At 35.4% G+C, this 72,089-nt stretch overlaps 3 protein-coding genes across 8 annotated transcripts; all 3 read left to right on the forward strand.

Annotated features, from left to right (window-relative positions):
• Positions 1-426: 426 nt before the first annotated feature.
• LOC127955920 (MIF4G domain-containing protein B) lies at positions 427-28,370 on the forward strand. Of its 5 annotated transcripts, none has more exons than XM_052553594.1 (6): positions 427-445; positions 25,659-25,741; positions 25,822-25,931; positions 26,005-26,160; positions 26,639-26,731; positions 27,108-28,370. In XM_052553594.1, the coding sequence occupies exons 2-6, from the start codon at positions 25,660-25,662 to the stop codon at positions 27,333-27,335; spliced, it is 669 nt and encodes a 222-aa protein (XP_052409554.1). In that variant the 5' UTR covers positions 427-445; position 25,659; the 3' UTR covers positions 27,336-28,370. The 5 variants fall into 5 exon arrangements, with proteins under 5 accessions (XP_052409554.1, XP_052409545.1, XP_052409536.1 ...); XM_052553585.1 differs by lacking the exon at positions 427-445 and adding an exon at positions 10,956-10,974; XM_052553576.1 differs by lacking the exon at positions 427-445 and adding an exon at positions 17,044-17,063.
• Positions 28,371-36,595: 8,225 nt separating this feature from the next.
• Positions 36,596-50,428, forward strand: LOC127955735 (uncharacterized). 2 transcript variants are annotated; one of them, XM_052553482.1, is made up of 19 exons: positions 36,596-37,113; positions 37,192-37,533; positions 37,624-37,974; positions 38,274-38,378; positions 38,486-38,581; positions 43,996-44,088; positions 44,470-44,544; positions 45,691-45,804; positions 46,033-46,098; positions 46,412-46,507; positions 46,857-46,937; positions 47,645-47,749; positions 48,269-48,346; positions 48,669-48,737; positions 48,922-49,017; positions 49,242-49,340; positions 49,921-49,939; positions 50,133-50,177; positions 50,291-50,425. In XM_052553482.1, exons 1-19 carry the CDS (start codon positions 37,035-37,037, stop codon positions 50,349-50,351), a joined length of 2,070 nt encoding a protein of 689 aa, XP_052409442.1. In that variant the 5' UTR covers positions 36,596-37,034; the 3' UTR covers positions 50,352-50,425. The 2 variants fall into 2 exon arrangements, with proteins under 2 accessions (XP_052409442.1, XP_052409443.1); XM_052553483.1 differs by lacking the exon at positions 49,921-49,939 and having other exon boundaries at positions 50,291-50,428.
• Positions 50,429-66,218: 15,790 nt separating this feature from the next.
• LOC127955887 (G-protein coupled receptor 55-like) lies at positions 66,219-67,334 on the forward strand. Its single transcript, XM_052553499.1, has one exon. The coding sequence runs from the start codon at positions 66,309-66,311 to the stop codon at positions 67,188-67,190; it is 882 nt and encodes a 293-aa protein (XP_052409459.1). The 5' UTR covers positions 66,219-66,308; the 3' UTR covers positions 67,191-67,334.
• Positions 67,335-72,089: the final 4,755 nt, after the last annotated feature.

The raw sequence follows: 72,089 nt of genomic DNA on the forward strand, positions 1-72,089 counted from the left end.
ACTGAGAAATAAAGTTGAACAGAAATGATCATGAACTCTTAAAGATGATGATGAAAAGAAAATGTAATTGTAATGTATTGTGCTGCCACTAGAGCGCGCTGTTACGTTGTCGGCGCCTGCGATTTTTGTTCAGATCAGCTTGAGTTGCCGTTCCGTGCTCTGCAGTAAAATCAACTATCGTGCAGTTACTTTTGCTGTCTTTATTGCCTCCAGTGTCTTACATGGTGTCAGAAGTGTAACATGGCTTCCCCACAATTTGAGCACCCAAAGACTGACTGGGAGGCTGCAGATTTATACCAGGAATTCGACCGTTTTCGGAGCCATGTCACGTTTGTTTTTGATGGAGCACTATCCGAACTAACTGCAAAGCAGCAAGCCGGCTGGCTGGGTACGTGGATAGGCGGTCAAGGCAGAGAAATTTACAAAACGCTCAACTGGGCTGAAGGTGAGAAACAGAGGTGGGTAGAGTAGCCAAAAATTGTACTCAAGTAAAAGTACTTTTACTTCAGAATAATACGACTCAAGTAAAAGTAAAAAGCAGTCATCCAAATAATTACTTGAGTAAGAGTAAAAAAGTGTTTGGTGAAAAAACTACTCAAGTACTGAGTAACTATTGAGTAACGTCTGATTTATTTTTTAACAAGCATTCAATCAGACAGACAAAAATACAAAATAATAATGTTTAAGCAAATTATAGTTAATCAAATCAATAAAATAAATGAATTAATTACAAAACAGCTTAAATTAAAATAATCCAGGTAAATTCCAAAAGAGATCAGATGTGCTAAAACACTAGTCACATTTAAATCTAGGCTCAAAACTCATCTGTTTAGCTGTGCATTTATTGAATGAGCACTGTGCAATGTCCGAACTGATTGCACTATATTTTCACTGTTTTTTTTAATGTAAAATATTTTTGTAACTGTTTTTAAATTCATTGTAATTAAGTACATTTTTTAGTCATTTTAAAAGTTTTAAAATTGCTTGTTTTATTTTTGTTATAATTTTTCTTTATGATTATTTTACTTTCTTTTATGTAAAGCACTTTGAATTACCATTGTGTATGAAATGTGCTATATAAATAAACTTGCCTTGCCTTGCCTATGTGTTAGTGGGCTTATACACACACACAAACACACACACACACACTACCGGTCAGAGTTTGGGATCAGAATGGTTTTTAATGTTTTTTTACAGGAATTTATTTTACTCATCAAGACAGCATTTATTTGATAAAAAATACTGGAAAACGTGTAATATTGTGAAATATTATTAATTTTTTTCTTTTTTAATATACATGAAAGTGTAATTTATGCATGTGATGTGCAGCTGTATTTTCGGCATCATTCCTCCAGTCTTCAGTGTCACATGATCTTCAGAAATCTGAATAATATGATGATTTATTATTAGAATTATCAACAGTTTTTCTGATAAATATTATTTTGGAAACTGTAATACTTTTTTCAGGATTCTTTGATGAATAAAAAGTTAAAAAGAAGAGTATTTATTTAAAATATAAATATTTTCTAACAATTTTCACTACAGTTCAATGGTTTGGGGTCAGTAAATTTGTATCCTTTTTTTTTTTTTTACAAGAAATTGTATTCTTTATTAGATTTTAAAATCTTTTATTCAGGATGTGTTAAATTGATAAGAAGTGATATCAAAGATTAATATTGTTAGAAGAGATTTATATTTTGAATAAACGCTGTTCATTAAAAAATGTTATACATCGAAGAATCCTTAAACAAGTATCACAGATTCCAAAATAATATTTGGTAGCACAACTATTAATAATCCTAATAATAAATCATCATATTTTCATGATTTCTGTAGATCATGTGACACTGAAGACTGGAGGAATGATGCTGAAAATACAGCTACACATCACAGAAATAAATGATATTTTAAAGGATATTATAATAGAAACCGTTATTTTATATATTTTATTTTGATAAGTTTGAATTATTTCTGATTTTTGACTGTAGCATCACTATCAATAGCCGCGTGTCGACAGCAGACGCGCGTGATGACCAAACACAGCAGAACGGTAGGAAACTTCACTCCTCTTATTATTTCTCTTTTACTATAGCGATTTATTTTTAGATACGTGATCTGAGTCTTTCATAGAGTTGTTTTATAAACGCAGTAATTTTGAAATCAGCTCTGAAAGTTCCTGTCAGTGTTTAAAAACTAATTATGATTTAATAACGTGTTGAATGAATTTGGTAAGAAATGTATTCTGTTTTTATACAAAGAGGTTATTAATATAGGCTGAAATAATAATACATAGTGTTTTTTTATAGTTTAAATGTGATCTTATGGTGCATTGCTCGTTAAAAGTTAGGCTGTTAATATAATATAGAGAAAGACCATTCTTAATTATTTTTACTATGTTAAAATAAATGTATTTTTTTCATTCTTTGGTCGAAGTTTTCAGATCGGGACTTCGGAGCCTGTTAGCGACTCGGTTGATTCACATCGGCACTTTGAAGCATGTTCGCGACTCCGTTGATTCAGATCGGCACTTCGGAGCCTGTTCGCGACTCGGTTGATTCAGATCGGCACTTCGGAGCCTGTTCGCGACTCGGTTGATTCAGATCGGCACTTCGGAGCCTGTTCGCGACTCCGTTGATTCAGATCGGCACTTCGGAGCCTGTTCGCGACTCCGTTGATTCAGATCGGCACTTCGGAGCCTGTTCGCGACTCGGTTGATTCAGATCGGCACTTCGGAGCCTGTTCGCGACTCCGTTGATTCAGATCGGCACTTCGGAGCCTGTTCGCGACTCCGTTGATTCAGATCGGCACTTCGGAGCCTGTTCGCGACTCGGTTGATTCAGATCGGCACTTCGGAGCCTGTTCGCGACTCGGTTGATTCAGATCGGCACTTCGGAGCCTGTTCGCGACTCCGTTGATTCAGATCGGCACTTCGGAGCCTGTTCGCGACTCCGTTGATTCAGATCGGCACTTCGGAGCCTGTTCGCGACTCGGTTGATTCAGATCGGCACTTCGGAGCCTGTTCGCGACTCCGTTGATTCAGATCGGCACTTCGGAGCCTGTTCGCGACTCCGTTGATTCAGATCGGCACTTCGGAGCAGGAAGTGTTTGTGAAACAGTTAATTCGTGATAAATGAATATTTGACCTGATGCTTTTTTTTTTTACCTGTCCATGGGATTTTTAAATGATTTCAATGACTTTTGGATGTCAATACTTCTTGTACCTCAGTTGCATGTGTTGTGTTTTATGAATTGTGGATGGATTAATCAACTGAGAAATGAAATTGAACATAAATTATCATGAACTCTTAAAGATGATGATGAAAAGAAAAGGTAATATTGCATATAAAATTATATCTAAGTATGAACTTACTTGCGCAATACAGTAAATATTTTTACTCTACCCTAAATCAGTGAATTTTTTTTTGGCTCAGTTTACAGAATAGTGTACGTCACACATCCTTTGATTATGATGCAACATAGTTTCCTCCTCAGATGAGTATTTAGCATCTTTATTATTATGGGGATTAGTGTGTATAAGTGCTACACACACACACACGGGTCAGAGTTTGGGATCAGAATGATTTTTTATGTTTTATGTATTTTTATTTATTTTTTTCTCACAGGAGTTTACTCATCAAAACTGCATTTATTTGATCAAAAATACAGGAAAAAAGTGAAATATTATTATGAAGTAAAACAACATTATTTTTATTTTAATATACATTCAAATCTATTTTATTTCTGTGATTTCCAGCATCATTTCTCCAGTCTTCAGTGTCACATGATCTTCAGAAATCAGAATAATATTAAATGATGATTTATTATCAGAGTTGTGCTGCTGAAACAGTGATACTTCTTTCAGGATTCTTTGATGAATTAAAAGTTAAAAGGAAGAGCATTTATTTAAAATAGAAGACTTTTCTAACAATAAACACTAGAGTTCAAAAGTTTGTGGTCAGTAAAATTTATTGTTTTTGTAAAAAAAAAATAGAACTCTTTTAGGATATATTGTTGATTTTGATTCAGATCGGGAATTCGGAGCATGTTCGCGACTCTGTTGATTCAGATTTATTAACTGAGAAATAAAGTTGAACAGAAATGATCATGAACTCTTAAAGATGATGATGAAAAGAAAATGTAATTGTAATGTATTGTGTTGCCACTAGAGCGCGCTGTTACGTTGTCGGCGCCTGCGATTTTTGTACAGATCAGCTTGAGTTGCCGTTCCGTGCTCTGCAGTAAAATCAACTATCGTGCAGTTACTTTTGCTGTCTTTATTGCCTCCAGTGTCTTACATGGTGTCAGAAGTGTAACATGGCTTCCCCACAATTTGAGCACCCAAAGACTGACTGGGAGGCTGCAGATTTATACCAGGAATTCGACCGTTTTCGGAGCCATGTCACGTTTGTTTTTGATGGAGCACTATCCGAAATAACTGCAAAGCAGCAAGCCGGCTGGCTGGGTACGTGGATAGGCGGTCAAGGCAGAGAAATTTACAAAACGCTCAACTGGGCTGAAGGTGAGAAACAGAGGTGGGCAGAGTAGCCAAAAATTGTACTCAAATAAAAAAGTACTATTACTTCAGAATAATACGACTCAAGTAAAAGTAAAAAGTAGTCATCCAAATAATTACTTGAGTAAGAGTAAAAAAGTGTTTGGTGAAAAAACTACTCAAGTACTGAGTAACTATTGAGTAACGTCTGACTATTTTTTAACAAGCATTCAATCAGACAGACAAAAATACAAAATAATAATGTTTAAGAAAATTATAGTTAATCAAATCAATAAAATAAATGAATTAATTACAAAACAGCTTAAATTAAAATAATCCAGGTAAATTCCAGAAGAGATCAGATGTGCTAAAACACTAGTCACATTTAAATCTAGGCTCAAAACTCATCTGTTTAGCTGTGCATTTATTGAATGAGCACTGTGCAATGTCCGAACTGATTGCACTATATTTTCACTGTTTTTTTTTTAATGTAAAATATTTTTGTAACTGTTTTTAAATTCATTGTAATTAAGTAAATTTTTTAGTCATTTTAAAAGTTTTAAAATTGCTTGTTTTATTTTTGTTATAATTTTTCTTTATGATTATTTTACTTTCTTTTATGTAAAGCACTTTGAATTACCATTGTGTATGAAATGTGCTATATAAATAAACTTGCTTGCCTTGCCTATGTGTTAGTGGGCTTATACACACACACACACACACACACACTACCGGTCAGAGTTTGGGATCAGAATTATTTTTAATGTTTTTTTACAGGAATTTATTTTACTCATCAAGACAGCATTTATTTGATAAAAAATACTGGAAAACGTGTAATATTGTGAAATATTTTTTTTTTTTCTTTTTTAATATACATGAAAGTGTAATTTATTCATGTGATGTGCAGCTGTATTTTCGGCATCATTCCTCCAGTCTTCAGTGTCACATGATCTTCAGAAATCTGAATAATATGATGATTTATTATTAGAATTATCAACAGTTTTTCTGATAAATATTATTTTAGAAGCTGTAATACTTTTTTCAGGATTCTTTGATGAATAAAAAGTTAAAAAGAAGAGCATTTATTTAAAATATAAATATTTTCTAACAATTTTCACTACAGTTCAATGGTTTGGGGTCAGTAAATTTTTATCCTTTTTTTTTTTTTTACAAGAAATTGTATTCTTTATTAGATTTTAAAATCTTTTATTCAGGATGTGTTAAATTGATAAGAAGTGATATCAAAGATTAATATTGTTAGAAGAGATTTATATTTTGAATAAACGCTGTTCATTAAAAAATGTTATACATCGAAGAATCCTTAAAGAAGTATCACAGATTCCAAAATAATATTTGGTAGCACAACTATTAATAATCCTAATAATAAATCATCATATTTTCATGATTTCTGAAGATAAGATCACTGAAGACTGGAGGAATGATGCTGAAAATACAGCTGCACATCACAGAAATAAATTATATTTTAAAGGATATTAAAATAGAAACCGTTATTTTATATATTTTATTTTGATAAGTTTGAATTATTTCTGATTTTTGACTGTAGCATCATTATCAATAGCCGCGTGTCGACAGCAGACGCGCGTGATGACCAAACACAGCAGAACGGTAGGAAACTTCACTCCTCTTATTATTTCTCTTTTACTATAGCGATTTATTTTTAGATAAGTGATCTGAGTGTTTCATAGAGTTGTTTTATAAACGCAGTAATTTTGAAATCAGCTCTGAAAGTTCCTGTCAGTGTTTAAAAACTAATTATGATTTAATAACGTGTTGAATGAATTTGGTAAGAAATGTATTCTGTTTTTATACAAAGAGGTTATTAATATAGGCTGAAATACTAATACATAGTGTTTTTTGTAGTTTAAATGTGATCTTATGGTGCATTGCTCGTTAAAAGTTAGGCTGTTAATATAATATAGAGAAAGACCATTCTTAATTATTTTTACTATGTTAAAATAAATGTATTTTTTAAATTCTTTGCTCGAAGTTTTCAAATCGGGACTTCGGAGCCTGTTAGCGACTCGGTTGATTCACATCGGCACTTCGAAGCATGTTCGCGACTCATTCAGATCGGCACTTCGGAGCCTTTTCGCGACTCTGTTGATTCAGATCGGCACTTCGGAGCCTGTTTGCGACACTGTTGATTCAGATCGGCACTTCTGAGCCTGTTCGCGACTCCGTTGATTCAGATCGGCACTTCGGAGCCTGTTCGCGACTCGGTTGATTCAGATCGGCACTTCGGAGCCTGTTCGCGACTCGGTTGATTCAGATCGGCACTTCGGAGCCTGTTTGCGACTCCGTTGATTCAGATCGGCACTTCGGAGCCTGTTTAACAAGCATTCAATCAGACAGACAAAAATACAAAATAATAATGTTTAAGCAAATTATAGTTAATCAAATCAATAAAATAAATGAATTAATTACAAAACAGCTTAAATTAAAATAATCCAGGTAAATTCCAGAAGAGATCAGATGTGCTAAAACACTAGTCACATTTAAATCTAGGCTCAAAACTCATCTGTTTAGCTGTGCATTTATTGAATGAGTACTGTGCAATGTCCGAACTGATTGCACTATATTTTCACTGTTTTTTTTTTTTTTTATGTAAAATATTTTTGGAACTGTTTTTAAATTCATTGTAATTAAGTAAATTTTTTAGTCATTTTAAAAGTTTTAAAATTGCTTGTTTTTTTTGTTATAATTTTTCTTTATGATTATTTTACCTTCTTTTATGTAAAGCACTTTGAATTACCATTGTGTATGAAATGTGCTATATAAATAAACTTGCCTTGCCTTGCCTATGTGTTAGTGGGCTTATACACACACACACACACACACACACTACCGGTCAGAGTTTGGGATCAGAATGATTTTTAATGTTTTTTTACAGGAATTTATTTTACTCATCAAGACAGCATTTATTTGATAAAAAATACTGGAAAACGTGTAATATTGTGAAATATTATTAATTTTTTTCTTTTTTAATATACATGAAAGTGTAATTTATTCATGTGATGTGCAGCTGTATTTTCGGCATCATTCCTCCAGTCTTCAGTGTCACATGATCTTCAGAAATCTGAATAATATGATGATTTATTATTAGAATTATCAACAGTTTTTCTGATAAATATTATTTTAGAAGCTGTAATACTTTTTTAGGGATTCTTTGATGAATAAAAAGTTAAAAAGAAGAGCATTTATTTAAAATATAAATATTTTCTAACTATTTTCACTACAGTTCAATGGTTTGGGGTCAGTAAATTTTTATCCTTTTTTTTTTTTTACAAGAAATTGTATTCTTTATTAGATTTTAAAATCTTTTATTCAGGATGTGTTAAATTGATAAGAAGTGATATCAAAGATTAATATTGTTAGAAGAGATTTATATTTTGAATAAACGCTGTTCATTAAAAAATGTTATACATCGAAGAATCCTTAAAGAAGTATCACAAATTCCAAAATAATATTTGGTAGCACAACTATTAATAATCCTAATAATAAATCATCATATTTTCATGATTTCTGAAGATCAGATCACTGAAGACTGGAGGAATGATGCTGAAAATACAGCTGCACATCACAGAAATAAATGATATTTTAAAGGATATTAAAATAGAAACCGTTATTTTATATATTTTATTTTGATAAGTTTGAATTATTTCTGATTTTTGACTGTAGCATCATTATCAATAGCCGCGTGTCGACAGCAGACGCGCGTGATGACCAAACACAGCAGAACGGTAGGAAACTTCACTCCTCTTATTATTTCTCTTTTACTATAGCGATTTATTTTTAGATACGTGATCTGAGTCTTTCATAGAGTTGTTTTATAAACGCAGTAATTTTGAAATCAGCTCTGAAAGTTCCTGTCAGTGTTTAAAAACTAATTATGATTTAATAACGTGTTGAATGAATTTGGTAAGAAATGTATTCTGTTTTTATACAAAGAGGTTATTAATATAGGCTGAAATAATAATACATAGTGTTTTTTATAGTTTAAATGTGATCTTATGGTGCATTGCTCGTTAAAAGTTAGGCTGTTAATATAATATAGAGAAAGACCATTCTTAATTATTTTTACTATGTTAAAATAAATGTATTTTTTTAATTCTTTGCTCGAAGTTTTCAAATCGGGACTTCGGAGCCTGTTAGCGACTCGGTGGATTCACATCGGCACTTCGAAGCATGTTCGCGACTCGTTTGATTCAGATCGGCACTTCGGAGCCTTTTCGCGACTCTGTTGATTCAGATCGGCACTTCGGAGCCTGTTCGCGACTCTGTTGATTCAGATCGGCACTTCTGAGCCTGTTCGCGACTCCGTTGATTCAGATCGGCACTTCGGAGCCTGTTCGCGACTCGGTTGATTCAGATCGGCACTTCGGAGCCTGTTCGCGACTCGGTTGATTCAGATCGGCACTTCGGAGCCTGTTCGCGACTCCGTTGATTCAGATCGGCACTTCGGAGCCTGTTCGTGACTCGGTTGATTCAGATCGGCACTTCTGAGCCTGTTCGCGACTCGGTTGATTCAGATCGGCACTTCGGAGCCTGTTCGCGACTCGGTTGATTCAGATCGGCACTTCGGAGCCTGTTCGCGACTCGGTTGATTCAGATCGGCACTTCGGAGCCTGTTCGCGACTCGGTTGATTCAGATCGGCACTTCGGAGCCTGTTCGCGACTCCGTTGATTCAGATCGGCACTTCTGAGCCTGTTCGCGACTCCGTTGATTCAGATCGGCACTTCGGAGCCTGTTCGCGACTCCGTTGATTCAGATCGGCACTTCGGAGCCTGTTCGCGACTCGGTTGATTCAGATCGGCACTTCGGAGCCTGTTCGCGACTCGGTTGATTCAGATCGGCACTTCGGAGCCTGTTCGCGACTCCGTTGATTCAGATCGGCACTTCGGAGCCTGTTCGCGACTCGGTTGATTCAGATCGGCACTTCGGAGCCTGTTCGCGACTCCGTTGATTCAGATCGGCACTTCGGAGCCTGTTCGTGACTCCGTTGATTCAGATCGGCACTTCGGAGCAAGAAGTGTTTGTGAAACAGTTAATTCGTGATAAATGAATATTTGACCTGATGCTTTTTTTTTTTACCTGTCCATGGGATTTTTAAATGATTTCAATGAATTTTGGATGTCAATACTTCTTGTACCTCAGTTGCATGTGTTGTGTTTTATGAATTGTGGATGGATTAATCAACTGAGAAATGAAGTTGAACATAAATTATCATGAACTCTTAAAGATGATGATGAAAAGAAAAGGTAATATTGCATATAAAATTATATCTAAGTATGAACTTACTTGCGCAATACAGTAAATATTTTTACTCTACCCTAAATCAGTGAAATTTTTTTTGGCTAAGTTTACAGAATAGTGTACGTCACACATCCTTTGATTATGATGCAACATAGTTTCCTCCTCAGATGAGTATTTAGCATCTTTATTATTATGGGGATTAGTGTGTATAAGTGCTACACACACACACACACACACACACACGGGTCAGAGTTTGGGATCAGAATGATTTTTTATGTTTTATGTATTTTTATTTTATTTTTTCTTACAGGAGTTTACTCATCAAAACTGCATTTATTTGATCAAAAATACAGGAAAAAAGTGAAATATTATTATGAAGTAAAACAACATTATTTTTATTTTAATATACATTAAAATCTATTTTATTTCTGTGATTTCCAGCATCATTTCTCCAGTCTTCAGTGTCACATGATCTTCAGAAATCAGAATAATATTAAATGATGATTTATTATCAGAGTTGTGCTGCTGAAACAGTGATACTTCTTTCAGGATTCTTTGATGAATTAAAAGTTAAAAGGAAGAGCATTTATTGAAAATAGAAGACTTTTCTAACAATAAACACTAGAGTTCAAAAGTTTGTGGTCAGTAAAATTTATTGTTTTTGTAAAAAAAAAAATAGAACTCTTTTAGGATATATTGTTGATTTTGATTCAGATCGGGAATTCGGAGCATGTTCGCGACTCTGTTGATTCAGATTTATTAACTGAGAAATAAAGTTGAACAGAAATGATCATGAACTCTTAAAGATGATGATGAAAAGAAAATGTAATTGTAATGTATTGTGTTGCCACTAGAGCGCGCTGTTACGTTGTCGGCGCCTGCGATTTTTGTTCAGATCAGCTTGAGTTGCCGTTCCGTGCTCTGCAGTAAAATCAACTATCGTGCAGTTACTTTTGCTGTCTTTATTGCCTCCAGTGTCTTACATGGTGTCAGAAGTGTAACATGGCTTCCCCACAATTTGAGCACCCAAAGACTGACTGGGAGGCTGCAGATTTATACCAGGAATTCGACCGTTTTCGGAGCCATGTCACGTTTGTTTTTGATGGAGCACTATCCGAAATAACTGCAAAGCAGCAAGCCGGCTGGCTGGGTACGTGGATAGGCGGTCAAGGCAGAGAAATTTACAAAACGCTCAACTGGGCTGAAGGTGAGAAACAGAGGTGGGCAGAGTAGCCAAAAATTGTACTCAAGTAAAAGTACTTTTACTTCAGAATAATACGACTCAAGTAAAAGTAAAAAGTAGTCATCCAAATAATTACTTGAGTAAGAGTAAAAAAGTGTTTGGTGAAAAAACTACTCAAGTACTGAGTAACTATTGAGTAACGTCTGACTATTTTTTAACAAGCATTCAATCAGACAGACAAAAATACAAAATAATAATGTTTAAGAAAATTATAGTTAATCAAATCAATAAAATAAATGAATTAATTACAAAACAGCTTAAATTAAAATAATCCAGGTAAATTCCAGAAGAGATCAGATGTGCTAAAACACTAGTCACATTTAAATCTAGGCTCAAAACTCATCTGTTTAGCTGTGCATTTATTGAATGAGCACTGTGCAATGTCCGAACTGATTGCACTATATTTTCACTGTTTTTTTTTAATGTAAAATATTTTTGTAACTGTTTTTAAATTCATTGTAATTAAGTAAATTTTTTAGTCATTTTAAAAGTTTTAAAATTGCTTGTTTTATTTTTGTTATAATTTTTCTTTATGATTATTTTACTTTCTTTTATGTAAAGCACTTTGAATTACCATTGTGTATGAAATGTGCTATATAAATAAACTTGCTTGCCTTGCCTATGTGTTAGTGGGCTTATACACACACACACACACACACACACACACACACACTACCGGTCAGAGTTTGGGATCAGAATTACTTTTAATGTTTTTTTACAGGAATTTATTTTACTCATCAAGACAGCATTTATTTGATAAAAAATACTGGAAAACGTGTAATATTGTGAAATATTATTATTTTTTTCTTTTTTAATATACATGAAAGTGTAATTTATTCATGTGATGTGCAGCTGTATTTTCGGCATCATTCCTCCAGTCTTCAGTGTCACATGATCTTCAGAAATCTGAATAATATGATGATTTATTATTAGAATTATCAACAGTTTTTCTGATAAATATTATTTTAGAAGCTGTAATACTTTTTTCAGGATTCTTTGATGAATAAAAAGTTAAAAAAAAAGAGCATTTATTTAAAATATAAATATTTTCTAACAATTTTCACTACAGTTCAATGGTTTGGGGTCAGTAAATTTTTATCCTTTTTTTTGATAAGAAGTGATATCAAAGATTAATATTGTTAGAAGAGATTTATATTTTGAATAAACGCTGTTCATTAAAAAATGTTATACATCGAAGAATCCTTAAAGAAGTATCACAGATTCCAAAATAATATTTGGTAGCACAACTATTAATAATCCTAATAATAAATCATCATATTTTCATGATTTCTGAAGATAAGATCACTGAAGACTGGAGGAATGATGCTGAAAATACAGCTGCACATCACAGAAATAAATGATATTTTAAAGGATATTAAAATAGAAACCGTTATTTTATATATTTTATTTTGATAAGTTTGAATTATTTCTGATTTTTGACTGTAGCATCATTATCAATAGCCGCGTGTCGACAGCAGACGCGCGTGATGACCAAACACAGCAGAACGGTAGGAAACTTCACTCCTCTTATTATTTCTCTTTTACTATAGCGATTTATTTTTAGATAAGTGATCTGAGTGTTTCATAGAGTTGTTTTATAAACGCAGTAATTTTGAAATCAGCTCTGAAAGTTCCTGTCAGTGTTTAAAAACTAATTATGATTTAATAACGTGTTGAATGAATTTGGTAAGAAATGTATTCTGTTTTTATACAAAGAGGTTATTAATATAGGCTGAAATACTAATACATAGTGTTTTTTGTAGTTTAAATGTGATCTTATGGTGCATTGCTCGTTAAAAGTTAGGCTGTTAATATAATATAGAGAAAGACCATTCTTAATTATTTTTACTATGTTAAAATAAATGTATTTTTTAAATTCTTTGCTCGAAGTTTTCAAATCGGGACTTCGGAGCCTGTTAGCGACTCGGTTGATTCACATCGGCACTTCGAAGCATGTTCGCGACTCATTCAGATCGGCACTTCGGAGCCTTTTCGCGACTCTGTTGATTCAGATCGGCACTTCGGAGCCTGTTTGCGACACTGTTGATTCAGATCGGCACTTCTGAGCCTGTTCGCGACTCCGTTGATTCAGATCGGCACTTCGGAGCCTGTTCGCGACTCGGTTGATTCAGATCGGCACTTCGGAGCCTGTTCGCGACTCGGTTGATTCAGATCGGCACTTCGGAGCCTGTTCGCGACTCGGTTGATTCAGATCGGCACTTCGGAGCCTGTTTCCGACTCCGTTGATTCAGATCGGCACTTCGGAGCCTGTTTAACAAGCATTCAATCAGACAGACAAAAATACAAAATAATAATGTTTAAGCAAATTATAGTTAATCAAATCAATAAAATAAATGAATTAATTACAAAACAGCTTAAATTAAAATAATCCAGGTAAATTCCAGAAGAGATCAGATGTGCTAAAACACTAGTCACATTTAAATCTAGGCTCAAAACTCATCTGTTTAGCTGTGCATTTATTGAATGAGTACTGTGCAATGTCCGAACTGATTGCACTATATTTTCACTGTTTTTTTTTTTTTTTTATGTAAAATATTTTTGGAACTGTTTTTAAATTCATTGTAATTAAGTAAATTTTTTAGTCATTTTAAAAGTTTTAAAATTGCTTGTTTTTTTTGTTATAATTTTTCTTTATGATTATTTTACCTTCTTTTATGTAAAGCACTTTGAATTACCATTGTGTATGAAATGTGCTATATAAATAAACTTGCCTTGCCTTGCCTATGTTTTAGTGGGCTTATACACACACACACACACACACACACACACACACACTACCGGTCAGAGTTTGGGATCAGAATGATTTTTAATGTTTTTTTACAGGAATTTATTTTACTCATCAAGACAGCATTTATTTGATAAAAAATACTGGAAAACGTGTAATATTGTGAAATATTATTAATTTTTTTCTTTTTTAATATACATGAAAGTGTAATTTATTCATGTGATGTGCAGCTGTATTTTCGGCATCATTCCTCCAGTCTTCAGTGTCACATGATCTTCAGAAATCTGAATAATATGATGATTTATTATTAGAATTATCAACAGTTTTTCTGATAAATATTATTTTAGAAGCTGTAATACTTTTTTCTGGATTCTTTGATGAATAAAAAGTTAAAAAGAAGAGCATTTATTTAAAATATAAATATTTTCTAACAATTTTCACTACAGTTCAATGGTTTGGGGTCAGTAAATTTGTATCCTTTTTTTTTTTTACAAGAAATTGTATTCTTTATTAGATTTTAAAATCTTTTATTCAGGATGTGTTAAATTGATAAGAAGTGATATCAAAGATTAATATTGTTAGAAGAGATTTATATTTTGAATAAACGCTGTTCATTAAAAATGTTATACATCGAAGAATCCTGAATGAAGTATCACAGATTCCAAAATAATATTTGGTAGCACAACTATTAATAATCCTAATAATAAATCATCATATTTTCATGATTTCTGAAGATCAGATCACTGAAGACTGGAGGAATGATGCTGAAAATACAGCTGCACATCACAGAAATAAATGATATTTTAAAGGATATTAAAATAGAAACCGTTATTTTATATATTTTATTTTGATAAGTTTGAATTATTTCTGATTTTTGACTGTAGCATCACTATCAATAGCCGCGTGTCGACAGCAGACGCGCGTGATGACCAAACACAGCAGAACGGTAGGAAACTTCACTCCTCTTATTATTTCTCTTTTACTATAGCGATTTATTTTTAGATACGTGATCTGAGTCTTTCATAGAGTTGTTTTATAAACGCAGTAATTTTGAAATCAGCTCTGAAAGTTCCTGTCAGTGTTTAAAAACTAATTATGATTTAATAACGTGTTGAATGAATTTGGTAAGAAATGTATTCTGTTTTTATACAAAGAGGTTATTAATATAGGCTGAAATAATAATACATAGTGTTTTTTATAGTTTAAATGTGATCTTATGGTGCATTGCTCGTTAAAAGTTAGGCTGTTAATATAATATAGAGAAAGACCATTCTTAATTATTTTTACTATGTTAAAATAAATGTATTTTTTAAATTCTTTGCTCGAAGTTTTCAAATCGGGACTTCGGAGCCTGTTAGCGACTCGGTGGATTCACATCGGCACTTCGAAGCATGTTCGCGACTCGTTTGATTCAGATCGGCACTTCGGAGCCTGTTAGCGACTTGGTTGATTCAGATCGGCACTTCGGAGCCTGTTCGCGACTCCGTTGATTCAGATCGGCACTTCGGAGCCTGTTCGCGACTCCGTTGATTCAGATCGGCACTTCTGAGCCTGTTCGCGACTCCGTTGATTCAGATCGGCACTTCGGAGCCTGTTCGCGACTCCGTTGATTCAGATCGGCACTTCGGAGCCTGTTCGCGACTCGGTTGATTCAGATCGGCACTTCGGAGCCTGTTCGCGACTCCGTTGATTCAGATCGGCACTTCGGAGCCTGTTCGTGACTCCGTTGATTCAGATCGGCACTTCGGAGCCTGTTCGTGACTCGGTTGATTCAGATCGGTACTTCGGAGCCTGTTCGCGACTCCATTGATTCAAATCGGCACTTCGGAGCCTGTTCGCGACTCCGTTGATTCAGATCGGCACTTCGGAGCAAGAAGTGTTTGTGAAACAGTTAATTCGTGATAAATGAATATTTGACCTGATGCTTTTTTTTTTTAACCTGTCCATGGGATTTTTAAATGATTTCAATGACTTTTGGATGTCAATACTTCTTGTACCTCAGTTGCATGTGTTGTGTTTTATGAATTGTGGATGGATTAATCAACTAAGAAATGAAGTTGAACATAAATTATCATGAACTCTTAAAGATGATGATGAAAAGAAAAGGTAATATTGCATATAAAATTATATCTAAGTATGAACTTACTTGCGCAATACAGTAAATATTTTTACTCTACCCTAAATCAGTGAATTTTTTTTTGGCCCAGTTTACAGAATAGTGTACGTCGCACATCCTTTGATTATGATGCAACATAGTTTCCTCCTCAGATGAGTATTTAGCATCTTTATTATTATGGGGATTAGTGTGTATAAGTGCTACACACACACACACACACACACACGGGTCAGAGTTTGGGATCAGAATGATTTTTTATGTTTTATGTATTTTTATTTTTTTTTTTCTTACAGGAGTTTACTCATCAAAACTGCATTTATTTGCATCAAAAATACAGGAAAAAAGTGAAATATTATTATGAAGTAAAACAACATTATTTTTATTTTAATATACATTAAAATCTATTTTATTTCTGTGATTTCCAGCATCATTTCTCCAGTCTTCAGTGTCACATGATCTTCAGAAATCTGAATAATATTAAATGATTATTTATTATCAGAGTTGTGCTGCAGAAACAGTGATACTTCTTTCAGGATTCTTTGATGAATGAAAAGTTAAAAAGAAGAGCATTTATTTAAAATAGAAGACTTTACTAACAATAAACACTAGAGTTCAAAAGTTTGTGGTCAGTAAAATTTATTGTTTTTGTAAAAAAAAAAATAGAACTCTTTTAGGATATATTGTTGATTTTGATTCAGATCGGGAATTCGGAGCATGTTCGCGACTCTGTTGATTCAGATTTATTAACTGAGAAATAAAGTTGAACAGAAATGATCATGAACTCTTAAAGATGATGATGAAAAGAAAATGTAATTGTAATGTATTGTGTTGCCACTAGAGCGCGCTGTTACGTTGTCGGCGCCTGCGATTTTTGTTCAGATCAGCTTGAGTTGCCGTTCCGTGCTCTGCAGTAAAATCAACTATAGTGCAGTTACTTTTGTTGTCTTTATTGCCTTCAGTGTCTTACATGGTGTCAGAAGTGTAACATGGCTTCCTCACAATTTGAGCACCCAAAGACTGACTGGGAGGCTGCAGATTTATACCAGGAATTCGACCGTTTTCGGAGCCATGTCACGTTTGTTTTTGATGGAGCACTATCCGAACTAACTGCAAAGCAGCAAGCCGGCTGGCTGGGTACGTGGATAGGCGGTCAAGGCAGAGAAATTTACAAAACGCTCAACTGGGCTGAAGGTGAGAAACAGAGGTGGGTAGAGTAGCCAAAAATTGTACTCAAGTAAAAGTACTTTTACTTCAGAATAATACGACTCAAGTAAAAGCAAAAAGTAGTCATCCAAATAATTACTTGAGTAAGAGTAAAAAAGTGTTTGGTGAAAAAACTACTCAAGTACTGAGTAACTATTGAGTAACGTCTGATTTATTTTTTAACAAGCATTCATTCAGACAGACAAAAATACAAAATAATAATGTTTAAGCAAATTATAGTTAATCAAATCAATAAAATAAATGAATTTATTACAAAACAGCTTAAATTAAAATAATCCAGGTAAATTCCAGAAGAGATCAGATGTGCTAAAACACTAGTCACATTTAAATCTAGGCTCAAAACTCATCTGTTTAGCTGTGCATTTATTGAATGAGTACTGTGCAATGTCCGAACTGATTGCACTATATTTTCACTGTTTTTTTTTTAATGTAAAATATTTTTGTAACTGTTTTTAAATTCATGGTAATTAAGTACATTTTTTAGTCATTTTAAAAGTTTTAAAATTGCTTGTTTTATTTTTGTTATAATTTTTCTTTATGATTATTTTACTTTCTTTTATGTAAAGCACTTTGAATTACCATTGTGTATGAAATGTGCTATATAAATAAACTTGCCTTGCCTTGCCTATGTGTTAGTGGGCTTATACACACACACACACACACACACACACACTACCGGTCAGAGTTTGGGATCAGAATGGTTTTTAATGTTTTTTTACAGGAATTTATTTTACTCATCAAGACAGCATTTATTTGATTAAAAAATACTGGAAAACGTGTAATATTGTGAAATATTATTAATTTTTTTCTTTTTTAATATACATGAAAGTGTAATTTATTCATGTGATGTGCAGCTGTATTTTCGGCATCATTCCTCCAGTCTTCAGTGTCACATGATCTTCAGAAATCTGAATAATATGATGATTTATTATTAGAATTATCAACAGTTTTTCTGATAAATATTATTTTGGAAACTGTAATACTTTTTTCAGGATTCTTTGATGAATAAAAAGTTAAAAAGAAGAGCATTTATTTAAAATATAAATATTTTCTAACAATTTTCACTACAGTTCAATGGTTTGGGGTCAGTAAATTTGTATCCTTTTTTTTTTTTTACAAGAAATTGTATTCTTTATTAGATTTTAAAATCTTTTATTCAGGATGTGTTAAATTGATAAGAAGTGATATCAAAGATTAATATTGTTAGAAGAGATTTATATTTTGAATAAACGCTGTTCATTAAAAAATGTTATACATCGAAGAATCCTGAATGAAGTATCAAAGATTCCAAAATAATATTTGGTAGCACAACTATTAATAATCCTAATAATAAATCATCATATTTTCATGATTTCTGAAGATCAGATCACTGAAGACTGGAGGAATGATGCTGAAAATACAGCTGCACATCACAGAAATAAATGATATTTTAAAGGATATTAAAATAGAAACCGTTATTTTATATATTTTATTTTGATAAGTTTGAATTATTACTGATTTTTGACTGTAGCATCACTATCAATAGCCGCGTGTCGACAGCAGACGCGCGTGATGACCAAACACAGCAGAACGGTAGGAAACTTCACTCCTCTTATTATTTCTCTTTTACTATAGCGATTTATTTTTAGATACGTGATCTGAGTCTTTCATAGAGTTGTTTTATAAACGCAGTAATTTTGAAATCAGCTCTGAAAGTTCCTGTCAGTGTTTAAAAACTAATTATGATTTAATAACGTGTTGAACTAATTTGGTAAGAACTGTATTCTGTTTTTATACAAAGAGGTTATTAATATAGGCTGAAATAATAATAAATAGTGTTTTTTATAGTTTAAATGTGATCTTATGGTGCATTGCTCGTTAAAAGTTAGGCTGTTAATATAATATAGAGAAAGACCATTCTTAATTATTTTTACTATGTTAAAATAAATGTATTTTTTTCATTCTTTGGTCGAAGTTTTCAGATCGGGACTTCGGAGCCTGTTAGCGACTCGGTTGATCCACATCGGCACTTCGGAGCCTGTTCGCGACTCGGTTGATTCAGATCGGCACTTCGGAGCCTGTTCGCGACTCGGTTGATTCAGATCGGCACTTCGGAGCCTGTTCGCGACTCGGTTGATTCAGATCGGCACTTCGGAGCCTGTTCGCGATTCCGTTGATTCAGATCGGCACTTCGGAGCCTGTTCGCGACTCGGTTGATTCAGATCGGCACTTCGGAGCCTGTTCGCGACTCCGTTGATTCAGATCGGCACTTCTGAGCCTGTTCGCGACTCCGTTGATTCAGATCGGCACTTCGGAGCAGGAAGTGTTTGTGAAACAGTTAATTCGTGATAAATGAATATTTGACCTGATGCTTTTTTTTTTTACCTGTCCATGGGATTTTTAAATGATTTCAATGACTTTTGGATGTCAATACTTCTTGTACCTCAGTTGCATGTGTTGTGTTTTATGAATTGTGGATGGATTAATCAACTGAGAAATGAAGTTGAACATAAATTATCATGAACTCTTAAAGATGATGATGAAAAGAAAAGGTAATATTGCATATAAAATTATATCTAAGTATGAACTAACTTGCGCAATACAGTAAATATTTTTACTCTACCCTAAATCAGTGAATTTTTTTTGGCTCAGTTTACAGAATAGTGTACGTCACACATCCTTTGATTATGATGCAACATAGTTTCCTCCTCAGATGAGTATTTAGCATCTTTATTATTATGGGGATTAGTGTGTATAAGTGCTACACACACACACACACACACACACACACACACACACACGGGTCAGAGTTTGGGATCAGAATGATTTTTTATGTTTTATGTATTTTTATTTATTTTTTTCTTACAGGAGTTTACTCATCAAAACTGCATTTATTTGATCAAAAATACAGGAAAAAAGTGAAATATTATTATGAAGTAAAACAACATTATTTTTACTTTAATATACATTAAAATCTATTTTATTTCTGTGATTTCCAGCATCATTTCTCCAGTCTTCAGTGTCACATGATCTTCAGAAATCAGAATAATATTAAATGATGATTTATTATCAGAGTTGTGCTGCTGAAACAGTGATACTTCTTTCAGGATTCTTTGATGAATGAAAAGTTAAAAAGAAGAGCATTTATTTAAAATAGAATACTTTTCTAACAATAAACACTAGAGTTCAAAAGTTTGTGGTCAGTAAAATTTATTGTTTTTGTAAAAAAAAAAAAATAGAACTCTTTTAGGATATATTGTTGATTTTGATTCAGATCGGGAATTCGGAGCATGTTCGCGACTCTGTTGATTCAGATTTATTAACTGAGAAATAAAGTTGAACAGAAATGATCATGAACTCTTAAAGATGATTATGAAAAGAAAATGTAATTGTAATGTATTGTGTTGCCACTAGAGCGCGCTGTTACGTTGTCGGCGCCTGCGATTTTTGTTCAGATCAGCTTGAGTTGCCGTTCCGTGCTCTGCAGTAAAATCAACTATCGTGCAGTTACACTCGCTGTCTTTATTGCCTCCAGTGTCTTACATGGTGTCAGAAGTGTAACATGGCTTCCCCACAATTTGAGCACCCAAAGACTGACTGGGAGGCTGCAGATTTATACCAGGAATTCGACCGTTTTCGGAGCCATGTCACGTTTGTTTTTGATGGAGCACTATCCGAACTAACTGCAAAGCAGCAAGCCGGCTGGCTGGGTACGTGGATAGGCGGTCAAGGCAGAGAAATTTACAAAACGCTCAACTGGGCTGAAGGTGAGAAACAGAGGTGGGTAGAGTAGCCAAAAATTGTACTCAAGTAAAAGTACTTTTACTTCAGAATAATACGACTCAAGTAAAAGTAAAAAGTAGTCATCCAAATAATTACTTGAAAAAGAGTAAAGTAAAGTACTGAGTAACTGTTGAGTAACGTCTGATTTATTTTTTAACAAGCATTCAATCAGACAGACAACAATACAAAATAATAATGTTTAAGCAAATTATAGTTAATCAAATCAATAAAATAAATGAATTAATTACAAAACAGCTTAAATTAAAATAATCCAGGTAAATTCAAGTACTTAAAAAATAAAATTAATAAAAAATAAATAAGCACAAGTAACACAAATTTCCAAACCTTTATAATTTTTTACCAGGCTTTGCAGCAGGAACTAGAACAATGCAGCCCATAAACTCTCATAACTGTGAGTGTGAGAGAGAGAGCTAGAGTATGTGCGAGAGACATTTTCACTGGATCTATAAAGCCTCATCAGTTACGTGTTATTATTTGTTGTGGAGTTCATCTGTAGGCTAAAGTGCAATCAAAATGAAAAGCAGACTACAAGTGTGCCACTTTTTGATTTGTATTTACTTGTTTTATAAAATTTTCTCAACGATAGTAAATTATTAGTGTTTAAAGATGTATTATTTAGATTTTATCCCAGTATTTCAAAGGGAATGAGCTGTGTTCTGACCTGAGACACAAGAAAGAGAGAAAAAAAAAGAAAGCAAAATGTTAGGATTGAACACAGAGAAAGCAATAAAACAACTAGATATCATGTAATGTACAATCAAATTACATTACATGAATATGTCACAGTTAGCCTATACTAAATTAGCAGATTTGTAAACCGAAAAAATCAACGAAATCCACAAGTGAGACAAATGTGAGCTTTCAATTAATAATTTTCCAAACCTAACTAAACAACTGGAGGCAAAGTTTTTTTTTTTTTTTTTTTAACTGCACGTAGATCACAAACCTCTGAAATCGGTTGATAAATTTGAACGTTATGGTGTTTTTATTCAGTAAAAACCGCAGCTCCCCCGTTTACTTTCATTTGTTTTAAGGCAGTCTTGCCCTCACTAACATGGCGGATTCTGACAGGTCCTGAAATTAAAGCTGCGCGCTCTTTCACCGCCCCCTGCTGGCTGGCTGCAGTACAGGCCATAAACACCGCCCCCTCCATGTAAACGAATGGGACTTGAGTCAAATTTAAAATAAATGAATAATTAAATGACGCTTCCAATACAGTTTTATCAAAAGATGGTTTTGATCATTTAAGATAGTTGTTATTATGCTAATATATATTAAATTGTTAATTTTTGTTATAAGTTTGATTTTAACTGTCACCCGGGCCCCTATGGGCCACCTACGTTTACTTCAATATATTACAATTAAATCCTAATCTAATCATGACAAACTATATATTGTTGAAAAGGTCTAAGACTCCTAAATAGTTATTTTATAAATCTTTTTTTTTTTTTTTTAATTATGTAGGAAAATTAATGGATTAATTTATGGCTAGAGTGTACCTCAAAAACCTACATCATAACAGGAGTCCTTTGTTGCCTTTTTCTCTATCACACTTTAGAAATCATCAGAAATTATATATCACTTGAAAACTTAAAATCTCAAAATTCATCTTTTGAAACCCATTTTTAAAATCAAGCACTGCATCACCATGAAAATGGTACATCAAAGTCATGTTATAAAATGTTTTCAGTCATGAATGATAAAAATGTAGATTTGCATCATGCACTTTCAAGTCTATGTTCAAAATTGTAAGTGACAGTTAACAGGTTAAGTGGTTAACTAGTAATTTGATGCTATAAAAATGGGGCTCCACCTCATGACACTTTTTATAAATATATAAATTTATTTAAATTCCAGGAGAGAAGCATTTGTTTGTGAAAATTTGATAAATGAAAGTTTAGAAATGTTTAGTTGCAAAGCAAAAATAAATTAAGATCGTCAACCTAAATAATACTATATAATAATCCATATACGTGTTTTTTTGTTTGTTTGTTTTTTTGTAATTGCTTGATCTAATTTACATTAAAAGTATAATTAAGAGTGGCAATGTCTAAGAAGTTCAAACCTCAATTTTCAGTTGTATTCATAACTACAGATTTCTTAATATAACGAGTTTTATTTTTCCATAAAAAATGAAAAGCATATTATCAAATGTTATTCTGGACTGCTAGAGAAAGAGCCCTCTGCTTTTGTATCCATAACTCTCCCTCTCAAAGATAACTCTCTTAATAACCACTGATTTAACTTTTTCTTCGTCTTATCAATAACGGTATATTAGCTCACATCTTCCACAAATAAATGGTAAATCACACTGCTTAAGAGACATTAATTCACACGTATTAATATCCAAATGAAGGCCTGAAGCTTTAGAGAAAATACGTTTAATATTAATAGCTTTGGGTATTTCCCCAGCATTTTTTTTTTTCAAAAGAGTGATATCATTTGTTAATTGAATAATGGTGATGATGTTATCTGCAACTGTAATTCCTCTTAAAGTGCTCTGTTTAATAGAATCAGTGAGTAGTTGTGAATAGAGTAAGAACAGACACTACTGCACAGAGTCTGGCTCCAAATGACGTAATTTACTCAAGATGGCAGCGTCCGTCCATAATGAGATGCTTTGGTTTCACTTTACTATAGTGGAAGGAATAGGAGACGCTTCGTCCATCTTTTTTTACGGTCTATGAGAGAGACACACTTTGCTTATTAATATTAACATTTGTTCATGTAAAAGTTGCTTCTCAACCATTCTATGGGGTCCAGTATAACGCAATGAATATTCAAAACAGAACGTCTGTTTTTCAGCCAATCAGTTAGGTCAACCGAGCAACGTCAGATTACGTAATTAATATTCATAAGAGAAGACGGCACACGGGCAAAGTGTTGGCAGATTCGCCTGCGGGAGACCGAAGCGAAAGAGCGAGGGTTAGATATGTGAAAAACATTTGACCGTTTACGGTTTTTAATGTAAGTTTTGTCCTTATGAACATGCGATATTACGCCCTCTTACATTTTAGTAGTATATACAAATAATTTTATATGCCTTTCATAGTGTTGTTAAACGGATAGGTGTGCTACGGTACACGCTAACGTTAGTTGTTGTTTACCTAACGTACTTTATATTTCAAAGAGTTACAGTCACAATAGTCATTGCCTTGGAAGTGTGTATTTGATTTTGCTGTTGCCTTTAAATGAAGTTTTACTGTCTTTTTGATCGGTTTTATGAGTTTTTAGTAACGTTAGTTAGGGGTGGTCACAACTAACCAAAATAGAAATGTTTTTCTTCGCTTCGACGTTTGTGTATTTTCACTGTGAGAAAGTAAAGTTCAGTCCTACAATCGACTTTTAAGTTATTTGAAATTGATTTCTTCAAAGGGTGTTTTTGTCAGTAATAACGAGCAGTTTGTCGTGAAGCTGATGGTGTTTGGTCGGTTGTTGTACGTTAATCCGTTTATCCTCGTTTAACTCACGAGCTGCTCTCGATTCCCTTTGAAAGTCAGACTGATGACATCATCACATATTTCACACGTCATCTGTTTCACCAGAGCAGTGACAATATGACAATAACGAGTTATTGGTCTGAGTTGCATTGCCATTAAAGTTCTAGTAGTTATTAATGCAAAGCAGACAAAAACTATACATGGAGGGGAAATATATTAAGGCTCTGGATTTTTTTTCAGGGATATTTTTACTTTTCCTATTGTAAATTGGTTCCGGTTAATGTTTTTTTAGAGAAATACTTTACATTAGCAATTCCGTGAAACCCCTATGATAGCTAGATGTATCTGGCAACTACATGTCAACATGGTCTTTAAACCTAGAATTACATTTAAACAGCTGTGAATTAACAGATAAAGATAAAATTAACTTTTGGGCAAAACATTTATTCCCATCACATCTGGTGCATTTCCAATGTCTGTCCCCCGATCGCATATAAATTAAGCAGAACAATCTTTCTCTATAAAGTACATTGTTCTCTGACTTTATATTGTGATCTTGTGTTTTTCATATTCAACTTTGAGTGTTGTTATTACACTAAGATCATGATTTTATGGTCAACTTTGTCATATGTTGCAGGCATGAGATTTGGTTGTCAGTATTTGTCTGTAACAGGATTGCTAAATGTACTTCAACTTAAAGGGATACTTCACCCAAAAATGAAAATTCTGGGTCACACTTTATTTTAAGGTCAAATTCTCGCTATTAACAATTCATTGACTACAACTTTTGACTCCAAATTTGCTGCTTATTAATAGTTAATAAGGTAGTTGTTAGGTTTAGGTATTGTGTAGGATTAGGGATGTAGAATATGTGCTTTATAAGTACTAATAAACAGCCAATGTGTTAATAATAGCATGCTAATAAACCTATACTGAAGTGTTACCACATTCTGTCATTAATTACTTACCCTCATGTTTTTCCAAAAACCTGTAAGACCTCAGTTCATCTTCTAAATACAAGTTAAACTTTCTGACCCTACATATACATCAAGGTAACTACCGAATTCAAGGCCCAAAAAGGTAGTAAAGACTGCATCAAAACAGTCCATGTGACATCAGCGGTTCAACTGTAATATTATGAAGAAACGATAATACTTCTTGTGTGCATAGAAAACAAAAATAATGAATTTATTCAACAGTTCTTCTCTTCCCTGTCAGTGTCCACTGCCATTCACAAGAGTACCACGACACATTTTTCACAGAAAAACTGATCTTATGTGCCTGAAGGTTGATTATTGACTGATCGGTGGATTGATTCCCTGTCTTGCATCCTACACAGAATGGAGAACTCATCTAAAGAAGAGTACAAGATCCAGTCGTTTGATTTGGAGACACAGAAACTCCTCAAAACTGCCTTGAAAGGTTATCATCTTGAATCTGCAACAGTTTTGCATGACATATTTTACTGTTAGGCTCACAAATGTTGTTGTTGTTGTCCTCAGACCCAGGTTCAGTTGACCTGGAGAAAGTGTCTAATGTAATAGTGGACCAGTCTCTGAAGGACCAGAACTTCAGCAGAGAGGCCGGACGCATCTGTTACACGATTGTCCAGGTAAATAAACGCACCATGTGTAGCTTGTAGTTTGTTAGGACTGAGTTGTAAGCATGTTACTGACTTTATGCAGGCAGAGGCCAAGCAGACCAACGGGAATGTGTTTCGGCGTAATCTTCTGAACCGACTGCAGCAGGAATTTAAAGCCAGAGAGGAGACGCGGAAGAGATCCACTCAGGAGTGGGTTTGTCTTGTGTCCTTCATCTGTAACATCTTCGACTACCTCAAGGTGAAAAGTTGCCTTCTGTTTTAAAGCTTAAAGGAATATTTAAAGGAAAACTTGCTAAAGATGTACTCACACCCAGGTCAATCAAGATGTAGATAAGTTTGTTTCTTCATCAGAACAGATTTGGAGTAATGTAGCATTGCTTCATTTGTTCACCAATGGATCCTCTGCAGTAAATGGGTGCCATCAGAATAAGAATAAGTGTGGATTATTGTGATTTTTTTTATCTGCTGTTTGAACCGTCATTCTGACGGCACCCATTCACTGCAGAGCTTTATTGGTGAGCAGCTTTGCTCTAATGTGCTCTTATTAAGAATCAAACACATATATATTTTGGATGGTCTGAGAGTGAGCCAGTTCTCAGTGAGTTAAAATTTTAAGTTAACAGTGTCTTATTTAAGAAGGTATGTAGGGTAACTATAATTAAAATGCATATGTAAATTCATTTGAAATGCTTACAAAATTTTTCTCTGTGCTGCAGGTGAACAACATGCCCATGATGGCGCTTGTGCACCCTGTCTATGACTGTTTGTTCAGACTGGCCCAGTCCGATGCCCTGCAGAATGAGGAGGAGGTGAATCTTGAACGTTGTTAGTGGTTGACTGAAATGGATTTATGGAACGATTGAGTAAATAAATTAGTGATAATCAAAAAATGGCAAAAATGAATTTTCAGTTTCATCAGAAATTGGTTTGGAAGGCCAAAATTGACCACAAGATTATGACATTTAATCAGAGCTTCTCAGATGACATTTTTTGACTGTGTTACTGATTATCAGTTATTAATTCATCAGGTTTCTCAGACTTCAGCTCTTGTGGATCAGTGGTTTCTGATTTTTCAGGGTTTTTTTTCTGACACCTCAATTATGTCTTCATCATTCATCTGTTAGTTTGTAGCAATGTTTAATCTTACCCAGATGTTGAAGTCCTCTGCTTTATCTCTTGTCTCAGGTGGACTGTCTGGTGTTACAGTTGCACCGAATCGGAGATCAGCTGGAGAAGATGAACATGCAGCTCATGGATGAGCTGTTCAATCTGCTGAGGGATGGATTCCTCCTGCAGGAGGACCTGAGCTCCATGGGCCGCCTGCTCCTGCTCGAGATCCTTGAGTTTCGTGCGGGAGGCTGGACTCTCAGCGAAACGGCTCAGAAATACTACTACAGCGAAGTGACGGACTGAGGCCTTCACCAATCAGGAGAGAGACACAAGAAGGAGAGATGAAATTGCAATCCATAGGAAGCAAGTGTGGAGGTTTTATTTTTAAAGATTTACCTTTGATGAAGGCTTGGAGATTCACTAGGTATGAGGTTTGACATGAAATTAACATTTGTCAAATTTAGGTAGTACTGTTTTTTTTTTTTTTTAAGGCAACTTCAATTGATGTGAAGTTCATCTTATTCACTTTCATATTACACATTCCTGATTTTATTTATTCACATCCAGTTAGTGGAAACTTTTATTACTAAAGGACTTGTCAATGCTGCTTTTTTGGGCCATAATCACAGTATATTTAGTCATAATAATCACAGATCTTTAGACATTTTAGTTTGAAAGTGAATGGAGTTCAAGTACATCTCCATCTGATCATTGAAGTGTTGCAATAGCAGCATTACGATCATAATTCATTTGATTTAGGTCTTTTATTTCTGTCACGGACTGTAATCATAACAGATGATTAGATGCTTTTAATATCAATATATTTCATACATTTTTAGTGGTTTTATTTTATTAAATTGTCTAACAAATGATATTTGCCTCAGTAGGAAGAACAGCTATTTCTATTGTATAGAAAGGATTACTTTATATATATTTGTTTTGTAATATGTCTTATACAATTTAAACCTGTGAAAAAATCAGTTTTTAATGAACCAAAAACAGTTTATAAGAATCAAATTTATACTTAAAGTAAACTGGAACAAAACTTCTGCAGGTGCTGGATGAAGACAAAGAGTCACAAATGTGTATGTGTTTGCACAGTTATGACAATATTTTTCTTATTTCGTATCATTTCAATCTGATGAAGATCCACTGGACTGAAATGTGAACATGAAGTCAGGTGATATGCCAAAATGTTGTGTTTGAAAGTATAAAAAGTAAGCTCCTGTGCAGCTGCTTTTGGCCTCACTGATTCCTCAGGCTCTTGGAGATTAGACAATGACTTGTATAGCCACAAGTTTCAAATAAAGAACAAACTGTGTTTCTGAGTCAAGATAACAGACATGCTTATGTCCCATCCATCCTAAACTCCTAGGGCCCGTATTCATAAAGAATCATAATGCAAAAAGTAGCTCCTAGTGACAAAACTCTTAGAAATGTGGGCGTTTACCCTTAAAATTAAAGAAAAAATCCTAGTAAAGAAAAAAGTAATTCAGAAAGCATCTTAACCCTTAAAAGAGGTCTTAAGGACAAACTTGTTAGGAGTACAGACGAGGACTTTTAAGAGGCTTAAGAGTTTCTTTAGCAGAGGAGAAAATGGCAGAAAAATGAAGAGGCAGAAGAAATGTGTTGCAGAAAATGGATGACATTGAGTTAATAAGACGTTATAGATTATATAATAATTTATAATTTAATATATAAATTAAAGTAATTACTACATTATGATATTTGGCAACTGGGAAAATGCAACAATGCATTTGGGTCTGTCACAACCTTCTGTAAGCAGAGTGATCACACAAACAATTACAGCACTTTCAGAACATCTTATTGTGTCACAGTTCATTTAGTTTCCACTGGACATTCCCAACTTGCAGGCCCAAAAAACTGCATTTATGAATATAGCAGGCTTATAGGTGTGCACAAGCAGAGGGAATGAACAGTTAATAGTTTGTGCTATATGCTCCCATGTCTGCTTCTTGTCCCTTGCTGTGACACCCGGCCCAAATTTTCCTTTAAGAATGGCCTTGTGTTCATCCACTAACTGGGCTAACAGTAAAAACTGTTCCTCTGTCCAGTTTGGCTTTCTCGCCCTTCTTGGTTTTGATTCCATGTTTGATACATTAAAACCAACATTCAAACCGCCGCTTAAATAGGACAGCAATCACTGTAATTGGACAGAGTGGAACAATTTTTATCATTCTAAGCCAATCAATTACCTTATAGGAAATTAAAAGCCTGGTAAATAAAAAAAAAAGGATTTAGATACACACATATAATGTGTGTGTGTGTGTGTGTGTGTGTGTGTGTGTGTGTGTGTGTGTGTGTGTGAGAGAGAGAGAACAGTCAAATAGTAAAAATTATGCATGTAAATTCAAAGTGAGAATTAGAATACACCCTATATTTAAAATAACTTATTTTTTCCTTCTTGGACAACCAACCAATCACAGTCTTCAAAAGATTGTGTCATACATAGCAACGTGGTCAACCCCGCCTCCTCACTAAGATGAAAGTTTTTGTCTTTTCCTTACTCAGAGTTGCTCTCAGATCGGTCCAGAGGGTTCCAAGGGTATTTCAAAAAGTTGTAGCACTAAAATTAGGAGTAGTGAAGAGGACTCCTAAGTCACTAAGACCAAATCTGAACTATCATAAAATAGCTGTTGCCAGCAATCTGCCAATCTAAATGTAAGCATTTTAGAAACATTTGACGATAATAAACATTTTAAAAGGTATGGGCTTTGGTTTGGAGGTTATCACAACTCTAAATGTTTTATATATCTGTTCTTGCGTCCAGTTTGGTTTTATTTTTGCTTGTCTACCAGCTATGATTATTCTGCTAATTAAAAGGTTGTTTATATGTATATTACCAAAATGATATTGGTCACTTAGTCACAGAAAAAAAAAAATCCACATGAAGTGGTGCAATCACGCAGTCTGTGACGGACAAATCGTTAATGTGGTAATATAGTATATTGGGCAGGACTTCCATATGTTCATCTAACATTCATCGATCTCAAATATGGCTTATCATCTGAAATACTTATGTAGTAGCAACTTTACATGGCAGCTCAATCTAATGTTAGTCTAGAAAAAATATGCAGTGAGTTCATGTGTTTGTGCGGAGTGTGGAGCGGAACAGTCTACTGCGTGACAGATGGAGGAGCCGGTGTGATCATTTGCTCTTAAAATACTTCATTTTTGGTCATAAGAGTAATGCATATTTTGTACCTGTAAAGACTCTACGTTTATTCGTGTGCACTTAAGAATAACAACGTTGTGCTTTTGTAAAATAATAAGAAAAGCAGACAGGATACGCTTTCTGCCGTCTGGGTCTGTGAACTTGAGTCACTTCGAAACTCTGTGTATTATTGCCTTATAACAGACATGAAAAATATATTTATAGAGAGTGAGATGTTTAAATGAACCAATTCCAATAGAAAACAAATATTCTCTGATTATCTCTTCCGAATAAAACATGCAGGCGGAGATGACGAGTCAGTGTTCATTTCTTCATTTCTTAAACTGAAAACAGAAAGCACTAGTGTATCAACACATTATTAAAATCTTAATGCAGTGTACTTGCTGTATTTCCCTAACACATTCATTATTATTATATTTGCTGGCGATATTTGCGCTTGAGTGCTTATTAGGCAACTAAATGTTCATTATTATGATTTATATAGTTTATTAATAAAAGTGTGACTAATAGTTGACTAATGCTTAAAATTAACAACTACTATTCGTCCAGAAAAATCTTCAGTCGAGGTCATCCCTAATGTATATTGACTAATTGTTTACCAGAAGCATATAAGAGGCTGACCATTAGCTGAATATTTAGTCTACTTGATCAACTAGTGACACTTGCCTGCATTTTAAAATCTTTATTTGAATGTGGCAATTAACATTTTTATTTTAAAGCCTTTATTTGAATATGGCAACATAATATTGCTCTCTAAAATACTTATACGAATAAATCTCTGACTGAGACTATCAGCCAATCCCTGACATCATCCATAGCAACGAGGTAAACTCCGCCCCCTTACTCTGAGCTAAAGACTTCTAATATATATATATATATATATATATATATATATATATATATATATATATATATATATATATATATATATATATATATATATATTTATGTAAAAGGGTGCTGCAATAAAAGCCTGTTAACTGATGCATTTTTAGCTCCTATATAGAAAAAAATGAAAATAATATAGACAATTTAAAAGTAGAATAATTTATGATTAATTTGAATAGATAATGTAGGAAATACACTCTGGATCCAAAATAAGGTGACATCATGATAACACACTGATTTGCTGATGACATCACAAAAACACACATGCTGCGTCCAAATATGTCTGTCTGTACTATATAGTAGGCAAAAACAGTATGCAAAATGTACCTGGTTGACCTTCTATTTCAAGATCCTGAACTGCATATTCATATTCATTTTATTATCCCATGAGGCCACAGGGAAGGATTTATGAATGAGAGGGACTGGCATGAATGTAATGTGTCCAAATTTCATTCATACTACACATATATAGCATAACTAACTTTTAAGAAGTCACAAGTAAGTGTCAAATTAAAAGTGTTAATATATATTACACATCTACTGTTGAATGGTTTTTCTAGGATATGTCTGATGAAACTTCAGCTAGTGAGCACATCATACAAAATGTTTTATTCTTGTGGTGTGAAACAAGACCCAAAAATAATTTTTGAGAGATTTGCTATAAATATAAACATTTGCCCTGATTTGTCTTAGACTAAGCCAGGATTAGGCCATAGTTCAATTAGGACACTTTTGGTATTTTTAAACATGTAAAAAAAAAAACACATTAATGGGGTGTATCTTGAGACAAAATAAGGGCACAGACATATTTTAAGATCATTCGGTGAAAGTTTGTTTCAGTTGAAACAGCTCACCAGAGACAATTTGCTCCCCTCACATTTGTCACGGGGCGGGTCACCAGTGTCTCAACAAGAGCAAAAAGTGATATTGTTCTTATTTTAACTTGTACTTAACATAAGGAAGTAAAATAAGTTACAAGAATAATTGTTGAGCATCAAACAATTCTGAAAAGTTACAGATCAGGGGAGTGTCTCCCAAAAGCATTAACTAACCAAACAATGGTCACAAGTTCTGATGAATATTAGTAACAACGGAAGTTGTATTTGGGAAACGCTCCCTGGAACAATATAAAATAGTTCATCATTTATTTTATAAAACATTTCAAGCAAAATTTTTTTAAATGATATATAGTGTGTTATTTGCAATTGATAGTCTTACTATTTAAAACGCTCGATGATGACACATCAGAGATCTTCTTGAAATTCAGTTTCAAAGAAGAATTGCATTCTCTTTTTGCCAGTCACATGCATTTATAATGTGTGACATCACAGAGGTGCCATTTTTTATTTTTTATTTTTTTTTATTTTTTATAAACCTTTATTAAGCAACAAGGCGTTACAGGATGTAAAATAACAGAGCACCAAAAAAATGCTATGTAGAACAGTACAGAGTAGCACAAATCTTTTCAACATTTATATACAAATATGAAAAAGGAGAAAGTAAATATAAAAAAACAAAAAAACAAACATATAAACTAAAAGAAATAAAATATGTAAATACGAGCACATAAATAGATTAAACAGTTAATAAAGTACTACTAATATAAAATCTCTTAACAGCTGGGCTTTAGAAAATTTGCATTTTTCCAATGCACTATTAAACTAACCATCTATCTAAATTAACTAGTTTTTGAAAGCTTCAAAGATGGGAGACATTTTCACAAACCGACATTTATGAATAAAAAAATTTGCCAAAAAAGAACATTATTATTTCCAAATTCTGTAGATTTATCATCCAACTGAAAACCATGTTTGATAATATCAAAAGTTAGAACTGGAAAAAAAGTTTTACAGGCTAACCATTTCTGGAGAGTTGACCAAAACTATTTGGTGTGAGCGCATGAAAAGAAGAGATGTTCCACCGTTTCAATTTGAGAATGACAGAAAGTACATGTATTAATACCGATATTGAATCTATTGTGTAGGAAATCATTTGAAGGATAAATGTCATTCAGTAATTTAAAGTGAATTTCCTTAACTTTCGGTGAGACTGGAAAAGAGAGATAACTAGTTCTTATCTTTGAAATGGTTTTCGGAGTGAAATTCTTGAGAAGAAAATTGCTCTTTAGTTGAGCTGGAAAGTAAGTAGCTGTAAGTAGAGACCTTAACAATTTGTTATTACATTTTTTGTCAACAAATTGGACACCATCAAAAGACAGACTAGGTAATTGTACTACAGGGGATATATACAGTTATGTCCCTTTAATTAACTGAATTAGTGCTGAAAAAAAAAATGAAATGTAGAGAACTGTATACGTTCGAAATAAGTTCAAAATGAAAAAAAAAAAAGAACAACAAAAAAAAGATACTTACCCCACACACCTAGAGGAAAGACAACAACAGTCTGGTGCTGAGAAGCCCCCCGACAGTCCTATTTCAGGTTGGCCGTGCCACTTTATAGCTGTGTCTCATTTAGTAGGCTGCGTCCTCTGAATGGCACATCTAAGGATGTGCATATGGAGTCAAGTCAAGTCACCTTTATTTATATAGCGCTTTAAACAAAATACATTGCGTCAAAGCAACTGAACAACATTCATTAGGAAAACAGTGTGTCAATAATGCAAAATGATAGCTAAAGGCAGTTCATCGTTGAATTCAGTGATGTTAAATAGTGTCTGTGCATTTATTTGCAATCAAGTCAACGATATCGCTGTAGATGAAGTGACCCCAACTAAGCAAGCCAGAGGCGACAGCGGGAAGGAACCAAAACTCCATCGGTGACAGAATGGAGAAAAAAACCTTGGGAGAAACCAGGCTCAGTTGGGGGGCCAGTTCTCCTCTGACCAGACGAAACCAGTAGTTCAATTCCAGACTGCAGCAAAGTCAGATTGTGCAGAAGAATCATCTGTTTCCTGTGGTCTTGTCCTGGTGCTCCTCTGAGACAAGGTCTTTACAGGGGATTTGTATCTGGGGCTCTAGTTGTCCTGGTCTCCGCTGCCTTTCAGGGCCGTAGAGGTCCTTTCTAGGTGCTGATCCACCTGATCTGATCTGGTATGGATACATACTGGATCCGGGTGACTGCAGTGTCCCTCTGATCTGGATACAGACTGGATATGGTGGCTACGGTGACCTCGGGATAAGAGAGAAACAGACTAATATTAACGTAGATGCCATTCTTATAATGATGTAGCAAGTACATTGGGTGTTATGGAGTATGTTATGTGTAAGCCAGGTTAAAGATATGGGTCTTTAATCTAGATTTAAACTGCAAGAGTGTGTCTGCGTCCCGAACAATGTTAGGTAGGTTATTCCAGAGTTTAGGCGCCAAATAGGAAAAGGATCTGCCGCCCGCAGTTGATTTTGATATTCTAGGTATTATCAAATTGCCTGAGTTTTGAGAACATAGCGGACGTAGAGGATTATAATGTAAAAGGAGCTCATTCAAATACTGAGGTGCTAAACCATTCAGGGCTTTATAAGTAATAAGCAATATTTTAAAATCTATACGATGTTTGATAGGGAGCCAGTGCAGTGTTGACAGGACCGGGCTAATATGGTCATACTTCCTGGTTCTAGTAAGAACTCTTGCTGCTGCATTTTGGACTAGCTGTAGTTTGTTTACTAAGCGTGCAGAACAACCACCCAATAAAGCATTACAATAATCTAACCTTGAGGTCATAAATGCATGGATTAACATTTCTGCATTTGACATTGAGAGCATAGGCCGTAATTTAGATATATTTTTGAGATGGAAAAATTAAGTTTTACAAATGCTAGAAACGTGGCTTTCTAAGGAAAGATTTCGATCAAATAGCACACCTAGGTTCCTAACTGATGACGAAGAATTGACAGAGCAACCATCAAGTCTTACACAGTGTTGTAGGTTATTACAAGCAGAGTTTTTAGGTCCTATAATTAACACCTCTGTTTTTTCTGAATTTAACAGTAAGAAATTACTCGTCATCCAGTTTTTTATATCGACTATGCATTCCATTACTTTTACAAATTGGTGTGTTTCACCGGGCCACAAAGAAATATAGAGCTGAGTATCATCAGCATAACAGTGAAAGCTAACACCATGTTTCCTGATGATATCTCCCAAGGGTAACATATAAAGCGTGAAGAGTAGCGGCCCCAGTACTGAGCCTTGAGGTACTCCATACTGCACTTGTGAGCGATATGATACATCTTCATTCACTGCTACGAACTGATGGCGATCATATAAGTACGATTTAAACCTTGCTAATTCACTTCCATTAATGCCAACAAGTGTCCTCAACCCGGAATTAATCAAGATGGCCTTCACAGGCGGTGGAAAAGGAAACAAGAAGTATCATGTTGCTATGTCAACACATTTATATCGTTGCTGTGCTCTTACACTAGTTAAATGTACAATACTAAAGGGTTAAACAAATTAATAATTTCTCACCTTGCTAGCAAAATATCAACATTTTAAAATCACGAAACACTTGTAATCCTGTTTACCACATCTACCAACTGAGGTTTGTTGGAAACTCAGAAGCGAAGGAGTATCTTCAGCAGGACTCTTTTCCCCAGCCCTGATCCAATCAGCATAAAAGTGTCATTCAAATGCATAGGTGCTAATCCAGTCAGCCTGACAGTATCGCCTGTTCCTTCACATTATCATGAGATCATTCCTCTTTAACTTGGGACCCTGTCCAATAGTCAGGAAGTGCATGAAGACAAAAGGTTAATGTCTCAGACACCTGGGCTGCTTGACTTGATCTTCTTAGAATGTCATCATCTTTACCTCAAAAAGTAATACACAATATACAGAACCTTAGCTTTTCATGTGATGCTATGTCAGAACATAGGATCAGCAAATTTTAAACATATTCTTAAATTTGTACTCCTACAGGTTATACTACTTAAATAAGAAGAACTTGAAAATACTTATATTTGAACACCACATGGTCAGTTGAGTGTAACATTACATCTGCCAGCGCCACCATTTTGTTTTGTTTTGTTTTGTTTTGTTTTGCAAATAAACGGTGGTTGTTAACGGCAACGGAAATAATTGTGGGTTATCTGTAGTAGCGAAGGAAACACCTCATGCAACCTCCAAATTCCTGTTAAAGAAGGTCACATTTGAAGCGTCCTACTCACTTTTCTGAAATGAGACAGCCTTGAGGACGTATGCAAGTCTCAGCTTTTATCACAGCCCTGATAAATTGTAGTGCTCAACGTGGGCTCAAAATTCCAGATTTTCATTGTGGCTTTTGGACATGAATATCTTGAATCTTTAAATTTATTGTATTTGCCCCGATATACAGTACACTGTTCTTGGTCAGTGTCTCTAAATAATAGTTATTTACACTAAAAAGTTTCTGGTCTTTGTACTCATAGGTATGCATATATGTTTGTACAACCCTCCCAGCATCGTATAATTATTAATAAAAATTAAAAAAAAGTAGACTACAACATAAAAAGCCGTCCATTTTCACGGTGGTGCAGTTTTATTTGCTAGTCATGTGTTGTAATATTTTCATATTTTACCTTACTTATCCAGCTGCTCTTATGCTTTATAAATAAAACATTTGGCATGCCAGCTAGGCTTACAAAAAGGTTTTATAGGCCTTAATGTTTGTAAGATATCAACGTCTAAATTGTTTAGCTGGATAACCAAACGAAGAACATACACAATAGGAGCTCTCGCAGTTTCTATTTGCTAAACATGATCAGAGTTTAACAAAACTCAACTCTGAGACTCAACTCTTACAGAATGTGATTTTTCAACGGTACTTCCAGCGCTTGTCCTTATTAGTTCAACAAATCAAGTTTTGACCCGCGTAATTCAAAAAAAGCGAAAGTGAAAGTGTTTCTTTAGACTTGTCTTCTGTGCGCTCATTTCGTGATAATTTATGATCTTATGTTAGTTTTATCTAATTTTAATACATCATGTTATTATTTTATGTTATGATGTTGTACATAATTCTTACCTGCATTTTTATGTCAATACTTGTGATGGTCGCTGATGGTGAGTTTTTTTTCTTCCTCATGTTATTGTATGAAAATAGATTTGCTTCCTGGAATTTTTTTTTTTTTTCTTTGATAGGGTTCATTGTGCATGGTCCCTCTGGACCTCGGTTTGCTCCTCTGGGATCTTCAGTGGTTTTGCCCTGTTATGTTGATGAACTCTTAGTAATGGAGGATCTGGAGGTGGAATGGAAAAGAACAGACTCGGAGACTCTGGTTCATCTGTATCAAGATGGTGAGAGTCGACCAGAGTCTCAAGAACAGGATTATCATGATAGAGCTCATTTCTTTACTGATCAGATTCAACATGGAAACTTCTCTCTCCGTCTGGACAATCTGAGAGCTGAAGATGAGGGACGATACACATGTAGAGTTTACAGTCAGCAGGATTTTGGTGAGACTGTGGTTCAGATAAAACATGGTGAGTGAGAGTCACCTGAATTCTGTTGAAAATATAAATGACATTGGATGTATTTTGTGTAATGGAATTAAACCATTTTTATTCTCTCAGAGTGTTTGATAGTATCAGGATCAGATCGGACTGTATCTGCACATGATGGTGAGGATGTCACTCTGAGCTGCTCTGTAGACTCTCACATCAAACCTGAACACATTGAAGAGATTTTATGGAGGAAAACAGATGGAGATATTCTGGTTCTGCTCTTCCAAAACAATAAGACTTTATCAGATTCTTCACATGAGCGATACAAAGACAGAGTTGAGTTCTTCACTGCTGAAATCCCCAAAGGAAACTTCTCTCTCAGACTGAAGAGTGTCAGAACTGAGGATAAAGGAGTTTACATGTGTCAAGTGTTTGCTGGAGGACTTTCAGCCAATGTTACTGTAGAACTGGAAAGACTGGGTGAGTCTAGCTTTTGACACGTAAGGGCAGTATCTGTTATTATCATTATTATTTACTTGCAGTTGGTGTGAATGAGATGTTGTTTTTTCTTATAGTTAAAAAAGTTTCTATTTAAAAGAAATAAAAAAAGTAAAGAGCAAATAACCTTCTTCGATTAATGTAAGTAGCCGCTGCCCAAATATAATAGTTGTCGGAATCCATTTAAAGAATGAAATGCCTTAATTGCAAACATCCTAATTATTTCTCTATAAGAAACTATGAATAAATATACAAAGTTGATTCATGTTTGTGTTTCACAGGTTTCTCTGCTTGGCACATAGCTGTGTTAATTTTATGTTTTACTGCTACATTTGGAGCTGTGCTTCTGTTCAGCTGTCTGAACTACTATAGATCAAAAAACACTGGTATGTTTGAAAGAGAATAAATCTTATTTTGGGTAGTGTAACTAAGTGTATTTCAATGTAATTGTTTTAATAATTTAACTGTGATTTATTCTGCATCTTCTCTGCAGTCACCAGCAGCATAATCTGGAATCTTCAGGTGTCTCTGGTCTTTTGTCCAAACATCTGTCTGTTCTTTGCCTTCATTCTTTGGGGATTTAATGAAGGTGAGTGCAGTGGTTTGGTGCCAGGTTTTTCAACCATGCACCCCCCAAGTTTGACTAATTTCACTGTATTCCCAATGAATTACTTTATTTACATCAACATAATGCAAATATCCATTAAAGCTATTAAAGCAGCAAATTATTTTTCTTTTGCTCTTTTTGATTAAAATTTAAATAAACACAGATAAATTCTAATGATGTACACATGATATTTTGTTTACAGTTTACGTTCACTTAAAACAACCGACTGCTTCAGATGTGTGCACGGTTCGCATAGAAACACTTTATGACTTGTCTGAGATGTCTTGGCCTTAAATGGTTTAAAATTACTTTAATGTTTAAACTGACAAAACTTAAGACACATGAGAATGAAAAATTTTCTTGGCCTGATGATTAACTGCTCTAACTGTCGACTAGCAGTGGGAGTTAGATTGCCCCCTAGTGAACAGCTAAAGATTTGTTAACTCATATTCATAAAATCCTCAAGGGAGTGTCTCTGAAGTAACTGATGATTGACAGGTGTTTGACACCCACCTGGGGCCCCAACAGTTTGAAAACCCCTGGTTTAGTGTTTTTAGTTCTCTTTCAGTTGGTCACTTTCAACGTCACATCGGTGACCAACAAATTGGAAATCTTGCTAGAGAAACCAGTCTACTTAGAGTGTAAACTAAACGGTCCAGGAGTGCCATTTCTGGCTGTGTCTAGGGCTGGGAAAATAAATCGATGCATCGCGAATCGAGAAATGATTCGGCATTGATTCTGAGATTTTCCGAATGCATTACGATTCTTTCTTGAATCAATTCTGAGCTTAGTTTTGAACAGCAGATGGCACTGCATGCTTTAGAGACACCCGTGCTCTGCTCATTTCCAAATCCTTACAAATCCTAAAATATTCATTCATAATATTCAAAAAGGTTGACGCGAATTACAAAGGTGTTCACAGTGGGCTATGTTTACATTAATCTTGCATCATAAAAGCATTCTAAGATTAAGTGAAATTTCATGACTCATCTGAACGCACAAGCACTTTTTAGCAATCTTCTTCATGAGCATTTGAATGTGCAGATAAAACTAGATGAGAGCGCCATCTGCTGTTAAAATCTAATCTCAGAATCAATACCAGAGGAATCGCGATGCATTCTGAAAATTGAAGAATCGATCCACAAATCGATTCTGCTAGGGCTGTGCAAAAAATCGAATTCGATTTTCATGTACATCTCCTCAGTAAAGACGCTCCTGTAATTAGAAGTATATCTCCAGCACGTGCGTTCAGATCATGGTTGCCAGGTTTTCACAACAAATCCTGCCCAGTTGCTTCTCAAAACTAGTCCAAAACTAGCCCAATCGCGTTTCCAGGAGGTTCCCCGATAAAAAAAAATGCTGTGCAAGGTTTAAATTTAAGTTTTATGACATGGTTGCCTTGGTAAAATTCGCATTTTAGTGGCTAAATATCACTTTATTGGTATTGTCGCTTCGACCCGCGGACATGAAAAACAACCAGACTTGGCAACATTGGTTGGCATTTACTACACAGAGCCGTAATTCACTGACAATCTACACAAAATCGATTTTAAAATCGGTGGCGATTCTTTGTCGATTTTGAAAGCGATTTTGTGTTAGTTGTCGGTAGACTACGGCTCTGTGGAGTAACTGCCGCTCCACCTGAACCAGTGTTGCCATGTCCACGGTTCGAAGCAACCCCAATTCCAATAACATGATATTTAGCCCCTAAAATGCGAATTTTACCAAAACAACCATGCCAAAAAACAAAACGTATATTTTAACCCCGGGAAGCATTTTTTTTTTTTTAATCTGGGAACCTCCTGGAATCACGATTAGTTTTGGATTAGTTTTGAGAAGCAACAGGGCAGGATAATCATTGGAGATAATCAATATAATTAAAGGAGCGTCTTTACTGATGAGATGTGCATGAAAATCGCATTCAATTTTTTGCACAGCCCTAGATTCTGCATCGATTTATCATCCCAGACCTAGCTGTTTCTGGCCGACATGAGGGATTCCAAAAAAGTTTTGTTCCTTAATGCCCCTGTGTCCCAGACCAGCCTCTATGGCGACACAGTTGAGAACTTCACCGAGCAGTTCTTGGCTGCACAGAAGCAGACTGAGGTGATTCACCACATCTTCCCCCAGCGGGCAGCACCATGCATGTTGAGGATGGTCCAGACCCTGATGACACTCATCCTCCTCTGTCACCAGCAGGCAGCAGTGGGTGTTGTACCTTGTACTGCATTCCACCTCGCTGCCCCACTGTGAGTATGTCGGTAATCCCGTGGTCCCACTTGTATGGTATCTGGAAGCCTGGCTAACATTGCCCAGCCTGTCTTGCTGGCTCCTTTAGACTATCAGACTCAGCTATGCAGTTCAGTTCTTCTGGCGTCCCCAAAATTCAGGGGCACCCACCAGTGGACCAGTGGAGGCAGTCGACTCTCATGTCTTGCATGCAGAAATCACAGTCCTGTTGGCAAAGGACACAAAAGAGCCTGTCCCTCCAGCCTCTAGTTTTACAGCCCCTACTTCATTGTAAGGCAAGGCAAGGCAAGTTTATTTATTTTAAAACTTTTAAAATGATTAAAACATTTAAAAACAGTTAGAAAATGATTTTACATAAAACAAAAATAATAATAATAAAACAGTGAAAATATAGTGCAATCAGTTCGGACATTGCACAGTGCTCATTCAACAAATGCACAGCTAAAAATATGCGTTTTGAGTCTAGAAATTGTACCCAAGAAATGCAGTGGTATACGACTAATCTTGGACCTGCGTTTCTTGAACCGGAGCACATCACAGGAAGCTGTTCAAGATGCCAATGCAAAAATGAATCTTTGGGTGAATCTGTCCCCAAAATTGGTACTTTCATGTCTTAATCATTTTGTGCCACAGACCTTTTCTCTGGTTCGCATTCGAGGGATGTGCATATAAGTACAAGGTTCTTCTCTTCAGGCTGTCCCTGCCCACCATGTGTTGTTCCCATGAAAGAGCAACTATCTTGACAATTGGCTCATACTAGCACAGTATAGGGATCATTTGTGTAAGCACATAGATTTGGTGCTCAGGCTTCTCAGCCTGTTGGGCCTTTGGGTCGACTGGGAAAACTCTCCCTCTCATGACTGGTCCCTGGATTCTGCTCCTGATTTCGCTGGCCTCCATTAAGAGGGTAGTGGACCTGCGTACATTTTCAGTCAACAAATTGTGCCTAGAGTTTGTGCCGGCTTACTCCCAGGTAATCATGAGGCCCTGGACTGGCTATGTGCCCAAGGTTCCTAGTACGCCCTTCAGGGATCAGGTGATGAGCCTGCAAGTGCTGCCCCAGGCTAATAGGAGTCTTGCATCCTCCTGGGCAGTGGCTCGTGGCGCCTCGCTGACAGACATTTGTAGAGCTGCGTGCTGAGTGACCCCCAACATGGTCACTAGGTTCTATAGCGTTTGTGTTGAACCGGTATCCTCCTGTGTTCTCACCTGAAATGGGTAGAAGCACAGAGAGGCCTGCTGCCAAATCTTCACCCTGTGGTCAGACCTCACAATTCTTCATGCAGGAGTGCCCCTAGAACAGGTCTCACGGCATGCTGTGGTACACACGGATGCCTCCATCACTGGCTGGGGTTCCACATACAATGGGACGGGCCCCCAAATGCATTGGCATATCAATTGCCTGGAGTTGTTTGCAGTGTGCCTTGCCTTGAACCATCTCAGAGGATGCTTACAAGACAGTCACATACTGGACTGTATGGACAACACTGCTACCATTGTGTACATCAACTGACAAGATGTTCTGCTCTTCCATATGTCGCAACCCGCCCGCCACCTCCTCATAAGTATGCGATTCCCCCAGTAAGCCTTCTCTTACAGACACAGAGCAGCAGGTCCTGCTTGTAGCATCCTACTGGCCCACTCGGAAGAGATGGGGCACCCTATGGCACCACGTCCCTGGACTCTGCTCCTGATTACACTGTTCTCCATTAAGAGGGTAGTTGACCTGCGTGCATTTTCGGTCAACAAATTGTGCCTAGAGTTTGTGCCGGCTTACTCCCAGGTAATCCTTAGGCCCTGACCTGACTATGTGCCCAAGGATCCTAGTACTCCCTTCAGTGATCAGGTGATGAGTCTGAAAGTGCCTCCCATGGAGGAGGCAGACCCAGCCCTTGCTTTGCTTTGTTCCATCTGCACTTTAAGATTGTACGTGGACCAGTTGCAAAGCTTTAGCACCACAGGACCGCTCTTTGTTTGTTACGGAGGCCGGCGGAAGGGGAATGTCTTCTCCAAGCAGAGGATGGCCTACTGGATAGTGGATGCCATCACCCTGGCTTATCAAGAACAAGGTGTGCCTTGCCCATTCAGGTTTCAAGTTCACGCTACTAGAAGTGTTGCATCCTCCTGGGCGCTGGCTCGTGGTGCCTCGCTAACAGACATTTTTAGAGCTGTGGGCTGGGTGACCCCCAACATGGTCGCTAGGTTCTATAACCTTCGTGTTGAACTGGTATCCTCCTGTGTTCTCACCTCAAACGTGTAGAAGCACAGAGAGGCCTCGGTTTAGTGTTGGCTTGCTAAAACCACACCAGAGAGTCCGTACTGTAGACCCTGTCATACTGTCCATCCCCTCGGCTGACAGACATGACAGAACTTCCGTTGCCAGGCCCTAACTTGATGATTTTATGAGAACTAGTAGAGGGCAGTGTTCCATATGTAGAGACCTAAGTGGATCCCATATGTGTAAAGTTCATGGTATAGCCTCAGAGCCTGTGTTTCCCAGACAGACTTCTGCCATTTCCCAAGAGGGTTACAATCACTCTAATTGTCCATATGCACCTAAAAAGTTGTGCAAGTGCTTCCGAAACCTCCTTTGGGAAGGATGGGGCTTCCATAAACATTCCTGTTCCAAGTGGAACGGGTACGTTTTCCCAGTGTTATCCAATCTCACCGAGTGGGTAGTGCTACGACAAGAGTGACTGGCCTTCTTGTTGCGAGCCCAGGCCTACGCCATAAAGGGGTGTATGGTGGCGGCTCGAACAGGACACTTGAATGCAGCTGGATGTAATCATTGCATGCCAATGTGCATTGGGTCATTTAATTTAAACTCAAAGTAGTTTGGTCTCTCTAGTAGTGAGATTCCCAATTCATCAGTCACCGACATGATGTCTCCGTTCCGTCCTTCAGGGAACAAGGTTTACAATACGTAACCGAGATGTTATATTTGTACATATGAAATATAATATTGACATAATCTTTAAAAAGTGTTTTTTTCAATGTTGTAAGATTTTTCTCATCCCTGATTCACATGTTGTTCTATTTTGTGTTGTGTGTGTATTTTCTATAATGGTCGGACTCTTTGACACTTTCACATAACACAGTTTTTGTCATTTATTATCTGAAGCCTATAATTAAATATTCTGTTCCAGGATCTCTGCATGAGACTGTCACCTGCTGTGCTCTGTATTTTCTGAGACCTGTAATGTTGATTTGGGCTTTGCGTTATTTAAAGTATCTACAAGGTAAGTTTTTTATTTTAATGCATTAAATGTATTTTGTATATTGAGACATTGCATTACAATATGGTTAGTGATTAATTCTATTGTATTTAAATGCATTAAAATGTCCATTACTGAAGCTTGACTTAAAAAAAAAAAAAAAAAACACAAACTCATGTGATGTGGCAGCAATGAGTACATAGTAATGCCATGAATTTTGTTAATAAAAATATTCTTAATGCTTCAGTGTTTTACTTTGCGAGTAAAAAAAATATGTTCTCCAATGACAGATATATTACATAATTTAGTCAATCAGGAAAGAAATAACAAATAAATCAGTACCATGTCAGTTCATGGTATTTTCCAGAATATCAATTTGATGTATTAAACTCTTTCTGTCTACAGGCAACCTAAAATCATGGATCAGGTTTTTCAGAATAACAAGAGAATTTGCTGTTTTTACAGTCTTTGTATATTCAGGTAGGAAAATGCAAATTTCACACAACAGAGGTCATGTTCATTATTCTGACATTAACAGTAGCTATGTTTCCTTCAAAATCAGAATATTGCATAAAACATTTGCCAATAAAGCAATCCCATGTGTTTTTACTTCCTGGGGAACTGGCACAAGATATCAGTAATTAAGGTTGCTGCAATTGGTGAAGATTTTTTGCTTACACCATAAATCAACTGTACCTCAGTCATGTTAGTTTGGATGCCTGATGTTTAGGAATGCAGTTGTGTGAGACAGTACTGGAAGGTGATCATATCAAATAATTTCGATGATAGACTTTGGCTCAGGCATTTAAAAATTATTTAACATTTAAGATGGCATGCGATAGGATGAGTGCTGGTTATCCAATTACATGATCTGTTGAGACAAAGTCACATGACTGTTTTGATGAGCGTTGAGAAATTTGTTCTGTAAATGTGTTGAGATTGTAATTTATTCACATATTCACACTCATCTGATAAAGGGGGAAAATATAATCTATGCACATCTATATGTTTATATTCTGTGTTTTTTATTTTATTTTTATGATTATTTTAAAATTCACATAAAAATGGGAGGATGGAAGCATAGCTACCTCTTTATGGGCTATTACTTGTTTTGATATCTCCAATAAACTTGTCAATAAAGTATCCATTAAATGTAACCCCACTCTCTAAAATCCTGTAACCATGAAGCCTAAAGTCAGGCTAGTAAACAACCCTGATTACTCCAAATGACTAAAAGGCTTACAGCTGCCTAGTAACCCCAGATTACTGTCTTTTTGCTGATTAAAAGTGTGTTTTCGCAGAACACTTATTATACACCTCTGTCACAGAGGATAAATTTTTTTTTTTTTTTTTTTTTTTTTGCATATTGCATATTGGTGTCAATTTTAAATATGACCTATTTGAAATGTTCTTCATTACAAAATAAGACATGCATTTATAGTTGATACTTAATTGCCGGTACTTGTATACCTTATCTTTCCTAAAATATCATAATAATCTCATTAGATTCAGTAAACCATTGTTTGACACACTGTTCAGTTCATCACATCTTTATGCTGTCCTTGCTCAGGACATCATCTATTTTGTGTGATATTTATTTGACTTATTTTTTATCTATTTCTATAGTTCTTTTTACATATGTCTGGAGAAAGAGAGCACATGATACAGACATCAAACCTCGCATATTTTCTGCAGTATTATTTGGAATTGTTGTGCTGAGTTGTCTCCTCTTGAGTATAGGTAAGCGTCTCTGTATGATTCGATTCCTTATACACTGTTAAAGCTAAATGGTAGGATGAGTAAATATATATGAGCATAGCTTTATTAGGTTGATAAGTTTATTACCAGTGGTTTTGTTCAAAGACATTTTTTTAATTCTACAATTACCAAAAATTATAATCAAATCCATACAGAAAATGCAAACAGTTTCTTTTAGACCTAACTGTGTTTGGTGTGTTTGTTTTTTAGTTGATGTCTCAAGGTGTCCCAGTCAAGAGAGACCAAGCGGGGCTTCCCCATGCAACCAAACTCTAGGTGAACACAATCTTTTGAAAAGCACTATTAATTCAGAAAAAAATTGTTTAATATAAACTATGTGTTAATGAGTTGATAAAGCACATGAAACAAAGGGGAAAATAAATCTGAAATATATTTATTGACTGTTACCACAGTCTGTTACTACTTAGACCACCTATAGAAAACATCATGTCATTATGTAACATCATGTGACTAAGCCAAAATGATGACATTAATTTGAATGATCCGATCCCTGTGTGATAGATTGTATTTGGAATCTTGTAAAACATGCCATTAATGCTTGCCTTTCTTTTCTCTCCTTTTTGGTTAGGTTGCAGACACAAGCTCTTTATATTTTATCTGATTATTTCTATTCTGTCTGATTGTCAACTGTTCCAGTTCATCATCTTATTTATTCCCTCTGAAGGTAACACCTGAATACTGTTTACCTTCATAATTTATGAAACTGATATGCAAAAAGTGGTTTGTATATATGGCACTTTCACAAGTTTTTATTCTGCATAAAAAACAACAACAAAAATTCAAATTCAGCTGGTGTCACACCTTGATGTAGAACTTATATTTTTACATAAATGTAAATTAATTAAGTCATTAAGTATTCCACAAGAAAAACACATCTAGACTTTCTTTTCAGTGTTTTGAACATTTATGTTTAAAAACCTCTGAGCAATTCGTATGATAAGTTTCAATGACATATTATTTACTGTTGACTTGTTTGAATGGGAAAATAATATACTGTTATTCTCTTATTTTAGAAATACTTGTCGTGGTATTTGTTCAACCACTACTGCTTATCTGTATACCACTTTTACCTCATCTGCAAGCAAAATTAAAATGTAAGTACATGCTGAATTTAATTCTTATTGTATTAATATAGTTGTGGAAAGAGTAAATCACATAATGTCCCTGTACGCATACATTTGTGAGGATTTTATGAATGGAAATAAAACCTATATAATTACTTAAGTCCATATGAAACAGAAGTTGTTGTCAATTTTACTAAAAAACTATGATGTAATTGACTGAAACTAATATGAAAAAGAAAAATTGGATGTGACTTCATTTTATTCACTGGTTGTTGATTGTATTCTGAAAAGTGAGCAGTTTTTACCAGAATAAAGGCAAATATGTTTTTAAAAATATACAAAGAAACAAGAATAAATTGAGCCCAAAAACATGCCTTAAAGGGATAGTTCACCCAAAAATGAAAATGTCTCCATGATTTACTCACCCTCAAGCCATCATAAGTGTATAGGACAAAGCTTTATAATGGCATTGATTGGTGGTCCAGATTTTGAAGCCCAATAAAGTGCATCCATCCATCATAAACCATAATCTCGTAATCTCCTCTGATAATTGTCGTATGCACGTACACAAGAGAATGTCGTTTCAGCGGATCATTTAGGATGTAGGCGTACCACAAACTCTGGTGAGAATATGCTAGTTTCTCGAGAACCGAGTTTTGTTTATAGCAAAGGAAATCCAGTATATCTTTGGCATGTGAAATGTTAATGAATGCTGATGACCATCTTTACATTCACAGTTCTCCGCCATAGATGGATAACATCATTGTGGATAATAACAATAACACTCCTGCATATCATCCTATTGATTTCTGTTCTTCTAGCCACTTTGGCAAGAGAGAGAGGTATATGTTGTCTTAACTTTTAGTCTATTTTTAGTCTATTTTTAGTCTATAAACTTTTAGTTTATTTTCATGTAAAACTTTCTTTAAAAAAAATAAATAAAATAAAAAACATATGTAAAGTTGTAAAGAAAAGTGTTTTTTTTTTTATTTGTTGTGGGACAACTCGATTCGGTTCGGTTTATTTCATTCAGTTTGTCTTCTTGTCTGTTGATTTGGTTCAAAATAAGTCAGACTAACTGAAATAAGCCTGGCTTATTTGGTAAACTTGTTTTGTGAAACAGCCCCCTGATGTAAGGAATAATTATTTTTGTTGTTGTTATTATAATTATTATTGCCTTGGCCTGGGACAATGATTTATGTATATTTTCTAGATCCAACAGGAAGTTTTTCAACTTCATGATAAGTGGTAGCCCACATAATACACTAATACTTTGACTTATCTTTAGAGTCCACATAAATGTTTGTTTTTGATTGCAAGACATGCTGAGCTGATCAAAGTTTCTTGATTTTAATTAACAGAGTACTTGGCATGGACCTGTGTCATTTTATTTATAGAAGTTCTGAAGATGATAGTGGTCTTTAAAGAAAATGTGCAAGGTATTATCCATCACTGACTTTGTGTTTGCTATGTCCTTGATTACACCATACTGTAATTTATATAAGAACATACAAATATGGTGCTAAGAAGTTAAAATTATGTGGTATGTCTAACATATGCAAAAAAAAAAAAAAAAAAAAGCACCAACGCTATACTGTATGTAATTACAATGCATAAATAGTTATATCATTGGTTATTTAATACATAGATATACCTTTTAGACTTTGTGCATGCTAAAAGTCACATAACAGTCTTTCATAAAAGCACATTTGTGTTCATTGAAGTAGGAGTCTGTAATCTGTGTAGTTTGTGTTTTATCAGAGGCAGAACGTTCAGTAGTCGAGGGACGAAGACAACAGACTGAGACGAGCCAAAAAGCATCAAATGCATGTAATTATGAACTGTCAAATCATAATAATTCTCCCCCCTATGATTTACTGTAAGCTTTATTGTATTTACATTATTTGGCATAAAGACAATTTGAGAGTCGAAAAGAGATTTGCATAATAATAAAAAAAACATTTGATTGTTTGCTTGTTGTGTGTGTGTGTGTGTGTGTGTGTGTGTGTTCTAGTGCCTCTCTGTAATGAAATCATGTTCATGTTTGGAGCAGTTGGTCTTGTTTTGTTGAACTCTGTTACACTGACAGCAGAACTGATCCTGAAAGCACGTAAGTGAATATCTATCATTTCTGAAAATAACTGTATATGTGTGTGTTTATTTGTTTATATATAATTATGTGTGTAGCATCATACCATTTTTACAAAAAGACCTCGCTGAAAATAAACAGAGCCTAACAGGGTTACATTACGCAAATACTAAAAATATACTGTTTTGCTTTCACATGACCATGCATCTTTCTATTCAATGTTATTCTTTCATTTAAATTCTTAGGGAATGGTGAGCGTGTCATGAAGGATATGAGAGTCATTGTCTTCCTTTCTGAATCTGTATTTGCTTTGTATTGGCTGGTTTTACAAATGCATGCTTTCTGTAAGTAAAATATTAATTAATTAATTAATTAAATATATTTTTTAATTGGACTTTATTACACACCACAATACAGAAGTGACAGTATTGGCAGGGATATATATATATTACATTTATTGTCAAAGGAGAGAGACTTGTATGACTGTCCAATGTCCCAACAGAGAACATTATAGTGTTATTAATAATAACTCAAACTCAGGAATGTCATGGGAATTAACTTTAATAAATAATTAAAACCTATATATATATATATATATATATATATATATATATAAGTTTTTTTTTTTTTTTTGCATAATGTTATATTAGTATGAGCCCAGAACTGTATTTGCCTGAAATGAGCGGTTGAGTCTGTTGGGTCACTGATATATTTGCAAATATCTATAATGCTGATTTGCAATAAATGCACACAGTAATTGAGATGGAGGTTAAAGTCTGGTAAAACATATAAATGCTGCAAATTAAAAGTGTCCAGTTGGGGGAACCAGCGTTACTTAAGTTTGGCCTTTTGTACTTATAATTTTGCTCAATTAATTATTAACATTTTTAAACAACTTAGTCTCTCTTCTCTCCTGTCACATAGGGAGGATTGTTACATCTGGGTAAGTTCAAATTTGTATTCAACACAGCTCTTGTGTGTGTGTGGTTTATGAGGACACTTCCGGTGTCTCCGTAATTCAAAAGAGTTAAATAACATTTTCTTTTCGAAAATCTTAAAATGCAGAAAGTTTTCTATGAGGTATATATACATGCATGCATTAATGAGTTAATCTGTAATTCTCCTCTCTTATACAGATTTACCGACAATCAAATAACTCACCTCAATGATGCCATCTCAGGGTAATCTGATAATTGTATATGATGTGTCAGCTGATCATCGATATAAGTTTTGATCTCTGCTGGAGTAGAGATGTGTAGTTGCCAAAAGTTTTTTTTTTTTTTTTTTTACACAGAACACAGAATCATGAAATGGAGAATCTGGCTGATCCTGATGTTTTACAGACACAGATATGAGAAACCAACTTGTCTACATGTATCCTGTACTCTGACTGCTCTGTCTGTCTGCAAAAGAGGAGCCCCCACCCCCCCCCCCCCAAACAAACTGCGACTGAAAACTAAATTGTAAAGCAGATGGTCTGGTGACATTCTGTTACAAATAACTTGAATAGTATTGTATTGGTTGCCAAAAAAAATCAAAAGTAAAACAATGGTGTATTTTTTGTGGCAGTATTAGATTTTTTTTTTCATATTCAAACTGAGGTACACTTCTGATATACAGCAGTGTTTTGAAAAAAAAAAAACAGACTGTGGATCATCAAGGTAATAACACCGAATTAGGAATCAAGCATATGTAAACATTTGAACGGGGTCATTTATATTACAAATTCAACTACTATTTTCTCTTGTGGACCATATGTAAATGTCTTTTATCTGAAATATCTTATTCAGGTCAATACTAATACTTAAAACAACATGCTTTTTGCATGATCTCCCTTTTATATTGGTGAAATAATTAGGCCTGACATTGCAAAATGTTTCTAAACTGTTTTTTTTTTTTTTTGCCCCATTTGCATTTATATTGCTTTACTTACACATTTATTTTAACCCTTTCATGAATAAATTATGGAAAACATTAACTAGATTTTTTTTAAATGATTCTTTTTATTACTATAATATGATGCTAAAATTTAAATCCATTTTCATTTTTTCAAAAATTTGTTTTACTTAAAAATTATTTAACTGTATGTGGACGCCATGCAACAAAGGTGTAAAATAGGACATAAGGCCACAGCTGACAATATAGAATATTCAGTTTTTTTTGAATGGCTTGCTATGCTATTTATATATCAGGTCAGTGATTAAAAACAATAATTCACAATATAATAACAATAAAATACACATTGCAGGACAATAACAGTACGTATTTGGAAACCTATATTAGCAATATGGGCAAATCATGAAAAACTTTTACTAAGCAGTGTATAACTTAATCCTTATCAATCTTTGATATTCTCTATTATTCTGTACTGAGACTTTGACCTATGCTGTCCCTGTTTGGAAGGCAAGATGCAAATTTGTCTCCATATGTACAGGTATGTGTAAAGTTGCCATTTAATGCTGTAACATATAATTTTAAATGGTTATTTATGTTGATATATTTGTTAAATATCTGTTTTATTACAATATAAGACAATTCGTAACATCTTTGAAAAAAAAAGAACAGATATAGCAGCAGGTTAAGATTCAAGATACAATAATTTTATTTGTCAAATACAAAAAAGAAAAAGAAATTGAGTCAGGTCCGCTCCATGGACTGTGCAATTATTAAAGAATACAACACAGATTAAAATATACACAAATATAGCTATGAAATAATTAAATAAAAGTAAACAATAAAATATAAGAATAAATTATAAAAAAGATGTATAATGTGCATGAAAGTACACTGTAGTCTTAAGAATTAAGAGGCCATGTGCATATGTGCATTATAATGTAGTCTTAGATATTAAGATACACAGGGATGTACAAGAGGCAAATGTGCAGACAGGTTAACACTGTCAGTGTGTCAATGTGAGGTAGAGAATGATGAATATCTTACTTAAGTGAATATTAAGTGGAGACATAAAGATGTTAAGAAACTGGTTTTAAGTTTAGGAGCCTGATGGCCTCGGGGAAGAAACTCCTCCTGAGTCTCTCGGTTTTTGCCAAGCAGACTATGGAAGAGGCTTACCAGATGGCAGCAAAGTGAAAAGATGGTTTCTGGGGTGGATAGAGTCCTTGATGATTTTAACAGCTCTGCTTTTGCAGCGTTTGAGGTAGATGTCCTGCAGAGAGGGGAAAGCAGACACGGTGATGCGCTCAGCTAAGCGCACAACTCTCTGCAGGGCTTTGCAGTCTTGACTGGAGCTGTTCCCATACCACACTGAAATACACTGAGTCAATACACTTTCTGTGGCCCCAGAATAAAAAGTTTTCAGAATTGCTGGTGAAACCCTGCATTTCCTCAGTTGTCGCAGATGGTACAGCCTTTGCCTGGCTTTATTAACCTGGGTTTGAATGTGTGTAGTCCAAGTCAGATCCTCAGAGATGTTTACACCAAGGTACTTGAAGCTGCTCACCCTCTCCACAGGGTTCCAGCTGATCATAAGAGGAGTATAGGGCTGCTTTTGTCTCTTCCTGAAGTCCACAATCAGTTATTTAGTTCTGCTCACATTCAGAAAGAGACAGTTGTCCTGGCACCAGGATGTTAGTTTCTCTACATTCTCCAAGTATGTGGTCTCATTATCGTTGTGAATGAGGCCCAGAACCACAGTATCATCAGCAAATTTGATAATGGATGTGGAGCTGTGCGAAGACACGCAGTCATGTGTGTAGAGAGAGTAGAGCAGGGGACTCAGGACACAGCCCTGTGGGACTCCTACGTTCGGGGTGATGGAGGTGTACTGGCCTACTTTCACCAGCTTGATGGGGATATAGTATTGAAAGCAGAGCTATAGTCGATAAATAACAGCCTCACATAGTTCCTGTTATTGCTGTCAATGTGTGGGAGAGAAGAGTGCAGGATGTGAGAGATGGCATCATCTGTGGATCTGTTGGGGTGATAGCCAAACTGAAGAGGGTCCAAAGTATCCGGGATGGAGGAGCATATATATATTAATATTTCAATTCAAGTTTATTTTTATAGTGTTTTTTTTTTTTTTATAAAAATCATTGCAAAGAAACTTCACAGAAAAATAATTTAGTATTAGCTTATCAGTGGTGATTTTCAGTTTATGTGCATATGGCAGAAATGTATGAAAACTCAATTAAAAACGTGATCAAACAGACAAACACTATTAACATCAATTATTATATGTTGCAATCAAACAGATTTGTTAATTCTGTATGTTGTTTCAGGGTTGGCATCATCTGGGGTCCTCTGAGGGTCAGCATCATCTCTTCTCAGGTGTTCTAGATCTATTAATGCAAATTTGATCAGATTGAACTGCAGTCCAAGATCATGAGATTCATTATTCGAATGTTTGGCTAAAGATATGTGTTTTTAATCTAGATTTAAACAGAGAGAGTGTGTCTGAACCCCGAACATTATCAGTAAGGCTATTCCAGAGATTGGGAGCCAAATGTGAAAAAGCTCTACCTCCTTTAGTGGACTTTGCGATCCTAGGAACTACCAAAAGTCCAGCGTTTTTTGATCTTAGGGAGCGTGATGGGTTGTAGCACAGCATAAGGCTAGTTAGGTACACAGGAGCTAAACCATTAAGAGCTTTATAGGTAAGTGATAATAATTTGTTACTGAAACAGAACAGGTAGCCAGTGCAGAGACTGTAAAATTGGGGTAATATGATCATATTTTCTTGACTTGTTAAGGACTCAAGCTGCTGCATTTTGGACTACCTGTAGCTTGTTTATTGAAGAAGCAGGACAACCACCTAGAAGTGCATTACAATAGTCCAGTCTAGAGGTCATGAACACTGTTGGGAACGTTACTTTAAAAAAGTAATTAGTTATAGTTAGTCACTACTTGTTCCAAAAAGTAACTGAGTTAGTAGCTGAATTACTCTATAATCAAGCTCACTCCAAGATGGCAGCATGTCCCAAACCGTCTACATTTCTGTCTCTGTCTGTGTGATTGTCATCAATGTTATTGTCTCTTGATGGTGCTGTCTCTGAAATATTGGACTTGCTTCGAGTAAACTAGGTTACTGTCTTTGATTTGTAAATAGACAGTTAATCTGGCAGGCGAACACGGCAAGTGGTTTACAGGCACTGTGCTGGGACTAATCTACACTGGCCGTTTTCTGTTCATCGCTAACGTTCTATAAGGAACCAGTCCATCACACATCGAACTTGGATTTAATTGAAGTGAAACTTACTCTCTTGACGTTTCGGATGACCTGGACCGCCCTGTCAGTGCGGAACTTGGACCCTGTTCAACGCAGCCAAATCGCCGACACGCCTTCGAATCTTACGTGTCCAAACTTCTCATGAGAAAGGGAAGTGCTTTTTTCTTGTCTTTGCGCCTTGTGCTTGAATCTGTATCTTTGTTGTTTTAAAATCTGGCGGGTCCTGATTTTTGATCACTTCTTTCACAGCATTGCTTCATTGGGCTTGTTTTCCTGTTTACATATGACGTGATGCAACGTCATCTGTCTCAGGAGGTCGGAAAATCTGGACTGGATTACTAATGCATTGGCTAGGAACGGAACGTGCAATGGCGCTGCCCTTTTTTGTAATGTGTTTACTAACTTTGAGCGGAATGTATGGATGCCCGCACAGGAACAACTACTCCCGTGCAGGTCTTTTAAACACAGTCACATCACGCTGGGGGACGTGCGCATCTGTTTGTGCGTCAGACATTAAATCAATGCACCTGCCTCTGTTCTTCTCATCAGACACTGCGGACTTGGTCCGTCTGATCAGTGTTATGGCTTTACAAGACAATTTTACTATTTCTGAAAGCTGCCTTCCTAGCTTTGTACTAAAAATAAGTTCAAAGAATGAATCCTCTATTCAATCATCTAAATCACTTAAGCTGAGGTGTTTAATTGTTCTGTTGCTGTTGATTTCAGGAAATGTGCAACCTAATCCAGGCCCAGACTCTGCTATATGTCTCAATACCCCTGCTGATTTTAAATCCAGGGCTGGCCTTGGTTTTATTCACTTGAATGTTCGTAGTTTGATTGCAAAGATAGATATGATTCGTATTTGGGCACACTCAACTGAAGCTGATGTAATTGTTTTATCAGAAACTTGGTTAAGCAAATCTGTTCTGAATGAGGATATCAGTATTGATGGTTACAACGTGTATAGGACTGATCGTCCCAGAAGGGGTGGGGGTGTCGCGGTATATATTAAAAATAAGTTTCATGTAAATATGCTTCTCTCTAAATCAGTGAGTAAGCAATTCGAATTTTTAGCTCTTGACCTCGAGGTCTCTAGGACTCTCCACATTACGGTAGTTGGTTGCTATAGGACACCATCAGCTGTCAGGGATGCTCTGCCTTCTTTAATGCAGCTTTTATCAGGACTAAATCAGAACGAAATTGTAGTCATTGGAGATCTAAATTGGAACTGGTTACATCCAGTATCTGATGAATTTAAAGCTTACTGTGACTCGCTAAATCTCTTTCAGCTCGTTGACAGTCCCACTAGACCTAACCTGAAATGTCCAGATAAATCATCTTTAATTGATCTTATCCTAACCAACGTTCCTCACAAATACTCAGCAGCTTCTGTTTTTGCAAACGACATTAGTGACCACTGTGTTGTTGCCACGGTCAGAAACACAAAAATTCCCAAAACCAAACCACGTATCATTATTAAGCGTGACACAAAACATTTTTCGGTACAAGGGTTTTTATATGACCTGTATTATTTTGATTGGGATAAAATTTATCTTATTGCAGATGTTGAAAATGCTTGGAAATTTTTTTATGATGGTTTTAAAGAAATTGTTGACAAGCATGCTCCCCTCAGAAAATATAGAGTAAAAGGCCGAAACAATGCATGGTTCACTGTAGATTTAGCCAACTCTCTTCATGAGCGTGATAAGGCCTGGGCAAAAGCCAGGAAAACAAGTCTGGATTCAGATTGGCTGCTCTTCAGGAGACTGCGCAACTTGTGCACTGTGGCTATCAGGAAGGCCAAAGCTGACCACTTTCTTATAGAAACTTCAAATAATTTAAATAACCCCTTAAAATTCTGGAAGACGATTAAATCCTTGGCTGGAAACAAAACTGGCATTGAGCTGCCACAATGTATTCTTAAGGACTCACATAAATTTTCCGATAAGGCTGAGATGCTTGGCTGTTTTAATGAGCATTTTATTGCCTCTGGTTCATTATTTGATTCCCTCAGCACTTCACATCAGAATCATCCTAAAGGTAATTCTCATGGTCATTCTGGAGTCAGTAATTATTTTAGTTTCAAGCCATTTTCAGTTTCAGAAGTGCATAAAGCCCTCACACTTTTAGACATTAGAAAATCGGCTGGTCCTGATAACTTGGAGCCTTATTTTCTACAGTTAGCATCTGATTTTATTGCACCGCCTTTGACTTATCTTTTTAATCTTTCTCTGGACACGAATGAAATTCCACTTATATGGAAATCCGCATTTGTTTTTCCTCTGTTAAAAGGAGGAGACCCGACTGATTTAAATAACTATAGACCCATCTCGAAACTGTCTGTCCTGGACAAGGTTATGGAAACTCTGGTGAATGAACAATTGAAAGAGTTTCTAACTATCAATAATATTCTGTCTAATTTTCAATCAGGTTTTCGTAAAAAACACAGCACAACTACAGCAGCCCTAAAAGTAGTAAATGATTTTATTGACTCTTTAGATAAAAAACAACATTGTGCAGCTCTCTTTATTGACCTATCGAAGGCTTTTGATACTGTGGATCATGCAATATTAAAACAAAGACTTCTCAGTGTCGGGTTGTCAGAACAAACAGTTTGCTGGTTTGAAAACTATCTATCAGGTAGATCCCAGTGTGTACAGGCAGATGGTCTCACTTCCAGCCCTCTTAGTATATCCAAGGGTGTGCCCCAGGGGTCAGTGCTGGGACCACTTCTATTTATTTTATATATCAACAATCTTGATCAAAATGTCTCCAATGCAAATTTTCATTTTTATGCCGATGATACTGTGATTTACTGCTCTGCATCAACTCCAAACCAAGCTCTTTGTCAGCTTCAACTTGCTTTTGATACTGTACAACGTACCTTGTTCGATTTAAAACTTGTTTTGAATGACGACAAAACAAAACTTTTGTTCTCAAATGCAAAATCAATGTCACGGAATCTTCTACCCATCACTACTTCTCAGGGCTCCGAGATTGAGTCTGTATCTCAATTCAAGTATCTTGGTATCCTAATTGATGATTCACTCTCTTTTAAACCTCACATTCAACAGTTGGTAAAAAAATTAAAACTGAAGTTGGGTTTTTATTTTAGAAACAAGTCATGTTTTTCCTTTGAGGCCAAAAGGAGGCTTGTTGCTGCCACTTTCTTGTCAGTGCTGGACTATGGCGATGTCATATACATGAATGCTTCCATCACAAGCTTGAAACTGTTGGATACTGTTTATCATGGAGCTCTTAGGTTTATCACAAACTTTAGAGCACTTACTCATCACTGTTCTTTGTATGATCGGGTTGGTTGGTCTGCATTGTCCACCCGTAGACTTAATCATTGGTACATTTTTATCTACAAGGCAATTCTTGGTCTGCTTCCCCCATACCTCCAATCTTACATTGAAAAGAAAAATACAGGAAGATATTGTCTTCGTTCTGAGGACTTATTATTATTATCTGTCCCTCAAGTCCGGACCGAACTGGGAAAAGGGGCGTTCAAGTATGCGGCACCCTGCACTTGGAATCAGCTGCAAAATGTCCTGAATCTTAAGGAGCCAGTTTCATTGACTGATTTTAAATTACTTTTAAATAACATGGAAGCTACACAAACTGGCTGTAGATGTAATGACTGACTCATTTATGACGGACGATCCTTGCTGTTGTTTATCGCTTGCGATAATAGGTGAAATTCTGATTTCTTATGATTTTATAATTATTTATTACTTGTATAAATTGTTATATGTTGACGTTATATGTTATATGTTTTTATGTCTGTAACCTTGTTAATTGTGCTGCTGCCTGTCTTGGCCAGGACGCTCTTGTAAAAGAGATTTTTAATCTCAATGAGTTTTATTCTGGTTAAATAAAGGTAATATATATATAATAAAAGTAACTCGTTACCAGGGAAAGTAACTATTAGCATTACTGTATAAAAATAAAAAAAAGTTGCTATATGTCAAAGATTTTTTTTTTTTTTTGCCGTTTTCTCAAGTTAGTTGAAATGAGTAGAACAGACAGGTGTTCGTACATAACTTTCGATATTAATTGCACGTAAACAGACAGCAAGAGTTTTATCCTGTACTTCAAGTATTATCTTTGTAAGAAAAGTGTTTTTGGCCACTAGCTTTGTAGATGCGTGTGTCACACATTGCATGTACACATTACATGCCTTTGCCTTTGACCACAATGAATTTGAAGTAGGCTAGTGCTTATATCTCCACCTTGAAAACGCCAACTTTTCATCGGATTGCTCTTGACTCGCCATTTCTGCTGCTGCTGCGAATCTCTGTGTAGCTATTGCATGTGTATGTGTGTGTGTGGGTGTGTGTTTGGCGCCGCTGGCGCGTGCCACTGCCTCATGGACAGTAAAAGAAATGGACACAGTGGATTCAATGGATAAAAATTGAGTCAATTTGAAGCACGCACTTCCTGGGGGTCGGGCATACTGCGCAGACTCAAACTGAGCTTGATGATGTAGATGTCTGTCATTTTTCTAATCGCTGTGCCAAGAGAAATCTGAATCACTCACTGAATCTTCCAGAGAAGGTGAGCGTGAACAGGAGCACATTTTGGTAAGTATTCTGATTAATTATCTCCCTTGACTTCATACCTCCACATCCCCCCGATAGCCTCATAGACAGTAAAAGATTGCCTGCGAGCTTCTCCTCCTGTCCATACGGTAATTTCTCTACTGTGCGTCAGAGAGTCACAGGTTATAACGCAATTGTTAGCCTATTTTTTACAAAAACTGCTTCTCTGGGGCCATAACGTAAGATACAAGGTAATGGAGCCTTTTATACAATTTCTTTTTTTTTTTTTTAAATAATAAATTTACAAACGGAGTCTTTAAATGCCTCAGATGAAAAGTTATTCGCTGTCAAAGTGACGCCAAAATGAATGGGAGTCAATGGAATGCTAACAGCAGGTGGGGGTCCGCTCAGGGGTGCTTAAAAAAAATATGAAACCCTGCCCCCCTGGTGTGCCTGCATGTGTGCCGGCATGCGTGTAAAAACACTGGCTCTGATTGGCTACCATGAAACACATGACTCTGCCTTAGCCAATCATAATCGCTTATCTCGTTATTAACCCACATGCTCACTCGCTGTGTGAGCCAGGGGTGCATTCGGATTACATAGTTTATTAAATCAATGCATAGTAATGCACCGCATTTAGCGTTCAGTAATGTTAACAGCGTTGTAGCGACGGGAAAAGTAATTAGTTAGATTACCCCGTTACTGAAAAAATAACGTTGTTACCTAACGCCGTTCTTTTAAATGCTGTTATTCCAAACACTGGACATGAATGCATGAACTAGCTTTTCTGCATCAGAAACAGGCAGGGTGCGATTTGTGAAAAAAAAAAAACAGAGAGGGGGGGGGGTGTTTTGAATAAAAATCAATCATGAGAACATGAACTTCATCACTGCATTTGCAGGAACTGTAAAATCTTTTTTCTTATTAAATCATGAAGCAGCATAATGCAATATTTTTACTCTAATAGCTTATCTTTCCCCATACAAATGAACTGTGATCAAGCACAATGAAAAAACACGCAAGAATTAAATCAGTGAAATTATAGAAAAGACAGATGCATTATCTGTGCTAGTCAATTCTCCTCATTTGCGCGAACTGGACGCGCCTGCGCCATTTATGTAAGTGCCTCGTATTGCCTCCCTATGCTCACATACTGCATTTTAATTTAGCCAAATTCTCAATAAAACTGTTTTTATTTCTATATTTTAATGTTTCTGTTGTCAGACAATGGAACAAATGTTGTAATAACTGAAATGCGGTCCATTAATGGTCTTAATTAAGACTACATAACCAGCTCTCAAACATTAGGCTAATCTGCACTAAAATCCTATTCAAGACATTGTCTAATGAATTCAAATACAAATACGATAAAGTCAGTGGTTGTGCTGTGACTGATGTCGGTTATACTTTCTTGTAAAATAGAGTTAGAAGCAACAGAATATCTTTTTTTTTTTTTTTATGAAAGTGCTGCTCCTCTCTGCGCTCGCTGAACACAGCAGATGCAGAGAGACAGGCTTGCCCTGGGAAAGAGAGACCTCGCGCTCGTGCGGCAGCACCAGAGAGTCTCAGAGACTAAATAATGATTTTCCAAAAAGTCGCTAGATTTGTCGCTAGTTGCTTTTTTTAAAAAAAATCTTGCGACAACGTCGCCAAGTTGGCAACTCCACTGTCCAGCGGACTGGCTTCAACCGTCTTGTAAATGTTGATAGGCTATTAGCCTACTCGTGAGGTGTAACCAATCAGACCAAGCAAGTCTGCAGAGTGGTAAATACAGAGAGGCTGCACGGCAGAGCCAGCCAAAGTAGCGCATTTTAAAATCAAATTGACTTTAATCAAACCACGGATCCGTGATAAGTTTTGTGATCCGTCTCGCCACTAGTGTAGTAGCACTGATCACTTTGAGGGGGGGATAAATTTATCATATTATAAAATGATAAATTATAAAAATAATTAAGCAGAGGCAGGGATACATTGACCAGAATGGGTGAAATCCCACGCATCCCCCCCGGCAAATCGTATGTATGTATGTGTGTGTGTGTGTGTGCGTGCATGTGTGTGTGCGCGCTTAACCACATACAGTACACACTAAATTCTCTGCACACCCTCAAAACCATACGCATCAGTTTTTTTTTTGTGAGTGTGTACCAGTGTTCTGACACCTTATAGGACCTTCAGTGTCAAAGGTTCAATCAATTTACATCGATGATGCAACATCATTTAGCATCAGCAGAGGAAAGTCGCAGGCTATCAGGTCATGCAACATACAGCCTACGCTTTTCAGTTCTTTAAACCTAGGGCTTGTCACAGCATCCAGAACTGCACTTCTGACAGACTCAGGCTTTTTTTGAGAGAAGAACAAGCTAGAAATCATGGTGAGTTGTTCTTGTTGTCAATCAGGGAAATGAAGGGATAACTAGACGTAAAAAAAAAAAGAAGAAGATTATTCAAGTAGCAGTCAAGCTTGTTTTATTAACATAATGGTATTTATGGCAATGAGTTTAAATACTATAGGGATTACGGCAGAGTTTACAGAAGTCATGCTGAATCATGTAATTATTCAAAACATCTAGCATAATTTTTAATAACATAATTCATATTCATGGTTATTTCACTGACAGATTTATTTATATCGGACCTTTAGAAACAAATTTAAAATTAATGAAGTACTTTACAACAATAAACTAGCTAAATACATTAATAATAAAATAAAATAATATTAAAAAGAAAGAGCCAACCCTAAAATCATAACAAATTCTTTACAAATGTAATATTTGTAATTATACTGCCTGTAGCAGGAATATACTAGAACTTTTTATTTATATAAAAATAAGAGCATTAAAACCTGTATGTTTTACATGTTATGATTTTGTATTCAGAGCGTTAACGCATGTTTCTAAACTGCATATTAAACTATTTCACACAATCAACTTCTTATTCATTATAAAAGCTATTGTTTGTTAAAGGAACAGTTCACCCAAAAATCAAAATTATGTGATTAATAACTCACCCTCATGTCGTACCAAACCAGTAAGACCTCTGTTTATCTTCAGAACACAGTTTAAGATATTTTAGATTTAGTCTGAGAGCTCTCAGCCCCTCCATTGAAGCTGTGTGTACGGTCTACTGTCCATTAGGGCTGTCACGTTTGTGAAAAAAACATTTTCGATTTTTAAGACATAAGTGTTCATTGAATCGATTGTAAAATCGCACAAGTCAGCAATATTTCTTATTTATTGGCATTAGGACCCGAGCCCGACAAGTACATTTTGATTGACAGCTTTTTAAAAGCCCGAACCAGTTTATACAGCCCGACATTATTCAAATGTGCGCACGGTCACAGCTCTTGAATTAGTCATTTATACATGTTTTAACATAATTTATTCACAACTAACATAGACTATGAAATAAAATAAGTCCTTTCTAACATTGTAACGTCTCAGCACTCTAAATAGACATAGGCTCATTTAGCCTATAAATATACTAATGCACCAATAAAACAAGTTTTTTTAACTAATTAAATTAAGATACATTTTTAATTAAGATGGATATTTGGCAATAGCAAAATTAAGATAAAGGCTCCGCCGGATTTGCTTCGCCACTAGCAGCTGACATTTAATAAAAGAATAATGCATTTAAGACTCAATGGATATATAGTTCTCATTTGAAAAACCTTTACTCACAGAGATTAGGCTAGGTCTACATGTTTTTGTGGAGGAAAATGATTGAATCCACTGTAGATGTCTTCAGCTCGTTCCTGCGCTCACTGATGATGCATCATTATTCACTCATTCTGATTATAAACATGGTCAAAAAATTTTCCACACTTCAGACTTTGCTTTAGATGCTGGTGACACCAAAACGTATTCGCCAGAGGCAAGCCTCTGTTGCACCTACTCAGCATCCATTTCACATCTTCTTTTTATATCTAAGATGATATAAATGAAGCCCGAATGTCGGGTCCCGTCGGGTTCGGGCAAAGATCTTGAGCTCTAATTGTCATGAAGTTTCGTGCAGAATAAGGGGACTGAGGGGACTGCTGCCATAACATAAATGAAAAACATCACTGCAGGCTTCAACCCGGCTGCATTTATGATTTAGGCAATTCATTACTGCCAAGTATTACTGCCAATGTTTTACCACAAAAGCCGGTCCCTGTCAGCTGGCAATGGTGGCTTCTTTTCATAACTCAGCATCTCCTGTAAGAGGTCGCTTTCGACGTCACTGGGTCTTATAGGCGCGTATTTGCTGGTATTTTCTGTCTGGCTTTCGCAACGCCTACTGCACTTTCGGAATTCTTTATTTTCTTTTTCTGCTTGTTTGTGAGCTTTGTTACATTTAAAAAAAGAAAAAAAAAACTATAAAAATTAAAGTTTAATTATTTTAAAATTAATAGTGTACCTATTTGGTTAAAATCGATTCCCTATTTTCATTTTCAAAACTTTTTTTGGTTGGTCCGATCGATTGTGCAATCGATTTTCGAAAGAAAAGTGACAGCCCTACTGTCCATGTCCAGAAAGGTAAGAAAAACATCACCAAAGTAGTCCATGTGACATCAGTTAGAATATTTTGAAGCATTGAAAATACATTTTGGTCCAAAAATAGCAAAAACTACGACTTTATTCAGCATCGTCTTCTCTTCCGTGTCTGTTGTGAGAGAGTTCAAAACAAAGCAGATTGTTATATCCGGTTTGCAAACTAATCATTCGATGTAACCGGATCTTTTTGAACCAGTTCACCAAATCGAACTGAATCGTTTTAAATGTGGCTGACACTCTTTCTAAGTTCAAACAAATTAATATCCCGGAGTAATTAATGTACTCAAACAGTGCACTGACTGAAGTGATCTGAAGAGAAAACTGAAGATGAACACCGAGACAAGCCGAATATTGGTTTATTCTGACTCAGAGGGAGTGTCAGCCACATTAAAAAAGTTAACAGCTTAAGTCATTTGTGGATTAATGCGTATTAGAGATGCGAATCGTTTAAAATGATTCAGTTCGATTTGGTGAACTGGTTAAAGAAGATCCGGTTACATCGAGTGATTCGTTCGCGAACCAGATATCACAAACTGCTTTGTTTTGAACTCTCTCACAACAGACACGGAAGAGAAGACAATGATGAATAAAGTCGAAGTTTTTGTTATTTTTGGACCAAAATGTATTTTCGATGCTTCAAAATATTCTAACTGACCCTCTGATGTCACATGGACTACTTTGATGATGTTTTTCTTACCTTTCTGGACATGGACAGTAAACCGTACAAACAGCTTCAATGGAGGGACTGAGAGCTCTCAGACTAAATCTAAAATATCTTAAGCTGTGTTCTGAAGATAACCAGAGGTCTCACGGGTTTGGAAGGACATGAGGGTGAGTCATTAATGACATAATCTTGATTATTGGGTGAACTAACCTTTTAAAGCATTGCATATAACCTCAAAATTCTACACTTCCTGTCCTCATTTATGTATTTAAATATACATGACTGTTTTAAAACCACAGTGTGGTTTTTTTTTACATCAAGCTGCATGTTTCAGCATGCTTATCTGCACGTACACGCTCTACAGTCTGCATACAGTGGTCAAGAAACTATTTATAAATTAAGCTACATTTAAAAATGTGTCAATATCATAGATAAAATGTAAAACCATGTGGCATGTATTCTACACAAAGTATATTTTCCAATATAAATAACTGACAGAAAAGTAGTATGTTCTTTAAATGATAAAACAAAATGTATTTGCACACTTCCTGGTTGGGAAACATTAATTGCTCATGATGAAACACAACCCACCTATAACTTCATCACAGACAGCGCAAACTACCAAAACTACAAGACACTGATCAAATTAATTCTGAGAAAAGAATCTGCATTATTTGTCTGACCAGGGGCGTAGCCATCTTTTCAGAAGTGAGGGGGACAGAAATATATATATATATATATATATATATATATATATATATATATATATATATATATATATATATATATATATATATATATATATATATATATATATATATATATATATATATATATATATATATATATATATATGTGTATATATATTAAACATTATAATAGAACATTTCTGTAATCTATAGCCTACCAGTCAACAGTTTTTGACCAGTAAGATTTTTATGTTTTTAAAGAAGTCTCTTCTGCTCACCAAGCCTGCATCTATTTGATCCAAAGTACAGCAAAAGCAGTAATATTTTGAAATATTTTTACTATTCAAAATAACTATTTTCTATTTGAATATATTTTAAAATGTTATGTATTCCTGTGATCAAAGGTAAATTTTCAGCAGCATTATACTCCAGTCTTTAGTGTCATATCCTTAAGAAATCAAATCATTCTAATGATTTGCTGATTATCAATATTTAAAACAGGAGTAAAAAAATTTTTCCAGCATTCTTTGATGAATAGAAGGATCCAAAGATCAGCATTTATGTGAAATAAAAAGCCTTTGCAACATTATACAGTATATCATTCAATATATATATATATATATATATATATATATATATATATATATATATATATATATATATATAGAATAAAATAAATAAATTATAGAAATTAATATTTTTATTTAGCAAGCTTTAAAATCTCAATAAATTACATTTTGAAATATATTCAAATAGAAAACATATTTCTGTTTACTATTTTGCTGTACTTTGGATCAAATAAAACCAGGCTTGGTGAACAGAAGAGACTTGACTGGTAGTGGATATTAAAAGCAACTTTAATTATTCTCTAATTTCTAGCTTTTAATTGGCTTAGAAATCTATAACTGCTGGACAATAACAATTCATATTTTATACTACAAACGCTTATTTATCACATAATAAGGCAGAATAGTTTCTGTACTGCAATAAATATATGTCAATTAGCACTTTTTTGTTAGTATACTGCATTTATCACCTGCTGGAGATGACTTGAAAAACCATATAGCTATTGTCGCAATCGTATATTAATGTCTTTGTGTTTCCATAAGTTTCAGCTCTTCTGTGAAATCAACTGTTTTCATACAGCGATAGCCGGACTTTGTTGCCTATATTAGGAGTTATATTCTCCTGAGTCCTGATATTACTTTCTGCGCAAGAGCGCGCTCCGACTTCGAGTATGAATGAAACACACACTGCAGGAGAGTTTAGCGCTACGTGAAGTTCATCTCGCCTTCTGGGTCCGAATAAAATATCAGGTCAAGCGCAGACTATCCTGTCTCTTTGAGTTTAAATCTGTATTTATTCACACCAGCTCTTGAAAACCTCTATGCGAACACATTTGACTGAAAAAGAGCGGGGGACGAATTTCCATGGTATTAAAAGTGGGGGGGACACGTCCCCCGCGTAATCTACGCCCCTGCGTCTGACACATTTTGCTATTTAATTATAAAAAAACGAGCCAAAATAACTCTAAAAAGTGAAGTTAGTGTAGAAAAACAGGCTACCCTGCAGCATCTGAGCTCATGCATATACATATTTCACTTGTAATGATAAGAACTTAAACCTCTTCTAGCAGCTTTCTCACTTAAATGACCACTAACCCTTTGTACAATATCATTGGTTCTGTTCTAGATGGAATATAACTGCAGTGCAGAGATGAACGACACAGACAAATCACTCAGTTACTTTGAACGTGTGGCCTACCCACCTGTCTTCAGATTGGGCATTTTCTTCAACGTCACGGCTCTGTGTATCTTCTGCCGCCTCAAGCGCTGGACAGACATGCACATCTACATGTTCAATCTACTGGTGGCCGATTTCCTTGCCATTATTTTTCTACCTTTCAGGATACTGGAAGCCTTTTGCATGATTAAACCCAGTGTATTGTGTACATTCCTGCTGTGCACCCAATACTCCAACATGTACAGCAGCATCTTCACCATTACAGCCATCAGCTTTGACCAATTCATAGCCATCAAGTTTCCGTTTCTGACCAAAGCACTGGCCTCCAGAAGTAAGATGATCGCCATTTCAAAGTGCATCTTCATCTGGATGATAGTAGCGGTCATCTGTGCTAGCAACTATGAAAACCTTCTCCCAGACAAATTACAGACCTGTTATGAACGAAAAATAACAGAAAAGCTTGGTACAAGATTTTTCTATCTTTTAGAGATTTTAGGGTATCTTATTCCAGTGCTCATCGTCATACTTTGCTCCACACAAACCATCTACATCCTGATCAGATCCCTTAAGCGTGTCCAAGGCAGGGATAAAATGGAAAGGACAAACATTGCCGCTATCATCACTGCAAACATGTTCACATTCATAGTTTGCTTCACGCCCGTTCATATTGGTCTTTTGTTGCAATATGTAGCATCAGATGATTCACGTGACTTTGTGCACATGTTTCTTGATGTCTCTGAGTGGATTGCTTCTACCAGATGCTGTCTGGATTCGATTGGCTATTACTTTCTGCTGAAAAGAGTTAATAATAGGGACAATTGTTCATACTGAATGTAAAAAGTTATCTAGAATAAGTTGATCTAGATTAGATTGAGGCAGATCATCGTCATGTCTGAAGAAAACAGTATAACAAAGTGTGGTCTACATCTGACAACATTGGTGTAATCATGGTTACAAGATTTGATGGAAATACCATAATAATTCTATGAAGTACAATTTAAAAACTTTGTTGCATGAATAAGATAATCGCAAAAAGTAGCCTACTATGGCATGGCCCCACAAGGGTACGTGTGTTCTTGCTTTGACTGTTACTTTCAGAAAATATATTTTTGTTTTGGTATTCAATATTTCCCAATAAAATGTCTAAATGATTATCCTCTGCACTTTGCCATTTTTTGTTCTAATGAGGATTTTCCTGATGAAGTAATATGCCTATATGATGGAACTCAATAATATTGTTTAAATAAAATTATTATATTATATTATATTATATTATATTATATTATATTATATTATATTATATTATATTATATTATATTATATTATATTATATTATATTATATTATATTATATTATATTAAGCTTAGCTATGATCTTGTCCAGTGACTTTGATCACATGCCATTTTTATCTGAGCAACATTATATACTAATAGTAGTTAATAAATCATTATAAAATAAATAAGAATTAAAATTATAATATACATTTTTATATAGATTTATATATTTTATATTATTTTATCTTTATGTAATCAGGTTCCAAAAAGTAAGTACTTGTAATAAGATTAAGTTAAATACTCTTAACCAGACTACAGTTACTTATTTATTTAATAGATGATGACCTATTAACACAATACCAATAATTGATATACCCTTAATCTACTCACTGCTGTGTGTGAGCACTTGGATGGGTTAAACACAGAGGACCAATTCCGAGTATGGGTTACCATGCTTTGCAAATGTCCCGACTTTCACTTTTCACTTTCAGAATTTATTAATTCTCCCTATTCCTCTTTTTCATCTTTTAAATGTTCATTTGTAAAATAACCTACTGCTTCTATGCATTCAGAAAGTCTTCCAATTTTGTGGACACATGACTGAGTCTTAACTTTTATACAGAATATCTCTTTGGGTTTAGGTTTGGGTCATTTATATGCAATGCAGGCATTCCCAAACTTTTTTGTCATCTGCATTTTTTTACCTATAATATATTAACTTGAAGTACCCTGAGATTTTTATATACTTTTTTTAATAATTATCACATTTGCATGTTTACAATTCCCTGTTGGTTAATGGTCACTTATAGTACAGTATTGTTCAAAATAATAGCAGTACAATGTGACTAACCAGAATAATCAAGGTTTTTAGTATATTTTTTATTGCTACGTGGCAAACAAGTTACCAGTAGGTTCAGTAGATTGTCAGAAAACAAACAAGACCCAGCATTCATGATATGCACGCTCTTAAGGCTGTGCAATTGGGCAATTAGTTGAAAGGGGTGTGTTCAAAAAAATAGCAGTGTCTACCTTTGACTGTACAAACTCAAAACTATTTTGTACAAACATTTTTTTTTTTGGGATTTAGCAATCCTGTGAATCACTAAACTAATATTTAGTTGTATGACCACAGTTTTTTAAAACTGCTTGACATCTGTGTGGCATGGAGTCAACCAACTTGTGGCACCTCTCAGCTGTTATTCCACTCCATGATTCTTTAACAACATTCCACAATTCATTCACATTTCTTGGTTTTGCTTCAGAAACAGCATTTTTGATTTCACCCCACAAGTTCTCAATTGGATTAAGGTCTGGAGATTGGGCTGGCCACTCCATAACATTAATTTTGTTGGTTTGGAACCAAGACTTTGCCCATTTACTAGTGTGTTTTGGGTCATTGTCTTGTTGAAACAACCATTTCAAGGGCATGTCCTCTTCAGCATAGGGCAACATGACCTCTTCAAGTATTTTAACATATGCAAACTGATCCATGATCCCTGGTATGCGATAAATAGGCCCAACACCATAGTAGGAGAAGCATGCCCATATCATGATGCTTGCACCTCCATGCTTCACTGTCTTCACTGTGTACTGTGGCTTGAATTCAGAGTTTGGGGGTCGTCTCACAAACTGCCTGTGGCCCTTGGACCCAAAAAGAACAATTTTACTCTCATCAGTCCACAAAATGTTCCTCCATTTCTCTTTAGGCCAGTTGATGTGTTCTTTGGCAAATTGTAACCTCTTCTGCACATGCCTTTTTTTTAACAGAGGGACTTTGCGGGGGATTCTTGAAAATAGATTAGCTTCACACAGACGTCTTCTAACTGTCACAGTACTTACAGGTAACTCCAGACTGTCTTTGATCATCCTGGAGGTGATCATTGGCTGAGCCTTTGCCATTCTGGTTATTCTTCTATCCATTTTGATGGTTGTCTTAAGAGCGTGCATATCATGAATGCTGGGTCTCATTTGTTTTCTGAGAATCTACTGAACCTACTGGTAACTTGTTTGCCACGTAGCAATAAAAAAATATACGAAAAACCTTGATTATTCTGGTTAGTCACATTGTACTGCTATTATTTTGAACAATACTGTACATGTAAGTAAACACATTTATTTTAGTGTTTTATTTTGATTGATGTTATTAAATGCAAGAATACAATTTTAATTAATTTTTTTTATGATTTAATGCATTATTAACCCCAGTTTGGGAAAAAGTGAAGTAACATAACGTTAAATGCACTTCAAGTTATTAATTACAACAAATGGAATATATTTTCTTACTCTTTGTATGTTTTATACCAGTATGGTATGAGATAGTCCTATTTAAATCAATCTGATGAAGTTAGGTCAAAAGTAATCAAAGAGTATTCTGATAACATTAACTAAAAAGTGTAATGTAATGGATTATGTTACTAACTACAATTGTTGTCATGTTATTTGCAATCAGTAACAGACTACAATTTGTAAGCAATCTACCCAGTATTTGTTATAATTATTATATTTTCAATGCATTTATTTTATTAAACTGATTTATTTAGTATTATTTAGATTATATTTAGAATTATTTTTATATATTTTACTAAAGAAAAATTATTTAAAATAGTTATGAACAAAGCACACAAATATAAATAAAGAATCATAATTAAAGATGATGGATAGATGCTCTGAGCAGTTTGCACGGTTAGTCATGTAAGGGTAAACTGCCCTCTAGTGGTCATTCAGTGTATACGTCATATGCTTTGTCTCTGCAGTCTCGTGCTCACACCGTAGACATCAAAAGCATTTGGCACGTGGCAGTAGGTATAGAGATTATATGATCACATGAACTGAAAACTGCCAGTGTTAAAGAACTAATCAGGTCTAGGGAGTACTAAAAACATCATCCATATTATTAGTTTATACGTTTTTTTTTTCCGTCATGTTACCATAAAATGTAGGCCTAACGTTTTGTTTATATAGTATCATAGTAAAACCATAGCATGAAGAACCTTCATCAAAGTATAAATCAATGTACTTTTGTATTACTATCTGATAGCATCTCTATAGGTTTAGCGACTGCTTGAGATCTGTCTGTTTAGTCATGGTGAAAGGTAATGTTGCAATCCTTTGATGTTCTACTCATTTTATCATTATTGCGGCATTAAAAAAAGATGGATGATTAGAAAAAAAGAAAGAAAACTACACAACAGGTTGTACACACAATGTAACGTTTCTGGCTCAAACTATTGCACCTTATTTTTCGTTTTAAAAGCTATTAAGAAGCAAAGGACATGAATGAGTCGAATTAAACTGCATTGATGCTAAATGCCTGATGTAATTGATATGTTGATGTGTCTAATTAACTTCCAAGTAATGATCCTTCAAAAAAACATCACTCTAGTCTTCAGATTGCACAGAAGTTGCCATGGTGATATGGTTCTCCATAGCAACACAGAGATGCTGTGTGAAATTTCAATGTGCGTTCAGTGAAACGCCATCTACTGGAAATGAAGGAAACAACCTTTCCACCCGATGAACATGTATGGAAAATATTAGTTAGATATATGCTCAGATTGAGTTGTTTTGAAATATTTTAATTCATAAAAATCAATCATGAGAACATTAACTTCATGACTGCATTTGCAGGAACTGTAAAATCTTTTTTCTTATTAACTCATGAAGCAGCATAATGAAATATTTTTACTCAAATAGCTTATCTTTCTCCATACAAATGAACTGTGATCAAGCACAATGAAAAAACATGCAATAATTAAATCAATGAAATTATAGAAAAGACAGATGCATTATCTCTGGTAGTTAATTCGCCTCGTTTGTGCGAACTGGACGCGCCGGCGCCACGCTAAACGCCTCATTCGCGCCGCAGGACCTTTACATTGACTTAACATTGAAATCACTCACGGCAGACGCTCAAGAGTGAGTGTGTAATCAAAAAACCTTTGCTTTAGCCTCAATTGAGTGAAACACCATATGTAACTTTAGCAGAGAAAATTTATAAGAGACATGCTACATCCTCAATCCTCAATACAACCAGAGCCCGTCTACGGAGAGCCTTCCCACTCCCTATTAAGTCCTATTGTACCAAATTTTGGTTGCAGTTCCTCCAGAGTTCCTCTCGGGGCGATCGCCATGAGTGCAAAATGAATGGGAGTCTATGGGGCTAGATGGCTAAATTTGTCCCTTTCATCCGATTGCCATTGAGAAATCTCAGATCTGATTGTAGGTTTTGCAAGTTCAACATGGATTATGGGTCGAAAGTTGAATGAACGAGTACTTATGTCCATTCGATTTCTTACAGGTTGAGTTGTTGTTGCCCATAACATGCTAGCATTCTGCTAATGAACGCTGATTGGTCAGTGAAGGACTGATTATGACCAGAGATACCGCTTGATGGCATCTGAATCAGAATCAGCAGGAACAGAATGTTAAGGCAGATTTTTTCGCCCAAGTTTTTCTT

The sequence above is a fragment of the Carassius gibelio genome, chromosome A3, assembly GCF_023724105.1.
Source record: "Carassius gibelio isolate Cgi1373 ecotype wild population from Czech Republic chromosome A3, carGib1.2-hapl.c, whole genome shotgun sequence".
Classification (NCBI taxonomy): domain Eukaryota; kingdom Metazoa; phylum Chordata; class Actinopteri; order Cypriniformes; family Cyprinidae; genus Carassius; species Carassius gibelio.

What these genes read in the sequence shown, in the direction of transcription:
- LOC127955920 (XM_052553594.1), top strand. Translation starts at nt 25,660, where the DNA reads ATGGAGAACTCATCTAAAGAAGAGTACAAGATCCAGTCGTTTGATTTG. An exon ending in ACATCTTCGACTACCTCAAG is followed by an intron (nt 26,161 to 26,638) that starts GTGAAAAGTTGC and finishes TCTGTGCTGCAG; the next exon opens with GTGAACAACATGCCCATGAT. An exon ending in CCCTGCAGAATGAGGAGGAG is followed by an intron (nt 26,732 to 27,107) that starts GTGAATCTTGAA and finishes CTCTTGTCTCAG; the next exon opens with GTGGACTGTCTGGTGTTACA.
- LOC127955887 (XM_052553499.1), top strand. Translation starts at nt 66,309, where the DNA reads ATGGAATATAACTGCAGTGCAGAGATGAACGACACAGACAAATCACTC.
- LOC127955735 (XM_052553482.1), top strand. Translation starts at nt 37,035, where the DNA reads ATGTTATTATTTTATGTTATGATGTTGTACATAATTCTTACCTGCATT. An exon ending in TGTAGAACTGGAAAGACTGG is followed by an intron (nt 37,975 to 38,273) that starts GTGAGTCTAGCT and finishes TGTGTTTCACAG; the next exon opens with GTTTCTCTGCTTGGCACATA. An exon ending in TCTGCAAGCAAAATTAAAAT is followed by an intron (nt 46,938 to 47,644) that starts GTAAGTACATGC and finishes TTACATTCACAG; the next exon opens with TTCTCCGCCATAGATGGATA.